At 46.2% G+C, this 60,948-nt stretch overlaps 1 protein-coding gene and 1 pseudogene across 1 annotated transcript; one reads left to right on the top strand and one right to left on the bottom strand.

Moving 5' to 3' along the window:
• Positions 1-309: 309 nt before the first annotated feature.
• ARID3B (AT-rich interaction domain 3B) lies at positions 310-48,060 on the bottom strand. The gene is made up of 9 exons (XM_040257246.1): positions 47,956-48,060; positions 44,389-45,014; positions 20,937-21,008; positions 20,642-20,714; positions 7,319-7,502; positions 5,849-6,117; positions 5,490-5,744; positions 3,940-4,038; positions 310-2,824 (listed from the first exon to the last, which is right to left on the bottom strand). The coding sequence occupies exons 2-9, from the start codon at positions 44,935-44,937 to the stop codon at positions 2,661-2,663; spliced, it is 1,665 nt and encodes a 554-aa protein (XP_040113180.1). The 5' UTR covers positions 44,938-45,014; positions 47,956-48,060; the 3' UTR covers positions 310-2,660.
• Positions 48,061-57,996: 9,936 nt separating this feature from the next.
• Positions 57,997-58,151, top strand: LOC120875447 (annotated as a pseudogene).
• The last annotated feature ends 2,797 nt before the right edge of the window (positions 58,152-60,948 follow it).

Below are 60,948 nucleotides of genomic sequence, written 5' to 3'. Positions count from 1 at the left end.
GAGCTCTGCAAGTGTGGGGACTGTACTTACTCAGCAGAAGTTGAAAGAGGGCTTGCTCATGGCCCTGTGCCTGCTGGGACCCTGATGTGATGCCAGGGGTCAGTGCGGGTGGTCACACATATCAGAGGCACCCAGCTAATACAGAAGACAGGCTGAGAGTAAGCACTTTGGGGAAACAGTGAGTGAGCAGTGAAGAGAAAGTTCAGGAAAAATCAAGGGATCAGAGGAGTAGTTTATTTAGCCCCTTTTATTCTGAAGTCCCTTGCCCTCTTCCTGTTACTGTCAAATGAAAGAGCCAAAGCACCTGTGTCCTGCTTGAGTGAAGAGGTAGAGGTTTATTGAAATATAAACATTCGAGAACATGTAGATAGAAAATAACCACAACATATACAGACACTTGCTGCAAGAGGACTTCTGAGGTATTCATCCACTGCCTAGGCTACCCATGTGCTATCACATGTTTTTCCTGGTTAAATACAAGACGGGGAAGGGGAGGGGACCGAGTGGCCCCGGTCAATGGCTGCCATGTGACCTCAGGGCTGCACCGTCCGGAGAGCTCTTCTTGGCCCAGGGCCCCATTCTGGGGGCACTGGCGGGCACGCCCACCCTCTGGCTTTCAGGTTGAGACCCTGCTATTGCCCCTCAGGGCAGCGAGGCCTTGGTGAGAGGGTGAGGCTGGGCAAGCTGCCCGGGGAAAGGGAGAGGATCCAACAACCAGGAAGACACAGCACATGGTCCCTGTGTCCTCCGGGTGGCAAGGGTCCATCCTTCGTGAGCAAAGTCCTGAGAAAGAGACACTGGCCCAATGTCTGTGATGCCTTCAAGTGGGCCCAGCGCCAGCCAACCAGGCTCCTCCCTGACACAGACACCAGATGCCCCTCTCTGCTCAGCCCTGTGCCAGCCTGGTGAGGCCAGGAGAGGGCCAGCCCCCAGTGGATGGGGCTGTGTGTGAGAGTGTGAGACGGTGCTGGGGGCTAAGGGAGGGAGGGGAGATGCAGTCGGTGATCTGCAGCTCACCAGGCTGAGGTATGTGATCTGTGCTCAAGTGTCTGATTTCCCTTTCCTTTCCTAGCCAGACTGAGCGTGGGGCATGTGTGGGCTTGGGTCCACCTCAGCCTCCCACCGCTACCGCCGGATAATGTCACAGTGGGCGGGGTTTTAGTGAACACTGCAGAGCCGTGTGTGAAAATCACCTCTTCTTTATGACACAGGAGCAGCCTGTTTCACCCCAGCGTCCAAGAGGAGAGACAGAGCTCTCTCAGCATCTCCTCACCCTCTGGGGCAGCTCGACCCCTGCAGGGTTCATGGCCTACATGGCCTGCACCTGCCCTGGGGTGGGAATGCTGAGTCAAGGGGAGATGCCCTGCCCCTAGCCCAGTGAGGGACTGCCCTGCTCTGGTGGGAAATGGGTCAAGGGCCATCCTGACAACCAGTGTGGTTTCAGGACCCAACCTGCGTGAGAGGGGTCCCTCCATTCCACCTCCTCCCGCCACTGTGATCCCTGAGTCATCTGTCCTGCCGCCTCCCCCTCCTCCTCACTGAGGGATCTTAGGGAAGGGCCAGAGGGGCTGGGGTACCAAACCATTTGCTCGGCTTTGGGGGACATCTGCTTTCATTTCTTTGGTGCTACAGTAACAACAATAAAAATTTAAAAGTAAAAAAAAACACAAAAGTCAGCAAACACATATAAAAAAGATTTCAGAGATGCAAATACTTCCTGAAGAATCCAACATCAACAATTACAAATCTGAGGTATTTCAATGGGCCTGACACTGGCAGGTTTGGGGATGTGGGGGCTGAGGTGGCCCCTCGCCGAGGAAAGGAGGGGCCTGAGGGACAAGCGGGCTGTTTCCTGGGAGAGCTGGCCAGCAGGGACCCATGGAGGGGGGCGGGGGGGGCGGGCATGAGGTCTGGGTGGGTCAGAAAAGGGCCAGTCGAGGGGGTGCCAGGGCCTGTTTAGGCCGCCCCCCGGGCTCTGCCTCTCCCTTGGCAGATCCCCAGCAGGCCCTGGGTCCTGAGGACTGCCCTTATCAGCCCTTGCTCGGAACCATTAAAAAGGGGTATGGGGCCCTGAGGACTGCTTCAAGCCATGAATTTGAGGGGCCCACACTCCAGGAGCCAAACATGGTAGGCAAGGTGGACTGGGAGGACCCCATCCCATGCTCAGCAGAGAAGGGCCACAGAGGTGTGCTCTCGGCTCCAAGCAGCCCCACATGGGAGTTAAAGATGGGGGAGCTGAGCAGGGAAGGAGACCAGCGACCCTGGAGTCACAGCAGAGGCAGGGGAAGAGAAATAAATTAAAGGGGAAAGGGTGTGGAGAGTCTCCAGCCCTGTGTCAGCTTACAGATTGTCGATACACTGTGCCCGGGATGGGAGGGGGCCTGGGAGCCCTGGGGGAAGCTGGACGCCCACAGACCCTGCCCAGTTCTCCAGAACAATCCCTGATTGGACAACGCTGCCCTGTCAGGCCCCTCCAGCCTCTCCCTGCCTCTAGAGTACAGCAGGACCTGATGGAGCCTGGGCAGACGGACATGTCCAAACTCTCAACATCTGGCCAAATGGTGTCTTGATGTGGGCTCCGTGAGATGAGGTAAATTCTGTGCATCAACTTCCGCCGCTCTCGAAGGAAGAGTGGGGAGTGCGGAGCTGGGTCCTGCCCCTCAGAGGGACCAGCTGGTGGAGGGCTCTGCACTGGGGGTGCCCCGGGATGAGGTAGGACTTGGTGAGCAGTGAGAACTGCTGCTGCTGCTCGAGCTGCTGCCGAGGCTCTGGGGGGCGGATCCTGTGATGAGGTGGACTGCAGGTTTCTGGGCAAACAGCACACCTGAGTGAGCGGGGGAGGGGAGAAGGCAGTGTGAGCAGATGGGGAGAGCAGAGATGGGTGCAGGGGTTCAGTCCCTCACCATCTCATGCTGCCTGACTCTGGGTGAGGCTCCAGGCGGGGAGGTGTGCTTGCTGCCGACACTGCCCTGCCAGCAGGTGCGTCTAAGCTGCTAAGGCGGGCAGTCAATTTGCTGAAAGGCCCCAAAGGCTCTAAGGGAAGTGTTCCCAGACCATGTTTAGGAAGATTAGAGATGAACCGTCAGAGAAAGGAGACTTGTGCTTAGGAAGACTGTAACGGCGGACACATTTAACTTACGCATGCATATGTGCTAAGTCGCTTCAGTGGTGTCCGACTCTTGGTGACCCTATGGCCTGTGTAGCCCACCAGGCTCCTCTGTCCATGGGATTCTCCAGGCAAGTTTACTGGAGCAGGTAGCCATGCCCTCCTCAGGGGGATCTTCCCAACCCAGGGATCGAACCTACGTTTCTTATGTCTCCTACATTGGCAGGTGGGTTCTTTAACACTAGTGCCACTGGGACCCCACTCCAGTACTCTTGCCTGGAAAATCCCATGGATGGAGGAGCCTGGTAGGATACAGTCCATGGGGTTGCTAAGAGTCGGACACGACTGAGCGACTTCACTTTCACTTTTCACTTTCATGCATTGGAGAAGGAGATGGCAACCCACTCCAGTATTCTTGCCTGGAGAATCCCAGGGATGGGGGAGCCTGGTGGGCTGCCGTCCATGGGGTCGCAGAGTCGGACACGACTGAAGCGACTTAGCAGCAGCAGCAGCGCCACTGGGAAGCCCCGATGTGGTTTACAACACAGTGTTAAAGGCGTGGATGGAGTTGGTTATGATTCCTTACACGCAATGACTTCCTTTTAATTAACGACCAACCATTGGTCATAAAAGGGTTAGACAAGGGGTCTCTATGACTCCGTCACAGGTGGAGTTAGCAGTCCTCAGTCCTCCTCATCCAGAACTACTTGACCTTTGGAACTTTGAGACAGCATGAAAGGAAGCCCCCCGGGAAGGTGTTCAGACAGGAGGGGGGCGAGGGGGCCTTGCAGGGAGCCGTGCCGAGTCTGGCTGCCAGCCTGCACCTCCCTTACCTGCGTAAGTGGTGCCGTCGATGTCCACAGACATGCTGATGCTCCCAATGCCGCTTGTGGTTGGGCTCAGTGCTGCTGCCGAGGCCTCTGCTCTGTCCTCTGCTGGGGACAAGGGAGACGGCAGGCCCGGTCAAGCCCTTGGGCAGCTCTGTCATCCCCTCCGAGGCTTGGCCACCCTCCCGGCCTGGCCACAGCAGGCTGAGGCCTCCCAGAGTTAGAAAGCACCCGTGTAACCTTCTCTCAGTGTCAGGTCTGGCAGGAGACCCAGGCTGGTCAGTATCCTATCGCTTGCTTTCTCCACTGACCCACTTCACTTCCCCAGCTCGCTCTGCTCTCAGAGGAGAGGGGTCACATTGGGAAGGAGGCTGACCTCGGCTCACAGCTGTGCACTGGTACGTTTAGTGTGATTCAACGAACCCTGAGCACCCATTATCCACCAGATGGGGGGCCAGGATGGGGGGAGGGGTCGGGGTCGGAGATCACTAAGACCAGCCCCATCCACTGAGAACTTGCCTGGCTCCCTCCTCCCCTTAATTAGACTGGGAGGTCCTCAAGGAAGGGGTCTGCCTATCCAGTCCCTGTCCTCCCTCTCCATCTGAGCCATCCACGATCTATGGAAGGCGGCAGGCACTGGCACACGAGGCCTCTGCCCGGCCCACCTGAGACTCTGTCCGTTGCTGATGTCAAGAGCCAAGAACTCTTCCAAATGAGCTGCTTCATCTATCAGCCTCGTGCACAGCCTGGCTTGTGCACGACCCGGGGCAGCTGGCCTGAGAGGGGAGTAGGGCAGAGCCCTGCTCTGGGCCACCATTTCCAGTTTCCTTGGGCTCTTCGCCAGGGAAAGTGGGACCGGAAGGGGCTGCCTGGGAATATGCACAGCTCCCTTCACACCTGATTTTCCCCCAACACAAGCCTGCTCATGTTTGTCCTGAGAGAGAGTCAAGAATGGCAAAGAAATGTGTGAGGGGGAAGGGGAGAGACAGGAATGAGGGGTGTGGGCCATGTGGCTGCAGGGATGAGAAGGTGGGGCATCTGAAAAATGTGGAGGGCAAGGGGCAGGTGTCAGTTATGCTGCCGAACTTGTATTTCCTCCTCCCTTCCCTCCTGAGGGCCACTGGCTGCCGGCCTGAGGCAGCTCTGGCCCCTTGCTGGGCCTCGGGAGTGGGGCGCAGTCTTTCTTCCAGGTGGCGGGGCAGTGGGGGAAAGGGCGAGCCCTTTACCTGCGACAGATCAAAAGGCAGGGGTGGACAGGGAAGACCCCACAACTGGCCCTGAAGGTCTCCGGCTCCTTCTCCTTGAACAACTGCTTTTCCTTTTTGCTACAGAACAGGGTGTGCCCGAGGAAGTGCAGGCACCCTGGAAAATGACCTCAGCCTGGTGAATTGAGGTCTCTGTGGCCACTGAACCCCCAGGTGACTCCCTGGTCTCTAGATCCTTTTGCAGATCGGGTGAGAGGGCTGGGGGCAGAACCTGGAGGGCCCCCACCCCAGTCCCCAGACGTGAACCCACCCTGAACGGAGCCGGGGCCTGGGGCACAGGCTGCTGCTCACCCCTGCCATTGATCCTGATCTTCATGGGCAGCTGCCGTGCCATGTTGAGCAAGTTGCGCTGGAAAGCCTGCTGCACCAGGCGCTGCTCCTCTTCTGACAGCCTGGACAGCTTCTTCTCCGGAGGCTCCCCTGACTCCAGCCGCTCCCGCAGCTGCTCCAGCGTGGCCGTCCGGGCACTGGCCTGCTGGCCAGCCAAAGTCACAGGCACAGCCGGGCGATTTGGCACGGGCACGGTGGCCACCGGGACTCCATCACCTGACAGAGGCACCAGAGCTGGACGCAGCCCACAACCCGCCCTCCCGCCTGCGCCCTGGACCCGGGGAGCCTGGGGCCCCCTCTCCCCCAGGGGCCCTGCAGACCTTTCCTGAGAGGAGCTGCCGGGGACACTCGAGAGCCGCTGGCAGTGGTGCCACCACCGGAGCCCAGCCCAAGGATGGGGAAGCGGATCTTGGGTGGGGAGAGGAGGGCAGGGGCCCCGGCGGCAGCAGTGGGTGAGTAGCCAAAGAGGGAGGAGCTGTAGCTGGGCCGCCGGCCCTCCCTCCTGTTGCCGTCAATGGCCGCCTGCAGCTCAGCAGGGGAGCTCAAGGCTTTCTTCTCGCACTCATAGGCGTAGAGATATTTCATATACCTGGATGGAGGGAAGGAAGGAAGGATCACCCAAAATGCAGTGCCAGGACCACCCAGTGTAAGCTGACGATCCTCTGCAAGGGGCCTCTGTGGGGCAGGATGAAGGAGCACAACCTGGAGAACCTGGTGAAAGAGGAGCCCTCGGGATAGCGGGACGCCCCAGCCCAGGCTCCCTAACTGCACCCAGGGCTAAGTGCGGCTGGAACTGGGGTCACGGCTCATCAGGGAAACAGCTAACATCGCTAATGTCCTGTGTCCGTCTGGCGCCTTTCCAGTGCCCTGGGAGAAAGGGGAAATGCCATGTTTTGCCATGTCTTTCTGGCTCCTCGATCTCCTAACCGTTCTGAGTCAGCTGTTCAGACAGGCGCAACTCTTCCTGTTGTGTGTAGGCCTAGAAATGCCGTCCCGCTTCGTGTGAGATGCGCCAAGAAAGCAGTTCTCTACCTAAGAACCTTGGGAGAAAGACGGCTCTGCTGGCTGTCGCTCTGTTCCCAACTTCTGCAGGAACCATGTCACTGGATAAGACCCTTCTACTTTTCAGCAAGCCCTTAACATGCCCACCCAAGCCACACACAGCTGATCTTTCTGTCTTCTTCACAGAGCAACATCCCGAGCTCCCAAAGAACAGATTGCCCTCTGGCCCCCCTTCTTCAATGCTCCCCCTGCTCCTGCCACCCTTATAATTAACTCAAATGGGTACAAAAACAGGTCACTAATCCCAGTGGAGGCCTGCCTGCTTTCCTCTGGGTAAGCTGAATGTCAAGTAAAAGGGCCAGGCTTAGAGTGGGGGTACTGTGTAGGAGAAGATGTCTTGGAAAGATTGTGGACTTCAGAGACAGAAGTCCAGGTATGAACCCCAGCCTGCTTACTAGCTGGTACGGCCCTGACCGAACGATCTAGGCTCTGAGGCTTAGTTCTTGTCATCTGGAAAACAGAGACAAAACCTACTTGGTGGGCTTGCCGGTGAAACGGAATGAATGAAATGAAACAACACGGAAAGGTGAAGCAACCCCACACAGGACACGCCTGAGAAAAGGCACTCTCAGGTTACTTAGGTGACCGAGGGATTCAGCTCAGAAAGCTCCTGGCTCTTTCAGGCATTCCGCCCGTCTTGCTCACCACACGGTGGAATTTCCTTCCTTCCTTGCCTCAAGGTTAATTCCCTCTTGCAAGCCTCAGCCGCCTTTCTGCGGGCCACTCACTGGGTCCTCAGGGTGAAGGCGGCGCTGGTGATGGACGTGGGCAGGTTCAACCCTTTGGTGATCTCTCTCCAGATCTTCTTGTTGATGATCTCCACCAGGCCCCCTTTCTCCGTCACCAGCTTATACAGCATGTACAGGTCCAGGATCTGCTTGGCCATGATGGGGATTCGGTTGATAGGGGTCCCTGCAATGGTGCAAGTAGAGAAACACAAGGATAGGTCATTTGCAGGCAGAGAAAGAAGACATCTGTGCATGCCCACCTTTTGCTGCGTTGGAAATATGTTCACAAATATGCTCAGAAGTGTAATTTGAGTCAAACTCCTAAAGCCTGGAAGCTATCAGACTAGCTGCCAGGTCTCCTCGGAAGAACAGAAAGACAGGTCCAACTCACAGGCTGCGTAGCCTTGGGTAAAACACATGGCCTCTCTGGGTCTGTTCCCTGCTGTAAATAAGAGAGCCAGACTACATGACTTCAAAGATTTTATTTTTTGCTAGCAATATGACTCCTAATGATTTGGAGATCAGTCCTGGGTATTCATTGGAAGGACTGATGTTGAAGCTGAAACTCCAATACTTTGGCCACCTGATGCGAAGAGCTGACTCATTTGAAAAGACCCAGATGTTGGGAAAGATTGAGGGCAAGAGGAGAAAGGGGACGACAGAGGATGAGATGGTTGGATGGCATCACCGACTCGATCGACATGGGTTTGGGTGGACTCTGGGAGTTGGTGATGGACAGGGAGGCTTGGCGTGCTGCGGTTCATGGGGTCACAAAGAGTTGGACACGACTGAGCGACTGAACTGAACTAAATGATTTGACAACTCAGTCCTCTAGAGCCTTCAGAAGTCATTCGGCTGCCTCCCCAGTGAACTAACTCTTTCCCGACCTCTGCACAGGGGAGGGCCGGTCCCAATGTCCACCTGGACAGCCCCTGGGCTTCTCTTCTGCAGCTCTCAGTGCCGTTTATAGCTGTGCTTTAATTTATTTGCATCTTGCCTTGTTTTCTCCTCAACTCTTCTCCTGCTGCAGGATAGAGAAATGGGTTTTTTCCCTCTCCTGTGTCTCCACCATGTCAAAGGAGCTGCTGGGCACACAGGTCTCCAAGGGGATGAAAAGCCACTCAACAGTTCTCTCCCCACTAATCACTCCACCCCCTCCCTGGCCTCTGAAAGAGGGAGGGTCAGAGCTGCTTCCGCCCCCTGGCCCCGAAGGGAAGTGACAGGAGTCAGGGACTTGATTAGGAAACCTGGCCTGGAGCAGGAAGGCCCACTAATGAGCACCCAGGGACGGCAGGGAGGGCGCGGCCAGGCTCCTTTCTTGGGCAGCCGGGATGCTCGTCAGGAGGCGTGATGGATGACTGTCATTTGGCAGCCCCGGGATTAATGATCTAGAGGTCAGAGGGGAGAATTCCAGCGGGAAGGGTCACCGTCCGGGGCACAGTATGAGACTTGTTGCCTTTTGATGGCAAGTCCTTTTACTGTACACCGGCTGCTCCTCCTCTGCCTTGCCCACCACCACCCCCACCAGACCCCCTCCCACCCCCACTCTGGCTTGCTGCGGTCTCACTGACTGCCTGGTGGACGTCAGGCCAGCTTGATTAGAGAAGGGCTGTTTGTTTCAGCTCCTGCTTCTTTCCCCTCAAGGAATGGCATTTTCATCTCAGTCCTCGCTCGCTGCCCTCGCTCTTTTTATAGGGTAATTCAAGCCAGAGTAGAGTGAAGGGTGCCACGATTATGAGGAAGAAGCAGTGTGAGCGCAAACACATGGCATTGCTGTGGTGGCCCCAGGCCGCTTTCCTCAGCGTAGGAGGGAGCTAGAGGTCTCGAAGACCTTTGTCCTGACAAAGGCCATGGAGTTAAATCCAAAGGATCACTGGTTAAATGCCAGAGGACTGCCGGCATGCTCCTAAGACACAACAGCGCACATGCTGGTTAACTTCTCCCTGTGCTGTTCTGTACATCAGACTTCATTCCTGTCCTAAGCACAGAGGTCTCACGCAACAAAACTGGTCCCCCAGCAGAACAGGGCTAAGGTCTCCCTTCTCTGCAGCTGGTCTGCCTGAGCCTTCATGGCCTTGCCTTGAGAGTCTGGGAGGACCACTTCCAAGGTTCCCTCCCATAGGACCCGGAAGCTCTCAATTCCAGAAGCTTCCAGAACATCTTTACATGTGACCCATTCACTTCCAGGTCTGATGTTCACACTCAGCTCCCCTTCATCCCCTAGGCGAGCTCCATTTTCCCATCCTTGCCTCTTCATTCAGCAATACCTTCGCTCTGAGAGATCCTGGGCAGGAACCTCAGAGCGAGACTGCTCCTCTTCTCTCTCCCCCACCTTCAGGTTGTCTTGGAGGCTCACCAATTCCTCCTCTGAGGCACCTTTCAAAGCTCGCTTGCTCTCTACAGCCATCACCCTGGGCTGGGCCCTCACTGGCTCCCCATTAGAGGCCCCAGCAGCCTTGAATCCACGCGCCCAACCTGCATGCTCCTGCCAGACAATCTGATGAAAACACCACTTTCACCCCATTACTCACTTCCTAGTTTAGACTCTTTGCGACCCCACTGACTGTAGCTGAACAGGCTCCTCTGTCCATGGAATTCTCCAGGCAAAAATACTACAGTGGGTTGCATTCCCTCCCCCAGGGGATCTTCCCAACCCAGGGATTGAACCCTGGTCTCCTGCATTTCAGGCAGCTTCTTTACCATCTAAGCCACCAGGGAAGCCCCCACTTAGAAGATTATGTATGATGTGTCTCAAGAACATTCCAATAACTTACTGTCACTCAATCAGCTGGGTGTTCTCACCCTCACCCCACAACCCAAATTCTTTTTCCTCTATTTTTTGGGTTTTATTCTTCCTCTTTATCAACTCTAAAATGATGTGCTCAAATCCTCCTTATATGGGCCTTCAATGTTCACTCTCTCCAGGAATAATTTTCTAACTACCTTGGTTCGAATATATTTCTTTCCTCTCCGAATATCTATTATAACCACTACAAGTTCCATAAATAATTACACATATTTCACTTATGCTTGTCTGGTATCCCAGGAGGATTGTAAGCTCCATGAAAGCAGGGACTGTTTTTTCCTTCATCATGTCTTGAATATTATAAAGTTTAATAAGCGAAACTACCATGCAGACTGAACAAACAACGTGCTTCTCAGAGTCAAAGCAACCAGCTCTGTGCTAACCCAACGGGGAATATTAAATGCATTTTCCCCCTGTCAGTGGTGTGGCCGCCTGGGTCTGTCACTAGCTGTAAGTGGCTAATGCTGACAGCCCTGAACAGAAGTCAGCCTCTCTTCTCGGATACTGGCAGGTTCATGAGTGTCACGACCTTTATTAAACAGACTAGGGAAGTGACGACTCTAGCGGTTCAGCCCTTGGCATCTGAGTCTTACAATAAGAGGACCAGCAGCACAGGAATGGTTGGAGAGCTGGGGATTTTGAGACGGTAAAGAAACCATGAAGTCATTCAGTGGGGCCACAGAGAAGGGGAAACAAGTGTTAAAGAGGGGAAGGTGGCTGGGTTTGAGATATACACAGAACAGGCATGGCTGAGTCAGTGACCACCAAGCTGGGCTTGCCCAGATGAGGGTGTGCTGTCCTTCAGAAATGTCTCCTTGGAGAGCCAGCTAACACATGGCTTTGGAACTCCACTTGCGAATAGCTTTCAGGGTTTATACTGTTTTCATTTGATTCTCTCCAAGGTGGTAGATCTTCAAATATAAGGGTGTGCTTTACTTTTAGAAACGGTCATTCAAGTAAAGAAGCCAGGAAAACAGGACGAAGTGAGCAGGCGGTTTATACTGACTTTGTGTGAAGATGAGGTGTGGCCATCAAGCATGACAGACTTCCTCGTGGGGCTCAAACTGCCTCTGAAGGCAACTCCCCAGGGAGGAATTACAGATTCCCTCAGAGCAGTCACTGGACTAAATGTCTAGGCATTTGAGATGGCTTCTTTCAAAGAGAGCAACATCACAGATGTGGAAATGTCATTAAATATTCGCCTCTTTATAGGCACACAGCAAGTGACTGCGTTAGGCTGGGAGTTGCTCAGGGGCATGGGAAACGGGCAGATACAGGACCTGAGAAGATGAGCTAGGAGCAAAGTGGCATTCTGAGTCCCCAGGGTGACCTCTCCCCTACAGCAGGGTTGCTCTGCCACCCAGCCCCACTCTGGGCACACGGGGGTCGTGATTTCTCTCAGCGGGGGCCCTACTGCCTGGTCAGGCACCCCAGCTCCAGGAATCGGCAGGTAAGAGGAACAGGCGTTTTCCTCCCATGGATGGCCCTCCACAAAACCCCTAAAAGTAGCGTCCAGAGCAGGTGGGCCCCTCAGTCCCACCAGAAACAAAGCTGACCGTACCCTGCAAGCCAACTTTAGATGACATCATGGCTTTCTCACATTAAGCAGCCAATCTGGACATAAAACCTGCCCTGGTTTTGATTCTTTCGACAACTAAGAGAGAAGCAGGGTCCTCAGGCTAGTCTGGCTCTGTGGTCTGCCCTGTGCTGAGTGGACCTAACAGCCATCGCCTGTGTCCCAAAGAAATTCAACTACGAAAAGAGGAGGGGAAGAGCTTTTAGCTGAGTTTCCCTCCCTGAACAAGGGAAAAAACCCAAAAACATCATACTGAGTGGTGGGGATGGGAGACTGACATATTCAGGCCTCAGTTTCCCTGTCTGGCTGAAGCAGGGAATCTGGACTAGATGACTTCCAGCTCTAAAGTCCTATGAGTCTAGGAATAAAAACTCGAAGTTCAAGTCCATAAGCAATGCCTCTTCCCGTAGCCTTGGGGGGAAGTGGGGTAGCTTCTGGCCCACCCTGTGGGCTGGATTACATCTTACTCTAAAGAGCCTCTTCACCTGAGACACAGCAGGCCTCAGTCCACAAGAAAAGCTAAAGCAACCTGCAGAGAGCCAGGAAGGAGGCCAGCAGCCACTGCAGAGCACTCTCCGTGGGTCACCAGCATTGGCCCTGCAGGGGGCCCAATCCCCGCCCCCGTTACGCCTCCCAGAGTGGGCAGGAGCACGTTGCGGGAAACCCTGTGGGCTGTCAGTCACTGCTATCAAAGCAGGCGCTTGGATTGAGGGTAATTAATCATGGTCCCTCTGACAGCAATCCAGGGCCTTATCTGTACCCCAAGAAATGCCGCTGGTCTCCAGTTCCCTCCTCAATAAAGGAGACTGACAGTTCCAACAAAGAGGCCCCTTATCAGATTTCAGCCAAGGAGCCTGAAGCAGCCCGAGGGAGATGCGGAAAAGGCTTTTATGAGGCTGGGACCCAGGGAAGCCGCTGGAGGCTCCGGGGGCTTTAACCCTGGGAGGTGGGCATGCCGCTGGGCGCTGGCCCTAGTGCTGCTGTCCGGAGCCCTCAGCGCAGATGGAGCCAAGCAAAGCCTGCTCCTGGTCCTCGGCCTCCTCCCTCGCACCGGGACTGGAAACGCAGCAGAGCAGGGACGAGGGCAGAGCGGGGAGATGGTCTCCTCGAGCATGGTGGGCATGTTAGGGGAGGGCCACTTCCTTCCCACCACAGAGAGTGGGCACGTTCCAGGGATGACCAGAAGCAATCGGGGGCAGGGACCCAGGACAGGAGGCACATGGCTGCCTTCCTGCCTACAGGAAGGGGTGAGAGCCCAGGACCTAGGGCGTGGCCCTGCCCAAGACCCTCGCTGCTTTTCCTGACTTTGAACAAGATCATTAATCATTTCCACAGCATGTCAAGAGGGCTGGGAGCCTAGAAGAGTTAAGTCCCCATTTAAGCGGGAACGCAGAGAGGCAGGCAAGCCTCCTGCTTACTCCTCTGCATATTAATTCCTACCCAGCTCTAGTCTTGCTCCCCAGGAACAAGTAGGGGAATGACTGGTGGTATTTTCCCTGTGACTCGCTCATGTAGAAAATATTTCCCACTGGGACACTAGGCAGCAGGGAGTGGTGGGGTGCCATGTGTGTGGAGCTGACTGGTCTGCAAGTCAGGGTGGAGCGAGGATGCACAGATATCCCGATACTGGACTGGGCCTACATGCACCCTTCAGCGCTCTACCACGAGCTCTCACCAAGGAGGCCTGACTGACACAGGACTTAGTGCCTAGAGCCTAGATGAATGTCTTAAGGATACAGCCCACCAGATCTTCTGCTGTGTACACCCCACTATCCATTGCTCACAGCAAAATACAGAACATCTCCAGCACTCCAGAAAACTCTTCCATTATCCTTCCCAATCAATACCCACTCACCACCCCACTCAGAGGTAACCATTATCCTGTATCACTATAGGTGATTTTCTTGAACTTTACACGAACCGAAGAATGCAGTATATATAGTTTTCTGTGAATGGCTTCTTGTGTTACACATTAGGCCTGTGAGAGCCATCCCAGCTGGGTACAACGGTAATCCATTCTTTGTTATTGCTGTGTGGTATTTACTGCACTAGAGGACTATGACACCGTTTAACTGTCCATTCTACTACTGATGGACGTTTCAGTTCTTTCCCGTTTTTGCCTATAATGAATGGTGTTGCTATGCATACTCTTGCATGTGTCTTTTAGTGAACCAGAGCTTTCATTTCCACTGGGGATACACCTGGAGGTTTAACTGCTGGGTAATAGGGTTGGCATTCATTTAGCGTTAGTAAACACCACTGAACAGATTTCCAGTAGTGATGCCCATTTATAGTCCCACCAGCAATGAGTGGAGTTCTGGAGGCACCACAATCTGAGAGGCTAACTTCAGACCCACTACCCTTCTTGATACTGTAGCTCAGACCAACCGCTTTAGGTGAAGTTTAATAGCACATGCAGTCTTGTACTCTGCTACGGCCGATAATAAAACTAGGGCTATGGTGGTGCTGTTTCCTCCCATAGAAACTACGCTCAGAAAAGAAAACTAAGGAGTTAGAAGGAGGTGGACTGTCGGGTCTCTGCTTCACCTGCTCCTGATCAACAGAAAGGCCTGAGCTGTCCAGGAGAAGGGTGGAGGGGTAACTGGGGAGAGGCCCAACAACTCAAGGCCATTCTCTTTGAGCAGTGCATGGCTATCTGAGCTTCCATTGCCCATCTGTGCCTCTAGCCTCTCAAGACCTAGTAGATGTTCCCACAGTGTAAGCGGGTCAAACTCTCACTTCAGACTTTCCCTACACCAATCCTTGGATGGTCTACTGAATACTGGCTCACTTTGGAACAAAGGAGGCCAAAGTATCAGTCCATGGAATTCTCCAGGTTAGTGGATAGCCTTTCCCTTCTCCAGGGGATCTTCCCAACCCAGGGATTGAACCCAGGTCTCCTGCATTGCAGGCAGATTCTTTACCAGTTGAGCCACAAGGGAAGCCCCAAAATACTGAAGTGGGTAGCCTATCCCTTCTCCAGCAGATCTTCCTGACCCAGGAATCGAACTGCAGTCTCCTGCATTGCAGGCAGATTCTTTACCAACTGAGTTATCAGGGAAGCCCTCAATCCAATTTTACCAAGTGCTAAAAGTACCAATCAATGATTTTGAAGGGGAAGAGGCTGAATTTAAAGATAATAATGAGTTATTCAAATTAATCATGCCTTTCAAAAACCAGGGATCTCTTCCTATTATCATGGATAACTGGTTAGTAATAAGGTATTTAAAAGTGGGGACATGGGGCTTCCCTGGTGGTCCAGTGGTTAAGAATCCACTTAGAACGCAGGGGACACAGGTTCAGTCCCTGGTCCAGGAAGATTCCACATGCCTTGGGGCAGCTACGCTGTGTGCCACGACTAATGCTGGTGCTCTAGAACCTGAGAGCCTCAACTACTGAAGCCTGTATGCCCTAAAGCATGTCTCCGCAACAAGAGAAGCCATCCTAATAAGCAGCCAGCGCACTGCAATTACAGAGCAGCCTCTGCTTGCCACAACTAGAGAAAGCCCACATGCAGCAATGAAGCTCTGGTAGAGCCGAAAAAAAAAAAAAAAAAAAAAAAGTGGGAGGGGAACTCTAGTACTAGAACATCAGCTACCATCTGGGGAGAGAAAAAGATCTGGCCTAAAACAAAGGATTAATCCTGAGACAAAGATTTGTATTTTGGACTTTCATTTGGGGATAAAGTTGGAAAATGAAGCCCCAGAGCCTATTTTATCTGACAAAGACAAACATATTTTAGTCTATCAGGAAGAGTGTCCATGGCACAGACCATTTAATGCAAGGTACAAAGAATATATGAGGAACTCCCTCCACCAAGAGGCAAAGCAATATATGTCACGAACATTTCCTTGCCTGAGATGGATAGATAAGCACACAACAGAAGGAAAAACACTCAAACTGCACTTTGAGGCAGACCAAGCCCCTTTCCCACAGTAAATTCTTTGTATATACTCATCAAAAACAGAGCCAACAGTCCATTTGGGAAAACCAAGGTCAGTGTGCAGCCTTGAACAGACTGGTGGGGGAGGGAGGGCAGTTCTCCGGTGCAGTCCTAACACAACTTGTCTTCCATGCGACCCAGCAGGCCCTCCGTCGGGTGTGCCAAGCTGGCACAGGGGCTGGAGAGATCCTCGCTTGCGGGCGCTTGGTTAGGGGGCCCCTGAAGCTGTTAGGGCTTTTCCCGTGCCCCCCTAATCCTGCCTTGACAGACGGCAGCCTCTGTGCCACCGTGATCCGTCACATCTGCCCTTCCCTGAGAGACAGGCTGTCTTACCCTGAGATGAACACTCTTCTTGCATGAAGACCTGTGCCCCATGTTTATCAGCTGGATGCTGTCAGACCCTCCCGGGCCCTGAGCTGTGCAGGTGGGCCACAGTCCCTGTGGGGCTTAGAAGGCTGAAGGAGAGCAGAGGCTTGTCCACTGCCCCAGTGGGAAGTGATGGAGCTGCTGGTGCTAGGGGGCAGTGCGGGTGAGACAAAGAATCCTGGCCTGGGGATGAGGAAACATGTGCTAAAGCGGCTCTGTGGCCTCAGGGGAGTCATTTAACCTGGGGGCTGGTTCTTCATGGCTACTGTGATAACCTTTGCTCTCTCTATCCCACAGAGGTGGAGCTATGGGGAACAGCAGATCAGATAATGGGTTGAAAGGGTTCTGTAAAGTACATAGGGTAACAATAATAAAATTAACAGCAAAATCATTTTCCTCCTCTTTGATGAAATCATACTTCTGCTTCACTGCCTGGGGAACAAGAGAACAAGCTCTTCTTCCTCAGTGACAAGGGAAGAATGTTCATAAGCCTTTGCTTATGAGACTTCCAAATCAACACCTGCCCCCTTTGCCCACAGAAATCACCCACAGTGAGTTAAATTAGTCAAAGAATTTTGTTTACAAATGTTTGGCTTTTTTCTTTTTTTTGGACAAAAGAAGGGGATTGTGTCTTACACACACACACACAAGAAGGGGATTGTATGTCTTACATACACACACACACACACACCCACCCACACCCCCCCCTCCACACACCCACCCACCCCCCAGCAACCCATCTTTCTACAGAAATGTCTGTGTGGGAAGCACAAGCAAAAGAAACTTGTTTAGTTCAGTCTGGCTTCACTCAGCAAAAGAAGAAACACATGATTCTGCAAGGAAGGGACTGAAGCATTTGGTTTGGCAGCGGGGTGGGGTTCCCTGGTGTAGTTTTTACACAACTATTTTGATAGAAAACTGCTCAAGGGGCTTTTCTTCTATTTTGGTTATGAAGGGTGGCTCATTGTTTGCTCACAGCTCAACAGACACAACCACGGACACATAATACAGAACAGAGAACTTGGAAGAAACTTCCAGATTGACTCTAACCGAAGCCTTCTCTTTTTAGAGATAAGGAAACTGTGGCCCCTGGAAGAGGAAGGGTTTGCTCAGGACGGATGCTGGCCCCAGCTTCACCTGCCTCAGTCCACAGGCCTCCCACAGGCTCCAGCAGCCGTTCTGAGGCAGGCAGGACAGGCGCCCGGCTGGGCACTGCCTCGGCCTCTTCTCAAGTGCCTTTTAGGGCAGGTTTCTCTGCTGGGGGTGGGGGGAGGGGTCACGAGGGTGCAGGTCACCCAGTCTGGCCTAGAAACCAAGGTGCCTCGAGCTGAAAGGCCCATCTGCTGCAGTCAATTCACCCAAACATGTCAACAAGCCGGAGAGACCCAGCACAAAGCAGCAGTTATGGCCAGGCCCCTCTCCCACTCCACAGCCGTTTCATCTCCTGCAGCTGCAGTCATTCGGGGCAACGGGCTGGGTGCCACCTCCCCCGGAGCCCGGTGCACTTCCTCTGTGGTATAGCTTCTGTGTCAAAGCTGCCCAGCCCACTCACGGCCCAGGTGGGCATCACTGGGCCTTTCAGATTCTGGCTGCTTTCTGGGGCTCCTCTGAAATCAACTGCTTATCCTTCATCTTACTGGAGGATGAGCTGCTGACCCACTGCCCAGGTCTATGAGGCTCTGCCTTGCACCCAGCCAGCTAACACGAGTGGGCTCCTGAGTGCCTCAGACTCAAATGTATGAATGACAAATAAATCACAAATGTCTAGGGGCCCTTGGTCTCATCATTCTGCAAAGAGAAAAGACAGCAAGCTTCATATGGTTAGAAGCACAAACTGCTTCCAGTCCCCTTGAACCACTCATTCTAAATTTAGGCCATCAGACATGAGTCTTCCAGGGAGATCACTGTGATTTTAAAGAGAACAACCTAACCTCCACAGTCTCCTTGCCTCAGTCTTCCCTCTTCAGCCCAACTACACACTGCTTGCCACAGCGAGCTTCCTGAAAGCACAGCTCTGGCGACATTCCCTGGGTGTTCCCTTCAATAACTCGGCTATGTCACAGACTGGGAGTGCTACCTTCTTGGCCAAACACAGCTCTTCACAATCTGATGCCACCTGATTCATCTAGGTCAGACAAGGGTTCTTCCAGCCCTGTCTGGACCACATATACACCACTGCATTTCTGCCTCTACTCTTGCCTTGCTGGAGCTACAGCAACTCTTGGGTCTCTACACTGCAGCCTTGGATGGGGACCAGCACCCATTCCGCTGGCCCTCAGCTACAGGCAGGAAGTTCCTCCCATTGCCAGACACAGGCCCTACCACCCTCAGGTATTGCTCTCTGAGTGGAGCTAGGATGATTTCCCTGAAGAGTTTCTCTGCAGAGGAAATTTTTGAACTTCAACTTCTTTCCTACCCTTCTGTGGCAGTGGTTCTAAACAGGGGGACACTTTTGTCCCTCCAAGGACATTTATAATATCTGCAGACATTTTTGGTTATCAAGACTGGGGAGGAGCCCCCCCACAAAGGACTATCCAGTCCCCAAAATCAATATGCTGAGGCTGAGAAACCTTATACTAGAGTAACTAACAAGTACCAAAACTGACTCGACTGTTTCCCTTCTATTGTTGACACCAGCAAACAGTGAAATACCGAACGTAAGTGCTGAAGAAAGAAAAAAGATTTACTCAGGGCCTGAATAACCGTACATAGGCAGGATCAAAGAGAGTCACTTCTGCTTTGGGTTCACTCTGGAATAGACTAGACGTAGTCTGGCAGCCCCAGTGCTGTGCAATAGCAGGACACTCAGCATAATATCCCTCCGTACTGCTGACCTCCAATCACAGGCAGCTAATTGGGGGTGGGGTGGGGGAGGGGAGGCTCCCCCCCACCCCAACCACCACCACCGGGGCAGCTGACTTAGGAAAACCAACAGGACTGTTCCGATAGGAAATGTGTCCTGAGCAGGGCTCCTCCCAGTCACTGCCCCCAGGTCTGGCCCTGTGCTGGCACTGGGGACACGGAGAAATGACAAAGCGGCCGCCCTCAAGGAGAGCCTCGCCTAGTGGGGACCCAGAGCAGTAAACACACAATTACGGATCTTCACTCTTGGCTAGGCTGCTATAACTTCCATTTTCCTTTAAAAATCCTTCTGGGAAGGGAGAAAAACAATAAAGCAGAATCTAAAGCAGTGGAGCCACACTGCTGATTAAAATCTATATTGCTATAGCAGCCCCTCTGAGACGAGATCAGCTCCTGCGTTTGCACCAGCTGGGCTTGTGGAGCTTGTAAATAATTAAAAGGTAATTGGAAGGGGAGACCAAAGTATTAAGTGGATTTCTCTCTCTCAGGGCAACCAGGGAGTTTCATTGCTGCCAGTCACATTATCTTTCGGGATTATATTCTTGTTTTTTACTGACACATGCAGCTCCAGATAACAGTTGGAGGAGTAAACTAATTAAAGCTGCTTAGACTGCTTTGATAGGCTTGGAGATGAGGGGAAACCCAGACTCAAAACTTTCGATTGCCTTTGCAAGCAAACCAGTGGTAATAGGCACACTACTAAGAAAGCAATGAGGCTTTGGAAGATGGGGGAGAGAAAGAGGGATGAGGTTGGTGGGGAGAGGGAGAGGGAGAGAGGGAAGAAGAGGAGTTAACTCAGGATCTTTCATTGCTGGAGGCCGTCATTACAGCCCCACCTACAATAAAGAGGAGGACTTCATTCCCAGGTCTCAATAAAGGAGCTGACACAGAAACCAAGGGCTACACAATCAGGCAGGGTCCCGGGGAACATGCGGGCAGGAGCAGCTCCCCTAAGGCTTTGTCCTGAGGATGAAGAAGATGCCGCCACCCAGGGTGCCGAGAACTATCTCCTAGAGAGGCTGGGGTTCTGACCATGCTTCCTGAGGGCTGCCAGCTGGTGAACCCATTGCTGTGACAGAATACAAAGCCAGGAAGTTGAGTCACTGTGGGCTCCAGACTGAGACATGCCATGGTCCCAAGTGGAGATGGCTGGGGGTGGGTGGGTGCAGGAGAATGAGAATGAGACAAAGACCAGAAGCAGTAAGGCGCGATGTCCATGTGCCGTACACTTAAGCTGCAGGAGCGCCCCAACCAAGCCGGTGGATGCAAAAGTCAGAGAGCCAATGGATAGGGAAAAAAGTTAGCTTTTCCTTCCTGTGGGTCATTTCAGAATCCTCCCAACACAACCTGGAGGGCCTCCGTTTTTTCATTGGCCATTCTAAGTCTGTATTAAGCCAGATGCACCAGCAGGAAGCCCCATATACGAGTTTTAAGTGATATCCAGGACTACTTACTATAAGGCTAAGAAAAAAAGAGTATTTGAATTTGAAATGACTCCAGAGACCAGTTAATCAGAACAGTGACAAGAATAAAGCAGGACCGAATTTGGATGATCATTCCATTCATTTTCTACCCAGGCCCTCTCTGCCCTCTTCAACCTGACTGTCAATTATTCAGCTAAGTACGGGACCAACTGGCAATAAATGGCTCTTGTCCTCCTGGGCTAAGATGCTGGCACTCCACAGGGAGGATGGCTAAGAGTGGCCTGTGCACAGTGGGCACTCAATAAATGCTCAGTGAACTGAAGTGATGAGTAGGGTGCACACTCACCCCTCTTCTGCATAAAGACGAAGAGGTCATCCAGGAACTCTTTCCTCTCCGGGTCACTGTCCAGTTCATACAGCTGCAATCCCGAACCCACCAGAGAAAAGGAAAAAAACAAAAACACACCACAGTGAAAATAAATTCCATCTTATGTAGGACGTCTTACAACAGCGATACACAACCATCTGAATGACTACAGATGTGACTCACAGGCCACTTCTATCCTCATTCCTTGGGGAGCAGATACAATAACCCACTGCAGAACGGCCCCTTCTGTTATCACGAAGGAAACATTACAGACCTTGGCAAAATCACGAGAGATCTCTCTTCCCCGGCCTCCATCTGCATCGTCACTCCAGGCCAAACCACCATTCTAAAGGGGAACGAAGCAAGAGGTCAGAAGGCAGTAGGCAGGGAGTGAGGGGACAAGGCAGTCTTTTAGGGCACAGAGGGGGACCCTGAGCAACTGTGCTCTCCTGGCTCACACTGTAAGACCAACCCCTTGAGTAACTGCCTCTGCCCCCCTAAAAGGGACATCTTGGTTTTGTGCTTTCAATTATGGTTCCAATACCAGAGGGAGTCAGGCAGAAGAATCGTCTTCATTTGCTGGACGGGAGTAGGTGTCACTCATACTTGAGAACCCTGGAAGAGGGGACACAAAGGTCTAGCTTTGAGAACCGGCTCACCCCTAGATGATGTTCCGGAAGCCATCGTTCTGAGGTGAACCGTTTTTCTGCAGGTTCAGTGTGGCATACGTTTGTATGTTTTATGGTGTGCCTGTAAATTACACGGTATGTTGTGAAGATACCTAGCCTGGCCTCGCGCACAACACTTCAGTGGAAGATAAAGGGTCAAAGGGAGCAAGATGAAGATCTCGAAGATCTTGTGGTCTCTCAGCCAAGCCTCACCACCAGAAGCCCTAACTCTAGTGATTAGAACTGCCTAGTGATATGAGGGCCCCCGGGGCCTGAGATTACTCCCAAGATATAGAGAGACTGTTCCATTAGGGTGAAGTTCATTTTCATTAGAGAAGTAATGAAAACCTAATGCTAATTTAATTGATTAGGTCAAACCAACACCATTCAACTGATTGGGAGGAAATGGCAAATATGGTTTTGTTTATGTTCTTGAAATCTGCTTCCTGCTTTTATTCAGTTGAGTAACTCTTCTTTCTCAAATCAGGCATCATCTTCTACCTAGAGCTTTCCCTTCACACCGGATGCACAAGTTCCCTGGAAGCACTCTCTGTTCATCTTGAGCTTAGAATATGACATATTATCTTGGAATTATTTGTCATCCCCACATACTGTAAGCTCCTTGAAAGCAAAGTGTCTTCATCTTTGTACCTGCAGCACACAACACACTGCCTGACAATTTTAAGGCTCCAGTGGATATGTGATCAACTATAATCATTGTTAAAAGGCATTAACTGATTGTTTGAACCAAGTAAGCACCTCTTCAAAAAAATATACAGACACGTATATCACACAGGAGAGTCTGAAAGGCCCTCTGCTAGTGGAGAGGAAGAAATGTCAGAGCAGAAGTCGCCTGTTCACCTCATCCCACCTGTCAGTGAAGGACCCAGGGACGGCACTGGACACACTGAGACCATCACTCTCTCTTCTCTCCCTCAGGGCCAAAAGTGCCCACATGCACAAGCACACGTGTGCCAGCCAGCTGGCTGGGGTGTATAAGTGGCTGGGGAAGGACGTCTCCGGCTGGGGAGTGGGCTGAGCTGCAGGCCCACTTTGTGAGAGCAGCAATTCACCACACACCAGGTTAAGGATAACCAAGAAGAAGTGACACCCTGTCAGTTGACATGAAACAGGCTCCATCAAATTGTTTCCCTGCTTATCTACTGAAAGACGTGTGTAAGGAAGTGCTCAGGAAATGCTATCTGGCTGTGCTCACATCATCTCCCCAGGCAGAGGCCGTAGAAACGTTCCTACAGCACCTTCAGCTCAGAGAGGCCAACAACCAAGTGGAACACTGTTTAAAAAAAAAAAAACAAAACTAAAACCCACGCTGTAATTACACTCAACAGAAACCCGGTGTCATCTGGTGGCAACTAGCACAATGAATAATCAAGATGAATTATGCCTGTCAGGTCAGCAAAACCAGACAGAGTTACGGTCTCCTTTCAAAGGCTGCAGCAGGTCGCCCTAATGCCTAGTGATTTCGTTTGAGCCAGTAATTCCTGCTGGAAAGTCAATTATCCCGGGAGCCCCTATCAGCTGAAAGACATTTAATGGGGGATCATTGCTGCTTCTGTTATGTCAGCTGTTTACCGTGGCAGCTCAATTCCCAACTCTCTAGCTAGAGATCTGAAGCTGATTCTGTTCACAGGAGGATTCTTTCTCTATCAGTCACCAAGAGAGAGGGAAAAACAGTTTCTTTTTTTGCTAATCACGGTAACCTCGAGGAGCTCTGAATGCTCACTCAGAAGCTATTTAACACTCAGCTGGGTAGGGAGGAAGGAATCCACAGCCTAGAATCTCAGACAGGGCTTTCCGCAGCAGGAAGGGAGTGCACAAACAAGCATGCCAGTGCCGGTGCCACCGGTGGAGTGACTGTGAGTGAAAATAAACACCCGAGTGCGAGGGTTCGGCTCTGGGAACAGAGGAGAAGGCCCTGAGGATGGAGTGACTGGTCTTCACCAGCTCTGCCCGAGTCACAGGACAGCCCAAGCGCTGGGACGGTCAGACTGTGGACTAGTCGTGGCCCACCGAGAACCACTCAGGTCAAAATCTGCTTTGAGCTGTGGTTTTACTCTGAAATGCACTAGGACGGTGACCAGGGAGGACAAGGAGGCTTGTCAGAACCGGGCGGAAACAGGATACTACATTCCTATGAGCAATCCCCGTTTGACCCATTCCTCAGATAGGAATGTCCATTTAGTGTTTAAAGGAAACACAGGGAAAGAGCTGCCCGGGAGTGGAGGTGTTTTCTTTTGTCCAGGCAAAACTGGACCATTATATAATTGAAAATATTCAGTTGGGGCTGATGGGGACACGTCCACTCTCTCTGCATTGCTCTGTCGTGAGACAGTTCAAGTTCCACCTTGAGTCACAGGATTTTCTGGCTGAGGTGAGGGTACTTCCTAAACCCTGCCTGCCCTTCACGGTCCGGCTGCTTCCTCTGGGAAGCCTCTGCCCACAGTGGTGTTCTCCTCTGGGCGGTGTGGCCTCGTGTTCTATTGTGCCCCTGCCTGTGCCCAGTTTGTAAGCATCCTGTCAGGGTATCCCTGGCCCCCAGCACGTGAAAAGCCCTGACTCATCTGCTGAGAGACAGGGAGGGGCTCCTCCATGGAACTTCCAACCCCACAGCTCCTGTCTTCCCCTCTCCTTTCATTAGCAGGAGTAGAGGCTTCAGAAGTTATTTTCTTGGTTCTTAACTCTGCTCAATGGCTGTAAAACACAGCTCGCTTGTGCACTTCAAGTTTATGTACAGGAGGTTTCTACCTATCAACAGGGTGTGGGTGTGGCTGCTGGGAAGTTTTCAGCTCGGAAATGACTGAATTCTTGAATGTAGAATGTGGCTGACAGCAGCTAGTGGAGGAGGAACTCAGGGAATGGTAGAAGCAAATGTGGAGAAAATACGCCCCCGAAGAGTCAGCTCAATAAAGATCGAGAGAGGCCCCCAAGTAAACCATTTCAGTTGAAGGTCGCCACATGCAGTCGAGCAGCCGGGGAAGAGGCTTTGTTCCCTGTGGGCAGCAGGCAGCCAGGGTTCAACAGCCCAGAGACGTGCGGAAGCAACAGTAGCCAGAGCTGCCGCTCGCTGCCATTTACGACCTTCTCAGCCTCCCTTACTTGAGGGCTCACTTTACCAGCTTTGATCTCACCAGGAGCTCACAGGAAACTGACAGTTTGTTCCCAAATACCCACCTAAGGCTAGCTTTCCCTACCATACCCACATTCAGCTCATTTCCCCCAGGGAGGCCACAGTGTTTTGCCTATAAATCTCTCAAAATTGGTTGTGAAAGAAAGCTGGAGAAAGAAGAAAGCAGAGCAGGAAGCTAGCGTCCGCACATCTTCTGTGTAACCAGGGCCTGACCCGGAGCTAGCTAAGCAATTTCTCCCTTAATTCCACAATGGAGAGGGTGTTATTTGGAAACGGGAAAACAATGGCTCACAGAGCAAGTTAGTCACCTTGCCCGCATTCTCAGAGCTTCTCAGTGGCAGCATCAGCATTGAAGCCCGGGTCTGCCTGTCTCTGTGGTACACCACCACACTGCCTCGTGGGTGCAAAGAACAGTCGAAAGTGTTCTGGGTGGGACCTCAGGGAGGGATGGAGGGAGGAAATGAAGAATAACGTTCTCTATACGCAGAATGCCTACAAATGCCAGGTCTTGCTTGGCCTTGGGCGGCTCTATCAATGGGAGATTCTTTTACTCCTTGATTCTTCTCATTGGTTTCATCTGGCAGGTGCAGTCAAACAGAAACCCAGCCCTCACACAGCACTTGCCCAAGGGACTTACCTGGGACCACTGAAGGTACCAGAAAAAGAACAGCTCACCTTTTACCACTACCTTCCAAACAGAACCTCCTGTCTAAGAGGAGCTGCCCACCTTCCTCGCAGGAGAGAGAAGGGGAGACTCCTTTCTTTCTGATTGCTCTGAGGGGACTGAACGGATATGGCACCTGGCACTCCCAACCTACTCATAAAAGGCCTTGGAAAAAATAACCAATCAGAGTCTAATCTAACTGCCACTCAAAATTTAAATACTGCCTCCTCAACACCTCAGCCCTGGAAGGGGAAATGTATTCATCATCCTTGAAAATCGAAAAGGCTGCCTTGTGGAAGAGGAAGAGGGCTTGTCTTTTTTTTCCCCTTTTCTCTCTAAAGCCCCAGAGGGCAGAACTAGAGTCACGAAGCAGAAGTTAACCGAGAGAAGATTTCAGGTTGATTACAAGAAAGACTTTTCCAACAGTCAGAACAGCCCAGTAATGGAGTGGGCCTTCTCAGGAGGTGGGCTACTTCCTGTCCCCGGAGGACTGTCTGTCTGGTATGTCATGGTGTGGAATCCAACGTGAGAGGGGGCCCCTAGGAGAAGCAAACAGCCTGCGACATTCACTCAGCGCTGCTTTCCTGAGCACCTGCCCCACTTAAGAGAGCTGTGCAGGCTGCTGAGGAGAATCACCACTCCCCCCAAAGTGGTTCCCACACCGGAGTTCTACCACAAAGCTGGAAAAACAGGCTGAACACACACAGCATTTAATAGACAGAGCAAGCCAAAGTACCAAAACACAAAGTGCCAGGGAGCTGGAAGAAAGGAGGTGGCTCAGAGGTGGAGATGAAGCTGGCCTGGAAGAATGGGCTGAGAGGTTTACAGTCTCAATGAGCATGGAGTGGGGGATAAATAGGCATGTTTTGGCAGAGAGGATGCAAGTCTGAATAGTTAAGGTGGAAAGAGGCTGTGAGATGCCTTGAATACCAGGAGGAAATTTAAGCTCTGAAATGTGAAGAGCGGGGAGGCTGTGGATGTTTTCTGAACAGAAAACAGATGATTAAATCAGTGTTTTAGCTGATTTTAATCACTCATTTTTGTTGGAAAATGCATGATATACAAATGTCTGGAGCCACCTCACTGGACTGGAATTATGGGAGATTTTCACTTTTTTCCAATTTTTCATTATATTCATTCACATACAAACACTGGATCACCAGAATATACGAGATACTGTGAAAGGTTCTAAGGGGAAGAGAACAAGATAGATAAGAACCTCTGACTTCTTGGATGTTAGAATCTAATGGAGAGAGATGATTTTAAAAACTGTTTATTTCCTCTAGATTAACATCTGAATCATCTGTCATGACCCAACACTTGCTTCTCCTCCCCACCCATCCCCGCAACAAAGAAAATTCAGACTGCATTAAAATTATAGAATAATGAACTGATACAATCACAATATTTAGTGTTTCAGGTAAGACAGCAATATGACTCTTCACTTTATAAAATGTGTTTTTAATGTTTCTTGGTAATGATTCACAAGGTCAGTACATTACTTTTGTAAACAGCAGTGAAGATTTGAGAAGAAAAGCCAGCACTAGGGCTGGCCACACTGAGAGTCTGGGTTGGGGGTGGGGAGAGCAGTAGAACTGGGGAGAAACGACTGTCCTAGACCAGCCAAGTCAGAGAATCAACTAGATCTGGACGGAGGGGATGAAGCAGGACAAGAAGGATGAATCTGAATCTTAACGTGAGAAAAGTCAGTTCCAATGAAAATGGAGAGACGCTGGGCAGGGGATCAAGCAAGATGCCTTGGAGCACTAATGAAAACAGTCCACTGTCTCTGGGGGTGTGTTACAGGTGACAAGAACAATCCAACAGCCCTGGAGGAAGCCAGGCTATAGCACCTGGTAGCAGCAGGAGCCAAAGGCTTATTGCCAAACTTCCAGTGAGAAGAGACATTTAACCAGCGTCTCCTGACCCAAGAAAGATACCTTGGGCTTTTTCACTGGGGATTTGGAAGAAGGAAAAAAAAAAAAGCCCAACCAGACCACGCCTCTAAGACCTTAGGAGCCAGCGCTGCATTCCTTAGAGCTGTGCCTCCCCAGAGACAGGAGCGCCTGACTTTAAAAGCAATTAAGTATCTAGGCTATTTTAGGATTACTCCTTGACCACCTGGAATATCTTATTAAAGCACAGCTCAGATGTCCAAAGCAATTTTAGTCCCCATTCCTCACTCTTCCCCAAGGCAAGAGTTAACCCTTTCCTTCAGGTTTAAAACACAGAGGCTAAGTTACTAGCTCTTCACTTGAGTTCCCCATATTCTGAAACCTCTAAGAAGCTGTCCGGTCCTTAGAACGCTATCACACACACTACAGCTTTACAGAGATTTTTGGGTGTTCTCTGAAAGCAACACAACAGTAACGTGTTTCCTTTCTGTCTACTCTATAATCTAATAGATTCTGAATCACACCCACCGTTCAGATCTGGGCAAATTCCTGGGACTTGAACCTCATAGTCAGCTCCATGGGTAGACTTCAAAGGACTGATCCCAAGCTCAAGGATATCAGCTAGTAACTTTGAAATATAAAGTGTAAGAAAAGTACTCCAGCTGAATACTGCTGTTGTTAGCACTGTTCTTTTTTTTTTAAATAAGCAACACATGAACTACCTTTTCTTTGCTCTGCCTGTGTCTGTAGGTATTACCCCTAACACTTGTGACTATCTGCTACTGGACAAGTGGATAATGCTGTAATGTTAAATGTCCAATTCCCAGATCTCAAGAAGAAAAGAAAAAACACCTCTGCTCTCCCACCAGTTTTAACTGATCCCAAGAGGTAATGAGACAGGCACAAAGGGGTAATGGGCAGGATTATAGGAGAATCCTGAAAGGAGAGGGGAGCCCCAGGAAGTAAAACAGATACTGTTAGAAGCAACACTGTTGGACTACAAAACCCTATAGATAAGATCAGGATTACTGCTCTTAGCTCAATGGCTCAGGCCTTGGAAGCACTAGAGTTATAATTATCAGATGCACACCTTCCGCTGTCAGGTAACTTTAGCAGGAACCAGAAAGTGCTTCCCCACGTTCTTACTGGCAACAAAGGTCAATTCAAACTCGGTGGCTTGGAAAAAGAGCCAAGGGACCCTTTTCTGATTAAGCAGCAGAAAGGGGGAAGGGTGGAGGAAGGGAGAGAGGGTGGCAGTCCTGCCTTTCCATCTAGGCATATAATCACACTTTCAGGCCATAATCAAGAAGACTGCCCAGAAATGGGGTGTTCCTACAAAAAGGAGGAAGAAAAACTCCAATGCTCTGTTGGGGATGAGGACACCTCTATGCTGAAGAGTGAAGTGGCCCAGACAAGGCTAAGTCTGAGCGCCCCACAGGAAATTTCCAGCTCCTTTTCTCTGCAGTATTTGAGTCGGCAGCACAGCTTATTCAACCCGTTAGCTACCAACCACCTGACCATCCATAATGGTTGCTAACATCCCTTCACACAGCAGAGCTCAGGAAGCCAGAGCAGGAGAGCCGAGTGGGAGAACACCTCCCCTGAGACCTGAAGAAGTCAAGAAACCTGCCTGAAGTCAGTGCTTCAGAAATTGCTTTCACAATTTTTTTTCCAAACTACATATTTTAAATGTATAGAAAGAAGAATAAAAAAAAAATGCTATGATGAATTACTTCATAAAGTAAAAAAAAAAACCACAAACTTTCCCTTCAAGTTTGAAGGGAAGTTTCCTCAGGCAGAATAGTTTCCTCAGGCAGAATAGTTTCCTCAGGCAGAATAGTTGCATTATGTTTACAAATCAACCTCACTGACAACCTGAGAGCTTCTCCTAGGGCTTTGCCCACCCCACTCCCACCCCCGCTCCACAGGCGGGTGGCACTGTGGTACACACACTGCCACTCCGATGCCAGCTGCCCCTGTGCTGCCTGTCACCTCTCCCAGGCTGAGTCTCTCATACGGAGATGGTAACTTATTCCTCTGAGGCGCCTGTGCCCCTGGCACAGGGCCTGGCAGACAGAAGGGGCTCAAATGAACGTCAGTACCTGAGAAAGAAGCCAAAGGAACGTCGTTCGGAGAGTCACTATGGGCCAAGTGATGAATCTGGCAGGGGGTGGACTGGGGGAATCGTGCTGAAAAGCAGGTGAACTTCCAGTTTTAAAGGACGACTCCATAAAAGGGAACTAAAAGGCAATATAAGCCATTTCTGAGAGAAAACAATTTAAAGTTCAGGACGATAACAGAAGAGACTGTAGTCCCCACCCCACCCCGAAAGAAGTTTGTTCACACATTCAATTAGAAAAGCTTTAAAAAATGATAACATTCAGTGATAAGAAGGGATTGGGGCAATGGGATCTCCTAGATTCCCATAGGAAAATATTAAAACACCAGCACCTTTCCTGAAAGTCACTTGCCTTAAAATGCCTATGTCAATAAAAACAACAGCAGCAATAACAACTAATAATAACTGCTAACCCAGGCCCTATTCCAGTATTTTATGTGCATTAAACATTTAAACCTCAGCACAATGCTCTGAGGTAGGTAGTATTACTACCCTTATTTTTCACATGAGAAAACCAAGGCACAAGGAAGACCCAAGAAAGTGACTTGAAGAAGGCTGCCAAGTGATCCAAGAGTGTGGGGTCAGAAGCTAATGTAGGCCATGTACCTGCAAGCGCCTGGAGACTGCCTTGCCTTCTCAGTCTCCTGACTGTGTAGTTCTATGAATCCACCTGAAAGCAGCAACTAGAAATACAGTACATCCTTATTTATAATAAGAAAAAAATCACAGAAGCCTAACAGTGTGACAGTAAGGGAACAGGGAACCTGCGAAAATTCTCTCCATGTGACAGAACATTGTGTAGCCATTTAACACAGCTTCTTAAAAGAGTTCAATCCCTACTTCACATCCTTCCCATTAATTCTAGATGGAGTTAAGATACACATATAAAAATACAACCATAAAATAACAACATATATATATTTTATAATCTTGGGAGATGGGAGGGCCTTTTAAAGTATAACAGAAATCATAAAGGGAAAAGTCAACTAGGTTTAGCAACATCAAAAATTTAAACTACTAGGTGAAAGAACTATAATTAAGCTGAATAGGCAACAACTGAGAAAAACACTTGAAACACAAAGACAAGGATCTATATGCAAAAGAGCTACTACAGATCAGTAAGAAAAGATAACAGAATAGAAAAAAACAAGTAAAGGCCACATAATAGAACATACCACAACTCATGGAATGCAGCAAAAGCAGTACTCGGAGAGAAGTTTATAGTTGTAACAAACGTCTACATTAAAAAGTAAGAAAGATGTCAAATAAACAACCTAACTATACTTCAAGGAGCCAGAAAAGGAAGAACAAACTAAGCCCAAAGTTAGCAGAAGGAAGGAAATAATAAAGATTAGGGCAGAAATAAACAAAACAGAGAACAGAAAAACATCAATGAAACTAACAGGTTTCTTTTTAAGATAAACAAAATTGACAAACCTTTTCAGTTAAATTAAGAAAAAAAGAGAAGACATATTCAGAAATGAAACAGCAGACATAGAGACAATGCCACAGAAATAAAAAGGATTGTAAGAGCCTGCCGTGAATGATCATATGCAAGCAAGCTGGATAATCTAGAAGAAATGGATACCTTCCCAGAAACTTACAACCTACCAAGACTGAATCATGAAGAAACAGAAAATCTGAAGAGACCTATAATTAGTAAGGAGACTGCATCGTAATCAAAAACTCACAACAAAGAAAAGCCTTGGAAGGGACAGCCTCACAAGTAAATTCTACTAAACATTTAGAGAATTAAAACATCAATCCTTCCCAAACTCTTCCCAAAAATTGAAGAGGAGGGAATACTTCTAAACTCATTTCATGAGGCCAGTACTACCCTGATACCAAAGCCAGAAAAAGCCACTACGAGAAAACTATCTGATGAATATAGATGTAAAATCCTTAATAAACTACTAGCAAACCATATTTGAGAGCACATTAAAAGGATCATACAGCATGACCAAGTAGGATTGATCCCTGGAATGCAAGGATGATTCAACATTCAAAAATCAATCAATGTGCCACACCACATTAACTGAAAAAAAGGATAAAAATCACAAGATTATCTCAAGAGATGCAGAAAAAGAAACTGACAAAATTTAACACCATTCCATGATAAAAATACTCAACAAACTAGGAAAAGAATGAATGGTTTCAACATTTTAAAGGCCATATATGAAAAGTCTCTAGCTAACATCCTACTCAATGATGAAAAACTAAAAGCTCTGATACCACTTCTATTCAACATAGTACTGGAAGCCCTAACTAGAACAATTAGGCAAGAAAAAGAAGTAAACAGGCATCCAAACTGGAAAGGAAAAAAATAACATTACCTCTGCTGGCAGATGACATGCACTTATATGAATCAATAGAAACCTTTAAAGATTCCACACATAGAACACACTCATAAACTGTTAGATCTAATAAATGAATTCTATAGGATACCCAATCAACATACAAAAATCAGTTTTGTTTCTGTAAATTAACAACAAACAACCTGAAAAAGAAATTAAGAAAAGCAATCTCATTTACTTTGCAAATGATCAAACAGAACAAAATACCTAAAATGAATCTTACTGAAGAGATTAAAGATTTGTACACTGAAAACTACAAAACATTACTGAATGAAAACAAAGGAGATACAGATAAATGGAAATACATCCTGTGTTCATGAATTGGAAGAACTTAATATTGTAGAATGTCCATGCTACCCAAAAGTGATCTACAGATTTAATGCAACCCTGACCAAAATCCCAAGGGCATATATTAACAGAAAAAGAAAAAACAATCCTAAAATTCTTTGGAACCACAAAGGACCCCAATAGCTAAAACAATCCTGAGAAAGACGAACAAAGCTGAGGCCTCAGACATCCTGATTACAGAACATATTACAAAGCTACAATAATAAAATAGTATGGTACTAGCATTAAGACAGACATACAGACCAAGAGAACAGAATATAGAGCCCAGAAATAAACCCATGCACAATGATCAACTGATTTTTGACAGGATGCCAAGAATACACAATGGAGAAAGGACAGTCCCTTCAACAAATGGTGTTGGGAAAACTGGATATCCACATTCAAGAAATGGATTCTTATTTTACACCATGCACAAAAAAATCATTTCAACCAAAATGTAAATAAGCATAAATAAAGCAAAATAAACCACTCACAGAAGGACAAATACTGTGTGATTCCATTTGTAGGAAGTATCTAAAGTAAACTCAGTGAAGAAGAAAGTAGAATGGTGGGGACTTCCTTGGTGGTCTAGCAGTTAAGACTCTGTGCTCCCAATGCAGGGAGCCCAGATTTGATTCCGGGTCAGGGAACTAGATACCACAACTAAAAGTTCACATGCCGCAACTAAAGATCCCTCAGGCCGCAACTGTGACGTGGCACAGCCAAGTAAATAAATAAATTTCTTTTTTTTTTTTTTTTTTTTAAATAAATAAATTTCAAGAAAGGAAAGGAAAAAGTAGAATGGTGGTTACCAGGGCCTGGGGCGGGGGTGGGAGGTTAAGAGATGGGAAGCTTAATGGGTATAACTTTGTCATGCAAAATAGAAAAGTTCTAAAGATCTGCTGTACAACACTGTGCTTAGAGCTAATAATAAGAACTATATACTTAAAAATGTGTTAAGAGTAAATCCTGTGTTTTCACAGTTAAAAAAAAAAAGGAAAAATGAGCAAAGGCAGGGTAAGTCACAGAACAAATACAAAAGGCAAACAGACATATGAAAAGACAGTCATATACATATACCTGCAGTTGAGCAGATTCTAACTTCTAGAATATTTAATCTAGCCTACCACAGCAATACAGACAGAAGGGCAAAGGGTCAAAGAGCATCTACAAACACAGTCTGCATTTATACTAAACACATATACTCTCACACATTCTGTGGTCACACACTAAATAGGTAAACACACGGGAACAGTCACAGAGGCTGATTCATTCCTAACTGCGGCCTCCTTTGGGATGGGAGGATCGGCTGGGAGAGAGCAAGGTAAGCAACCAGACACTACATTTTTAAAAACTATACATTTTTACTCCGCATTTTTACTGTATTTTTCTATATTGTTTCAATTTTTCATGAGCATCTATTCAACATTACTTCAATAATTCTGATGATTATAAAAACACTAATAAATAGATCTTTATAAACATGCGTGAAAAGATAGTCATAATACTGAGTAAAAAACTAAGTTGTAAAACTTCTATATCTATTAAAAACAAGTAAAGTTTATTTGTGAAGAGAAAATACTCTGAAAAGGTATAGACCAAACAATGACCTGTGGAAGGTTAGGCTGACTTTTGCTTTATGTGTTTCTGTATCTTAAAAATTGAGTCAATATAACTTGTGATATGTTTTCCAAAAATAAAACTATTTTAAAACAACACTTTAAAATAAATTTTAATTATAAGCAAACAAAATATTGAGTGAGAATAATCTGATGTAGAGCAACTCTACCTCCTTCTTGTCTCCAAAGAAAACCCCACTAGAAATGTTTGGTAAAATTTAACACTCTACACCCCTTACACATATAGCTAAGCTTGAAACCAAGAAGGAAAGCGGAGTCTACTGTGTCATAAACAAAAAGGGAGGAATCAGAGAGACTAGTGAGCAGGCGCCAAAGCTGAAGGACTCAAGGGAGAAAGCACCCAGATATAGTTCTTAAAAGCAGAGGGCTGAGGACTGGGGATTTAATCACCCCTAAGGAAGAAGAGTCCAGGCTACAGGCCCCCTGCATGCCAAAAACCAGAGCTGAGATAAATTCATAAAGCTAGAGGCCAGAAAGGACTGTATTTCCACACCATTTCCACACCATTGCCCCACCCACGTCATGAACTGGAGCCTAACAACTGCCCACCAACCTGGAGAAGCAGCAAGGAACCTTGCCATCTGCGAGGGGCCTCATGGAAAAAGAGGGTTCATAAGAAAATGGAAATTCGGGCTCTCACCAGGTACAGAGGGAGTGTAAGTCGCTCAGTCGTGTCTGACTCTTTGTGACCCCACGGACTATACAGATGTGGAGGTACAGATGTAGAATCCAAATACACACACCCCAAACCAATGGCAACCAGCTAAATTTGTAGGGCCCCAGCAGAGGAGAAAACAAAACTCCCCTTCAGAATGCTTCCATAATCCAAAACACATGGGAATCCCATGGAAACTAATCCCAACTCAAAACAGGCTTACGTTGAAAAACAAAAACAAACCACTGCAAGAGGAAATAAACCATCAGAGGGGAGAGTGACATGACTTGCACTCTGAAAATCAGAGATAATAATAATCTAAAAGCATCTTTAAAACAAGCATGCTGAAAGAATGACAGAATGCTGGTAACTGCTGAAAGCTGGGCAAAGGACACAGGTGGTTCATTACCATTTCCTTCTTTCATATATATGAAATTCTCATACTAAAAAGTTTTTAATTTAACAAGCCCATAATAAAAAGTTTTTTGAAAGTTAAAGAAGTTCAAAGAGCTAAAGGAAGAAATTGAAACCATATGGTAAGAAGAGGCAGCTTTTTTAAACCAAAAAAGAGAATAGAAATTAAAACACAATATTAAGATAACTGCTTTTTTGGTTAAGTAGTATAGACAGAGCTGAAGAGAGAATCAGACACTGGAAAACAGAATGTGAAAATATTCCAGAATGCAGGAGAAAGACATAAAGAGATTAGGTTATAAAAGAAAAGCTACTAGGAAGGCTAAAGAGAAGGTTCAAATACTTCTAATAGAATAGTGGTCAAGGAAAAATAGGAGCCAAGGTGGGAAGGAAATATCAAGTTGAAGGAGCAGATTAAGGCCCAGGTGGAGTAAATAAAAATATGTTCAAACCCAGAACACTAGTATAATACAAGGGCAAGAGCAGAGTCAGAAAAAAATTTAAAGCTAAAAAAGAGGGAAAAAAGATTCACAAAGGTGACAAACTGACAACAGACTTCTCAATAGCAAAAATAGTTATTAGGAGATAAATGGGACCATATCCTCAAAGCGTTAAGGCAAATAACGGTCACTGACTTCCCTGGTGGCTCAGACGGTAAAGCGCCTGTCTACAATGCGGGAGACCCAGGTTCGATCCCTGGGTTGGGAAGATCCCCTGGAGAAGGAAATGGCAATCCACTCCAGGACTACTGCCTGGAAAATTCCATGGACAGAGAACCCTGGTAGGCTTCAGCCCATGGGGTCGCAAAGAGTCGGACATGACTGAGCGACTTCACTTCACTTCACTTCACTTCTAGAATCTAAAGCTATGAACAATGGTACAAGAATAGAGGCAAGATAAAAAAAGATATATATCTAAAAGAAATTTTTTCAGTACCAAGACTGAGTTTACTGTATATAGTTACTAAACAAGGAAAGGACAAAAGTGAAAGTTGCTCAGTGACTCTTTGCCACCCCATGGACTACACAGCTCATGGAATTCTCCAGGACAGAATACTGGAGTGGGTAGCCTTTCCCTTCTCCAAGGCGGATTCTTCACCAGCTGAGCCATAAGGGAAGAAGACAGCCAAAGGGGAAGACTGTCATGCAAGAAGTAATGGTGAGGTTAAAAAAAAAAAAAAAAAGCATAATTTCTAAGCCAGTAAAAGAGAAAAAGGTTGATTAAAGAAAATTCAATCAATCAAATTAACAAAAGATAGAAGAGGAAAAAACAAGAAGCAAAGTAAAAGTATAGCTAAACTGGAAATTCAAAGTTAGAAGGCAGAAATCTGTAAACAGGCACCACCAGTCCTAATAACTAACTACATGGCTTCCCTGAGAGCTCAAGTGGTAAAGAATCCGCCGCAATGCAGGAGACCTGGGTTTGATCCCTGGCTTGGGAAGATCCCCCAGAGAAGGGAAAGGCTACCCACTCCAGTATTCTGGCCTGGGTGGCAAAAAGTGGGACATAAGCGACTTTCACTTTCACTAACTACATGGATTAAATTAACCTAATAAAAAAGACAGAGATTTTTAAGTTTTTTACATATGGTCTCAAGATACTAACCAAAAGAAAGCCAGTCTCACACTGGATTATTTTAATTCGCCTCTTTCTGAAAGTGATCACACAAACACAACTTAGTAAAAATAAGAAAGACATAAATAATGCAATTAAAAAGCTTGATCCAACAGACAGATATACAACCCCATGTCTATCAAATAGACAGTATACATTCTTTCCAAGCACACATGAATAATTTATAAAAACTGATCATATATAAGGTCAACACAAAGGACATCATAATGAATTCCAGAAAATTGACACTACACCAGTTCTCTAACACCAATGGTTAGAGCTTAATTATAAGTTATAAAATTATATTTTTGAAAAGATAAAGCTCACAGATTCATAAACTAAAAAATACTTTTGAAAAAACCCACAGGTTAAAGAAGCAATCACAACCAAGATTTTGTTCTAACCAATGGAAGCACATCAAAACTTGACTGCACATCAAAACTTGTGGGATATAGCAAAAGCGCAACCTTGAGAAAAATCAGCAGCTTCAAATGCATTTTTTTTAAGTAACAAGAATTTCAGAAGATTTGTTAAACACATAATGAAACAGGGTTAAAAAGCAGGACAGACACCCAGAATACAAGTAAAATTTAGGAAATCTAAATAAGATCAGTGGATCCCATCAATGTCAAGATTCAGGTTGTCATCATATATTACAGTTTTATGAAATGTTACCATTGGGAAAACTGGACAAAGTGTATAGGATCTCTGTAAATTATTTCTTAGAACTGCATGTGAATATACAAGCATCTCAATGAAAATGTCAGTTTAAAAAAATCCCCAATACTGATACTAACACATGTTGATAAAGGTGTGAAGCAACAGGAATTCTCATTCATTACTGGTAGGAACGCAAAAGGGTACAGCCACTCTTGGAAGACAGTTTGGCAGTTTCTTACAAAATTAAACACATTCTTTCAACACAATCCAACAATCGTGCTCCTTGTTGTTAATATAAATGGGTTCAAAACTTCTATCTACCAAAAACCTATACACAGATGTTTATGGTAGTTTTATTCATACATGACAAAACTTAGAAGCAACCAAGATGTCCTTCAATAGATGAATGGATCAACTGCGGCCATCCAGAAAATGGAATATTATTTGTGCTAAAAAGAAAGGAGCTATCAAGCCATGAAAAGACATGGAGGAAACTTAAATGCATACTATTAATACTAAGTGAAAGAAGTCAATCTGAAAAGGTTGGTATGAATGGGTGGCACAGAGGATTTGAGGGGCAGCAAAACTGTTCTGTATGTTGCTATAATGGTAGGTTCATGTCACATGTTTGTCAAAACCCACAGAATGTGTAACCAGAGTGAACCCTAGTGTAAAACAATGGACTCTGGGTGATAATGATGTGTCACTGTTGGTTCATCAGCTGTAACAAATGCAGCCCTCTGGTGCACGCTGGGCATGTGTGGGGGCAGGGAGTGTATGAAAAAATCACTGTACTTTCTGCTCAATTTTGCTGTGAGCTTAAAACTGCTCTAAAAAATAGTATTTTTTTTTTAAAGAAATGAAATGGTGCTACTCACATAAAAAAATAAAACAGAGCAAATTAAAAGAAAGTAGAAGAAACAAATATTTATGCAGGGGATAATAATATCTGCTATTATTCTGCTGGTGCTGGGACACAAGAGATAAGCAGAACATATCCCCATCCTCTTGGAGCTCACCACTGAGTACAGGAATCAGCTATCAAACAAATAAACCACAGAAATATAAAAGCACAATGTTCAATTACAGCCAATACAGGCAAACCTCATTTTATTGTGCTCTGCTTTACTGTGCTTTGCTGATTCTGCATTTTTTTTTTTTTAACAAATTGAAGGTCTGTGACAACCCCGCATTGAACACATCTATTGGTGCCATTTCCAACAGCCTTTGCTCACTTCATGTCTTCCGGGTCACATTTTGGTAGCTCTCAAAATATTAAAAAAATTTTCATCACTGTTATATTTGTTACAGTGATCTGTGATCTTTGATATTACTATTGCAAAAAGGTTACAGTTTGCTGAAGGCTCAGATTATGGTATTTTTTAAATTAATAAAGCATTTTAAAATTAAGGTATGTACACTGTTTTTTCTAGACATAATGCTACCACACACTTAGCAGACTACAGTAAAATGTAAACACAACTTTTACAGGCACCGGGAAACCAGGACATTCATGTGACTTTATTGCATAGTGATATTCACAACCAAATCTGCCCTATCTCCGAGGTATAACATGACCCACACTAATAGGGCCTCCGAGAAAGTGATGTTTAAGGTGAAAACAGAAGGCTGGGTAGGAGTATTTTAGGCAGAAAAACCAGCATATGCAAAGGCCAGGGTGGCTGGAGTACAGTGATAGGTCAGGATATTGGCAAAAACAAGCCTGGAGAGGCAGGCAGGATCAGATTATGCAGGTTCTGGCTTTTACAATTACAGCAACTGCCAAAAAACTTGAAGGGCATTAAAGGAGTGACATAATCTGATTTGGTTTTTAGAAGATCACTCTAGCTGCTGTGTGGAGAATTAGACTGGGGGAGGAAGACACAGAAACTTGTTGATAGCTACAGCAGTAAGTCGCTGGGATTAAGCAGGTGATGGTGGAGGAAAGAAGTGGCAGGATTCTAGATACTTAGATGAGAGAATTCACAAGACCTTGTGATGGACATCACCAGACGGAGTGACAGAGTAGGAGGTATACAAAGACAGTCAGCGCTAAGTTTCTGAATGACCAAGTGGGTAGAAATGCCCTTTACAGTAAAGCAAAATAAAGGAGGAAATAATCGTGGGGGAGTAGGTTAGAAACTAAGAGTTATATACATTAAACTTGAGGTGCCAGGAAAACATCTAATAAAACATCCACTTAACTCAGAACGGAAACATGGGCTCAAACAATATACATTGGAATCAATGGCTTGCGGGTAGTATTTAAAGTCATGAAAGTGAAAGAAATTGCCCAGGGGAAGCATATAGAGAGGAGGGTTTAAAACTAAGCCCTGAGGAACTTGGAGTTCTAGAGGTTTAGACAGAAGAGAAAGAGATCACAGAAAATAAACCAATGGATGGGGCTACAGAAAGCAAAAAAGAAAATGTTTCAAGGAGAGGAGCCCACTGAATTCTCCTGAATACTGCAGAGAAATCACAGGAGGTGAGGGCAGGCAGGACTTAGTAACATGGTGATCCCTGGGAGGCCTTACCCAGAGGAGCTTCAGGGATATATACACAAGAGACACAGTCCAGAAGGAAGTGTGTTGAGGAGTGAGTAGAAGGTGACAAACAAGGTGAGGCGTGCAAGCCATTCCTCTGGAAGCTTCGTTATGGCAAGTGGGAGGACAGTCTGGACTACACAACGCGCTGGAAGGAGATGTGCCATCAAGAGAAAGCTTGTAAAAAGTGACTTCTCTGGAATTCCCTGGCAGGCCGGTGGTCAGGATTCTGTGCTTTCGCTCCTGAGGCCTGTGTGTGATCCCTAGTTGGGGAATTAAGATTCTACAAGCCACCCCACGCAGCCAGAAGATAAGTAAACAAAAATTTAAAAAATAAACAGTGACTTCTCCTTCCCTGGTAGCAACTGAATTGGGCAGATTTACTGATAAAAGGAGACTTCAAGAGTCAGGAAAATGGGCTCACTGATGGAACAAGTCCTGAAAATTAGGAAGGGATGGGAGTAGAGAGACATGAAGGGATGAGTCATTAAGTCCCTAACCGAGTATTTATAAGAATTCAACATAAAGCTTACTTCTACCTAAAGGAGAAATATCCCTATTCTAACATGGAAAGAAGCAGCTTCAAAAATGCAATGGCTTTAGCTCACATAATCCTGAAATGCTTCAGAGAACCCCAGAATACTAGAGTTTGGTCACAGTTTTAGAGCACTAAGGTTTATGCAACATCGTACTCCTAAAGGTAGTAAAAACTGAAAAGTTACAGCTTCAAAAAGCATTTAGGCGCTAGTGACAATTCAACCTAACCTTTGCATCACGGCATACATTTTAGGAAGATTTTTCACACTCATATTCTCTTCTTCCACCTTTGTAGTATCTTTAAAATTGTTCCCTGAGGATAGCAAGAGAGGATTATCATCCTCTGGGAAAGATGGAAGCATGGGTTCAGAATGGTAAGAGAGGACATCCATCCCAAGTGCGATAGCAAGCAGTGGAGACAGGATCTAAACCCACATCTTTAGGTTCCAAAACTAATGCTGATTTAATAATCACATCTCTTAATACATAACAAGGATGCCGAGTATTTATGCCTTGACCTTTTGGGGTTCACATCTAGAAGGGAACCTAGTTCTCTCACAAGTCAACACTGACATCTCATCTTAGATACCATGAAACACTGGGCTGGAAGAATGCACTGACAGAGCATAAATCTGTAGGTCCCAATCTTTTTCCAAGTAACGGACAGTCTGTTCACCCACATGATGATGGGAGAAGACACAAACTCAACACGGATATTGAAATCAGAAGTGAAGAAAACGCCAGGTTGCCAAACACTTCAGTTACCAAGATCAAGACACAAAGGAAGCATCTAGGGCAGTGTCTGATGAAAGCAGAGCGTCTCTGTTCGCTTTCTAATTACAGTCTAGAGCAGGGTTTCTCAGCCTTGGCACTACTGACATTTGGGGCCAGGTAATTCTTTGTTGTGGGGAATGGTTCTGGGCATTGCAGGATGTGTGACAGTATCCCTGGCCGCTACACACTCTGTCCCAGCAGTACAACTCTACCTGCCCCGGTCATGACAACTAAACATATCTCCCAACATTGCCAAACATCCCCTGGGAGCAGGAGGCGATGAGGAGATAGTGTCCATTTGAGTAACACTGATCTAAATGGATTCCACCATGAATACAGAATGAATTATTTTCTAAGAGTTTCTTCAAGGAGAAAACATCAAATAATTTTGACTTTACAGGCTATGAAATGATTTCAGAAACAAAAGATAATCTGTGGAGCCCTTAAACTTTTCAAATTTTGCTTTGTAGTTGGCAGATGCCTGCTGTAGTCCCCCACAGCACCCTTAAATCTTCTAAAATACTTCTGAGTGTCCTTGTTTATTTACCAAGCTATGTTAGCTATGCTGCAGACAAAATCAACTTTACCTTGGTGTATGAATAGCTGAAACAAAACTGTTTTAAAATATCTGCAGCAGAGCTCAGATTGGGCAGTTGGGCTTTAACTGACTCAGGACAGAGTAAAATTGTTACAACCCAAGACTCAATTCCCCTTGAGGTTTCCACACTGCCTCTGCTAAACCTAGCTGGAGGGCTTTTCAAGGGAGAAGCAGAGGCCTTAGCCCCCAGAGTACGGGCCTGACCCAAGAAGCTTCTGTAAAAGTCTGTTGTGTGAGAGAACAGAATCGACACCGTCACACATTAATAAGATCTTTTTCCGCTCTCTAGAAGTTAAATGTGTAAGAAACAAGACTTGGAATAATAATACATTTTTAAAAAGCTAGTCTTAGTTTGTAATAGTTTTTACAGGTTCTCCCTAGGAATATCATCTTTTTAGTCCCCTTGCCAAAGCACAACTAAAAAGCTTTTTAAATCCCCAAGCACATTAACTACCACTTTCAGAAGCAGGATTAGACAAAGGGAGGGCATAGACCAAATCAATGTTGAAAACTTAAATTCAAAAGGAGAAAAGAACGTGCACATCTGAAGTTTAAAGTCATTCTTACCCTGTGACCCCCTAACCCAGCTCTTGATCTCCAAATTCAGGGGGAGGGTAAATTTAGGGTGAAAGATTAGGCCTCAGCTACATGGCTCAGATGGTAGAGAATCTGCCCGCAATGCGGGAGACCTGGGTTCGATCCCTGGGTTGGGAAGATCCCCTGCAGGAGGGCATGGCAACCCACTCCAGTATTCTTGCCTGGAGAATCCCCATGGACAGAGGAGCCTGGTGGGCTTACAGTCCATGGGGTCACAGAGAGTCGGACACGACTGAGCAACTAAGCACACACACACTGGCATTTAAAAACATTCTGGCAAGTGCTCTGTCAGGCAGTCTATAATTAGTGAGCATGCCTCGGAAATTTAAAATGAACTCAGAAGGTTTCAGAAGCCAACAGCCAGCCTCCTGAGCCCTGAGCCGCACAGGCCCGGGGCTGATGCTGTTGAGAGCCGGCACTGGGTGCCGGCCACGGCACACACGTGTGCACCCACATGCCACTTCTGCAGAGTTTCTTTCTTCAACGCTCTCATGGCTTGACCTCAACACCTGCTGCACTTCCTGAAGACAGACAGGCACTGGAGCTCCACTTGTTCCTCGCACGAGGCTGCACTTTCTAGGAACGACCGCACACACGCAGAGGCTGGCCAGCTGCCAAGGCAGGGGCAGCCCAGCCGCCTCGGGCCTGAACTTTCCCAGTGCTGTCAGGGCGGGCTCCCGCTAGGAGCTGACTCAGCGGCCGGCGTGGAACTCTGCCAACCACACAGCAGTTTGGGGGCTGCCGGCAAGTCACAGATGTTTTGCTAAACCAAAGCAATCAGCCGGGAGGCGGGTCTGGGCTGGCAGCCAGGCTGCTGCTGTCGGGGAAGCTAGGACTCTCTGATCCTAGTCCGAGCTCTGCCACCACCTTCCTGGTGATCAGAGGGGAAACCTCTGCGCCTCTCGGTGTCTCCCCTGCTTCCGAGCATGTCTGTGGAGCTGCAGCGGAGGATGGCACTGTGTGCATGAAAAAGCACCTGGGGCACTGCTACCACCGTGAGCTAGTTCTGTTAATCCTCACAACATCCTTGGAGGTACGCTTCGGTATTTTTATTTCACAGAGGGCTCAAAGGAATTAAGAGCCCTACTGAAAGATCACAAGGGTAACAGATGGAAGAGAGGGTATTTGAACCCACTTTGCTGGCTCTGGAATCTACTGCAAACACTGCTACTGTAAAGCTCAGATCAACTGCATAGGTAGGACTCCTGGATACAAAGATGCTGATTTTTCAGCCTACAAAGGACCTTTCTCATATGGCTTCTTGGTGCTCTATGTAAATCCATAGCTCTTCACAACTGATTTCTAAACAGCATCATTGGACCATAAGAATTATATATGCTGCGCATTTCCCTGGAGGTTCAGGGGCCAAAACTCTAAGTTCCCAACGCAGAGGGCCCAGGTTCCATCCCTCATCAGGGAATTAGATCCTGCATACGGCAACTAAGAGTTCACATGCTACAACTAAAGACCCCACATGCCTCAACTAAGAGCCGGCAAAGCCAAATAAATAAGTAAGTAAGTATTTTTCAGAGAAAAAAAAGAAGTATATGTGCTTACAGGGAGTACCCAAATATTATCAGCTTTATTATGAACTCCCTGCCTTCGCACCAAGTCACTTGGCCTGGAAGACCTGATCATCACTCCCATTCTTTGGGTGAAGAAAAGGAGCATGGCAAGTCAGAAAGACAAGAAGCAGCAGAAGGTGAAGAAAGCACAGATTCCTTAGGCTCCACCTCCTGAATTAATTCATTAGGACCCTGGAGTCTACATTTTTTAAAACTATTCTGGAGCTCTCCCTAGATGACTCTCAAGCTCTGCCTTGTGTAGGAATCACTGAAGCTTGCCTTGGCTAAAAGAGAATTGTGAGAGCCTCCCTGGTGGTCCAGTGCTTAGAGTTCAATCCCTGGTTGGGGAACTAAGATCCTGCAAGCCGAGCAGCACAGCAAAATAAAAAGAAAATTGTGAGGTCTACCCTTCCATGTTTCAGAGGAGGTTTAAGAAGGGTGAGATGAAATCATGTCTACAAGGCTCTTCGCTGGAAAATATACACAATGCAACAGCTTCCCATCAGCCACATTTAGCAGCAAAACAACAACACTGCCCTTAAAAAGCTTGATCCTGGGTTAGCCTGGGGCTAAGACACTATCTTAGGCAAGATAGTTCTCTCATACTACTACTACTAGAAAAACTGAAATTGGAGTCATACATCTCATTTTTTGATGTCTCTCATAACACTGTTGCAACTTCATTCTTCCTCAACCCTCCTCCCCAAAAAAGACTGTATTGACAATCTTTCCCATTGAACTTGGAACTATCTATTTTAGGAGTAACTTACACATTTCACTGCTCTAATCAAGAAAACAACTATGAGGGAAAAACTCAAGGTCTGTCCCTGTCTAGGCTGCTGGTCACTGAAGGAGGCTGAGAAGACACAGACTGGCACACACCCTGGCAGTCCAGTACCCCTCGCTGGCTAGCCTTTCAGGGGAACAAATAAACCCCCAAGAGGAAAGACTGACCTGCTTGAGCTGATCATCCAGGTTCCAGCCCGGCTGCCCTGCCGCGGAGACTGAAGCGGAGGTCTTCGAAGCATCTTTGGTATGGTCTTCTTTAGCTTGCTGTCCATGGGGTGTGAGCCCTGGTGCTGGGAGCAGACCAGGTAAGGGAGCTGCTCTGAGGTCTTGGCGAGCCACCTTCTGCACATGAAAATATTTTGAAGCAGCCTGGGTCTGTTTCTCAGCCACCTCTGCAACTTCATCATCCCCATCCTCACCTTCCAAACCTCCTTCCTCTTCCTCAGGCTCTGAGTTCACCTTGCTCCGTTCAAAAACTCGGGCCCCTGCAGTGGCCGGTGGAACTCTGGCTGAGGGACCCAGGGCAGGGCTGCCAGAAGGCCTCCCAGGTGTGGCAGAAAGGTGAGTCTGCTGTGTGACCAGCTTCTGGGTGTATAAGAACGGGGTTTCTCTCATCTGCTGCCCCTGCTTCTCTCTGGCATCCATCTGCAGAGGAGCCAGGTGGGGTGGCTGTGGCGGCGGCGGCTGCTTCTGCTGAGGGTGCAGTGGCTCCATCACTGCCTCGAGTTTCACCCACAAACTGGCATGGCTCCGAACCTGGGCACAGCCCGACAGGCACACGGGGTCTAAACCTTTATGTGATTAATAGAAACCACACAGGAGAAAGAAAGGGGAAAAAAAAAGATGTAAAACAGGTATAAAAAGGTTTTCTGGGCTTCCCTGGTGGCTCAGTGGTAAAGAATCTGCCGGCCAAGGCAGGAGACCTGGGTTCGATCCCTGGTCTGGGAAGATCCCACATGCCCCAGAGAAACTAAGCCTGTGCACCACAACGACTGAGCCTGTGGCTCTAGAACCCGGGAGCCACAGCTACTGAGCCCACGTGCCACAGCTGCCAAAGCTCGTGTGCCCTGGAGCCAGTGCTCTGCAACAAGAGAAGCCACCATAAAGAGAGGCCCGCACACCGCAGCTAGAGAAAGTGTAGCAACGATGACCCAGCACAGCCAAAAATAAATACATAAATAATTTAGGGGAAAAAAAGACCTTTTCTTTGCTCCAGTAAAGGTCATGAATTCTGAACATTAAACATGTGCTGGTAAAACTGAGTGGTGGGAGTTTGGGGCGGGGGTGGTAGGTGGGTAAGAAAAAGTGTGAGGAAGAGGAACAGGATTTAAGAGGAGAAATACGGGATGAATCGCAGTAGTGCTGGACAACTGGTGGGTTTAAAACAAAGTAAACCTAGATGACATGAAGTCTGCAAACATCTGTGTTCTGATCTCTCTTCCTCAACATTATCAAACACTAATCTGTTTATTACTGAAAAAGCAACTGGGTTTGCACTGTACAGAGGTTGCGAGTAGGAAAACCACAATAAAAAAGGGAAAGAAGGGCCTGCCTACAAGAAAGAGACTATTGCTTATGTTCCCAGGGCCATCAGAGAAAGATATTACCATCAAAGCAAGACAGAGTTATCAGGCAGACAAAGATTTTTCTCATAGAAAAGCAGAACCTAGCAAACTCCCCTTGGGTTTAAACTTTTAAAATTTCCCAGAATAAATGGCCAGCCTGCTTTTTGAGTGGGCTGAGCCAATGCTAACTGGACATTACAGCCTCAAAAAGAATCCAATTTCAACAACATGAGAGAATGAAACACAAAAGGAGGCAAGAGTTCTCAAATTGCAATCATCAACTCAAAAACAAACGGGGGAGGGGGGATTCCTCAGGAGATTTTTAAGCTTTAATTAATTGGAAACAGGTATCAATATGGTCTAAACAAGTCAAAGCTCCTTTTTAAAAATTTTTAATTTTTTTAAAGCTTCTTTTTTAAAAACAGTCTAGTAAATCTCTTCACATCCCCTTTCTTTCTGATTCACTTCTATGACATTCTATGACAAGTACAAAAAGGAAAGGCTTTCAGGCCAAAAGTATTCTGGGGGCAGGTTTATCAGCATTCTTACCAAATCAGTCTCCAAACACACACCCCTTTCACACCCTCTCCTCCTCTAACCAGCCCCCCTCTTCCCTTCCTCCTTTTCAGGCCCCCACCCCCAGCAAACCTCATTTGAGTTATGTTTCCTCAGCAAGTCTCCGCAACTGAATGGATTACTATGCATGGGCAAATTTTAGGTGAGCAGGACTTGCAACATGGCATGCAGTACTATCACCACATAAGAGCAAGCAGCAGCGGTGCACAGGTTGGGACTTGATACATTTGATAAATGCCCTGTTCCACTGTTTAAGGATTGGGCAGAAAGACTTAAAAAAAAAAAAAAAAAGAAAGAAACCTAAATGCCTTAGCATCTTCAAAAACTCACGGGGAAGTAATCACACCCCTAGCAAAATCAACTGCTTGGATTTATGTATTTTTTTTTAAACAGATTGAAAAGGTACAACTTTTAAAGCTAGGCAAAAAAAAATTTTTTTTAATTTTCATTTTCTGTTTAATCTTAGAAGCACTTCGTTTGTCTTTTGCATTCTGTGAAAAATTCAAATTCCAATTTGCCTCTTACTGCCTCTACTTCCTCTCTTCGCACTTTAGAAAGTGTGAGTTATGCCTGCAGCAGTACTTTCATTCTGCTATAGCCCTTTTTATAGCGTAACAAAGCATGAAAAGGTTTACACCCACGTCAAATTCAGTTGCCAAAAGTGTTCATTTAAGATAAAAACAATCTGCATCAAAGAAAAGTAAACAAAAGAATAAGGAAAAGTAAAGAATTCGGTGGTCATTTTCATTCTCCTTATAACATTATAACATCAATCGATCACAAGCGGGATAATTTTTCAAACAAGTCCTGCCAGTCATCGAACAACTGTTTCTCCTCTTGTGGCACCATCTTCTCTGTATGCTGTCCCCAGCGGGGAGGGGTGGGGGGTATCTCATAGCCTCTTTAGGAAGACTGAGATGACTCAGTTCTACAACTCGATGCGTACACCCTCCCCCAAAGAGCCCATCTTCCCCCCGACCCTAAGCAGCTAGTAGATCCAAACAACAATACCACCTGCCTACTTTTAGAAAACTTAGGTCTCAAAAATCTAAACCACTCCATCCCTTCACACGGCCCCCTCCCCCATTTCCCCTAAAGTTCCCGGACCTGCAAGACGGGCGCAACGGACTCCTTGCAGCTTTGAAGCCCGCCTTGCCCACCATTCCTTCTACCTTCGTTCAGATCCCTCTGCCAGCCCCCTTTTACCCCATACATCCATCACCCCGCCATTCTTTACATCCCCCCAACCCAACTCTATCCCTTTTACTCTACCAAGCCCCCCTCCACCCCCAAGCCAATCCGCTGGCTCTTCTTAGATCGTCCCAACGCCACCTTATCTTTGCTCTCTCCGTTTCCAGGGGCCCCTCACTCTTCCCATCCCTTTATCTCAAATCACCCTAATGGGCGAGGGCGCTTCTGGGCTCCTCCTAGCGCTCTCACTTTTCCTCCGCGGCCCCCAGTGCTCTCCGCCGGCCCGCGCCTTCACGTCTGCCGCTACACACCTGCCTTCCCTTCTGTTCCTCCGTCCCCTCCACCTGCCACAGCACCCGCTCCTGCCGAAGCTGAGAGAGACGGACCCCGCGCGGCTTACCTGTGCGGGGCGCTCCGGGTCCGCCGGCGGCGCAGGAGGCGGTCACTCAGGCCCCGGCGCGGCAGCTGCGTTTCAGAGTTCTCCGCAGCCGGGGGCCACAGCCGGGGCGGGGCCCGCACCGGAAGCGGCGCCGCGGGGCCGGGTTGCCGGCCCGGGGCGGGAAGGGGGCGGGGCCACAAGAAATAGGCGGGGTCTGATACCGGAAGTGGCCAAAAAGGGAACGAGGGGCGGGGTTTAGCGGAAGTGACTTCCACGGAAAGCTCCGCCCAACCTAGTCGTGGGCGGAAGCTACTGGGAGCTGGCAGAAGCTTCCGCCAATGGGAAAGTGCAAACACGGAGGAGTTCCGGTGAGAGTACTTCCGCGGGGAGTTGAAAAAAGCCGGTACGCTTGCTCCCTTTTCTGCGAGTATTCTAGCTGTGAGGGCGGTGTAACGTGGGCCAGCGGTAGGTAGAGAGGAAGGTAAATAAAGGACAAGAAGTGTCAGGGTTTTCTGCTGCTGCGGTCCCCTCCCCAGCCTCCTGCCTACAAACCGGTTTTCCTCTGAGATTCCCGCTTCCAGATTAGCTTTTCTGTGTCCTCTGAGGATTCAGCATCCCCTGAAACTCTCTCACGTGGGTTAGTATTCTCACTTCCCAGGTTCCAGAAGTGACGGCAATGTGCCAAATACTGTCACCTCTTGTAAAAACCCTTGCTTCTGTGACGCTTACTCGTAAGACTTTGGCACCCATTTAACCACCTCTGTGAAGATGATCTGTTAATATCTGCATCCAGCTCCTTTTCTTACTTTCTCTAACCATCTACCATCTTGATAAATTCAGAATCACTGACAATTCATTTAACTTGCAGGCTTCATCCCTTATCTCAGCCTCCCAATCCCAGTCAAAAAAACCTGGATCTTGTCACCAGAAACTCCGTCCTGTTAGGAATCAGTAATTCGAACATCCCTCTATCCAACCACAGCCTGATAATCTTGAGCTTGACTGCTCAACGTCACCATAACTGTCTTTTTCGCTTTATCAGAACCTCCAATCTGATGAAAGCTTCTACTTAATTCCCACTTTTCAGTTCCCTCCTTATCCATCTTAAATTCAATGTTACATCGTTACAGTCCCCCTCTTACTCTTAACCTGCCACAACACTCCTCTTTTCCTCAAATAAGTCCTCCACTGTTGATGGATTAACATGCTTCTGTATGCCTGTATCTTGTCACAGTAAATTGTCCTGCTGATCAGATTGGCATCCCTAAATACAATAATGTCAACCTTAAATGAGCTCTGAACAGTGTCTGGAAATTTCATCATATTTTTCTAGTTAACTTGCTCTCCACTGTCTCCAAATCTCTAATCCTATGTTTCCTGTACTGCTTCCCTGATTATCCTACTGTCTAAGTAGTAGAAAATGTAGAATGCCCTCAAATCTTGAAATCTACATGTGTTTCCATTCTGTCCTTGCCTCCTATAAGTTACTCAACCAAAAATATTCATTGAACAACTGTATGCCAGATGAGACATCATCTAAGTGCTTGTTGAGCAACGAATAAAAATTTACAAGGATGTTTCTAGTGTGAGGAGACAGAAAAACAAATATATATGTGTGTGTGTGTATATTCTAAGAAGAACAAAGCAAGGTAAGGGTTAAACAGTGGTCTCAGGTGGCTAATATTTTAGATGTTAGAGAAAGACTCATTGATAAGGGACACTTTAGCAGAAAATGGAATTGATCTGATGGGGCTGTGCCATGTGGATATCTAGGGAAAGCAAGTTCTAGACAGGAGAAGCAAATTTAAATGCTCTGAGGCAGGAGAGTGCTTGACATGCTATAGAAATAGCAAGGAGATTGCTTTAGCTGATACAGAGTCAGTGTGGGGAGAGTGGTAGGAGATGAGATCAGAGAGGTAGCCTGGGGTCCAATCATGTGGGACTTTGTAGGCCATGGTGACAACTTTGGATTGTTACCACTAAAACCACTGAAGAGTTGTTTGATCACATTTAAACCTCTTAAAGTTTCATTCTAGCTATTATGTGGAGAATAGACAATGAGGGTAGAGAAGTAAGAGTGGAAGTGCTAGTTCTGGCAGAAGATGATGGCAGCAGTGGAGGTGGTAAGAACGGGTCAAATTTCAGGTGCATTTTGAAAATAAAGCCACAGGACTTACTAATGGATTATGTATAGGTTAGGGAAGAGTAAAGGATGATGTCAAGGTTTTTGTCCCAAGTAACTGGTAGAATAGTGATATCATTACTATCCAAGAAATTTTGTCCTAAGCTGACCCCGATGGAATGCTACTCAACAATAAAAAGGAATGAATTTTTTTTAAAAAAAGGAATTAGGTATTGATATACCCAACATCTTGGTGTTACAACAACATAACAAGGCATTATGCTGAGTGAAAGAAGCTAGTCTCAGAATGAAAATCTTGAAAATATTAAAAATATAGTGACAGAGAATAAGTCAGTGGCTCCAGGATTTAGGAATGGAAGAGCGACTATAAAGGGATGGCAAAAAGAAGGATTTGGGTGTGATGGAACTCTTCTGTATTCTGATTGTGGTGGTAATTACATGAGTCTATACATGTGTTAAAATCCATAGAACTGTATAACAAAAATACAGTCAGTTTTATTGTATGATCATGTTTTATTTTTTTACTGTGCTCAGAATATGCGTGCTGTGCATGCTCAGTCATGTCCAACTCTTTGCAGCCCTGTGGCCCACCAGGCTCCTCTGTCCATGGAATTTTCCAGGCAAGAATACTGGAGTGGGTGGCCATTTCCTATGGCAGGGGATCATCCTGACCCAGGGATTGAACCTGCATCTCCTGTGTCTCCTGCATGGGCAGGCGGATTCTTTACCACTGCACCACCTGGGAAGCCCCATATTGTATAAGTTTTTAAACCAAACTTGCCTTGCGAGCTCAAGTTTCCCTTCCTAATTCTCAGGGTTCTCCCTTTAACCTTTTGCAATGTTGGGATCCTTCCATCTCCATTCAAACAAGCTCCAGTTTCAACCATCTTTTGCTTTGAAAAAACAAAAACAAAACACCCTTTCCCTTGACCCTATATTCTGTGACTAAGGCCTTATCTCAAGATTCCCCTTCCTGGCAAAGCTTCTAGAATTACTGTCCTCATTGCAGCCCAAGCGATCTTATCTCTCTCTCTTTAAAATGCTCTACGGCTTCCCATTACTCTTGGGATTGAGACCTAAATTCCTTCATGTAGCTGGCAGAACCCTAGCCTCTGCCTACCTCTTTGGTTTTAACTCTGCCTCAGGTAGAGTAGAGGACCCAAGAGGGGGCAGCCTTCCTAGATAAACTCAGTAGTAGTTGAAACAACACACACAGTCTCTGCCCCACACCCCACCCCTCACCCCCCATAATCATGTGTTTAAACTCGAGATAATCACCCATTCTGGTTACCAGAAATATCATTTAATCTCTCTACTTTGGCATCCAAGATGTGGTAGATTGAACAGAATAACCATAGGATTTTTCAGCTTCTCCTATTGAGAGGTGGAGTCTGTTTCTCCATTTTCTGAATCTCAGCTTGGTCATTTGATTTGCTTTGTTTCCATGGGCTATTAGCAACTCTGATACTAGAAGTATTAAAAAAATTTTTTTAACTTTATTTACTTTTGGTGCACTGGGTCTTTGTTGCTATGTGCAGATTTTCTCCAGTTGCAGCAAGTGGGGGCTACTCTTCATAGCGGTGCATGGGCTTCTCATTGCCGTGGCTTCCCTTGTTTTGGAGCACAGGCTCTAGAACGTGGGCTCAGTAGTTGTGGCACACAGGCTTAGTTACTCCTCGGCATATGAGATCCTTCCAGACCAGGGATCGAACCCCACCCACCCACCTATGTCTCCTCCATCGGCAGGCAGATTCTTAATCACTGGACCACCAGGGAAGTCCATAAAAGTCTTAAAAGGTGCTTACAATTATGGCTTGCTCTCTCTTGCTGCTGAGAACTCTTTCACCACCTTGTGAAAAACTCTAGCTAACCTGATAAATGATGAAAGACGTGTAGTTGTCACCCCAACTGACATCTAAGCAACTGCCAGACATGTGAGTGTGGCCCCTTAGACAAACGAGCCTGCCAACCCATCAGATGTGTGAACCAGGCCATTGCAGACCGTCTAGGCAAAACTATGCTAGCCAAGACCAGAAGTCCATCGACAAACCCATACACCAGTGAAAAATTAGGTTTATTGTTTTAAAGTTAAACCAGTAAGTTTTGGGGCAGTTTGTTTTGCAATAAAGTAATTGAAACTCAGGGCATTTCTTTGCATCTGTCCGGCTAAATTTGGTTGGTGGAATTCTTAGAGCTGAAGAAGAAAGTCTCCGTACATCATCTTCACATAGCTGGCCTATGTTAATTAAAGTTCTCCCATCATATTTTGCTTAAATACAGCCGGGATGTAATCTTACATCATGTCTCTTACTTCAGCTGTTCAATATAGGTGATATTATTTGCATGGTTTTCATTGATTTTATTATTTTTAAAAAATAAAGGTTGAATTGTATAAATATTAGGTACTATTCGTATGTATGTTTTGTTATTAATTTATTCTTAAATAGTACAGGGCGTAAAAGCTAAGAAACGAGCTGAGAAATATGGTAAATGGCCACATTATAGAAAAATAATGTTATTAGTTACAATTAATGAAGGGAAAATGCTTTTATGAGTTTATGGTAACCAATGTGCATTACTGATGTAATTTGTGTCCATCTTAAAGAGATTTGGTATTTTCACATGAATAGGTGTCAATCTGGGGACTTGGGAACATAAAAAATGTTTTCTCATTGAAATTAACTGTGATTACATTTTCCACCTGCATTGGCCCCACAAGAGGCTTTTCAGGTAAGGCAGGAGGGGACCGTCCTTTTACTATAATAGAAAATTTAAATGTGACAGATGATTAAGGCTCTTCTTGCTCTGAGATCAAGGTATAGCCTCAGGAGCCTCTATTAGCGCATGTGTATAACTGTGTGTAAAGAAGGAATGTGACAAGCCTGAAAGGAGGTGTATCCTGTTCACACATTCCTGAGGAGACCTTTCTTTTGTGGTGGTGGATGGATGTACCAGTAATGTTATCTGTATCCTGATTTGACTTCCAATGTGTTTTCCTACAAGGAAACATATGCCCATCAGGCTGACTCCTGGGTCCTTTCTTTCACAAAACTGTTTGTATTTTTGTTATTGTTCATTTTTTGTTTATTTTCTTAAAAAATTTTTTTTTAATTTATTTTTTGACCTTACAGCATGTGCAGTCTCAGTTCCCTGACCAGAGATTGAAGCCGTGCCCCCTGCAAGTGGAAGCATGGAGTCTTTAACTATTGGATTGCCAGGGAAGTCCCTGTTGTTCATCTTTCAAATCAGATAGTATTTGATGCCTGATGTCTGAGTTATGTTTTTCAGCCTTCACAAGCCAATCAACCCTGGGAAACTGCCAGCACCTAGTTATTGAGGTCCGAAATAATTAGGCCGGCCGGTGGTGAGCAGCCAGCCTTCTGGAGGAAGCCCTTTCCCTTTTAACCTGCTCTCACCACAGAGGTCCTTTCCAATCCTTTGACTGAGATTTTCCAGCATTTTGATAAACTAGACTATATTGTTCTTTCTCTGACCTGGAAGAGGTCAGACCCCTAAGGCAAGTGATTCATCTTTGCAAACATTGGTTCATTCTTTTTGACACAGAATTGAAAGCTATTTTTGCAAAGCTCCACCCAGATTTCCAGCACTCAGTAGTCCCGTAGGCTTCCAGAGCAAACGGGAATAGGAGGCAGTTCAAGCCATCTGTCCTAGATCAAGACCTCTGGTCTCAGGTCTGTGTCTCTGGTCAGGGCTCTTTGGGAGCTACCTGGCCTCCCATCCAACAGAGCTGTTGTAAACCGGATACTATCAAGTGCTGACAAGACTGATAGGAGAGGGTGCTGAAGTCAGCCTGGCAGTGAGCTTGGTTGGCTGGGAGAATAGTGGCACCAGCCAGTTCCTATAAATGTGTCCACAGACACCTACATATGGTCAGGGGCTTTAACCCATCAAAAATCTTTATTCCCAAGCACCAGCATTGAATGTTGAGTTCTTAAAAATAGTAATATACATTTTCTGTTGTCAAGATTGGGATTCCCTGATAGCTCAGTTGGTAAAGAATCTCCTGCGATGCAGAAGACCCCAATTTGATTCCTGGGTCAGGAAGACTCCCTTGTGGCTCAACTGGTAAAGAATCTGCCTGCAATGTGGGAGACCTGGCTTTGATCCCTGGGTTGGGAAGATCCCCTGGAGAAGGGAAAGGCTACCCACCCCAGTATTCTGGCCTGGAGAATTCCACAGATTGTATAGAAGAACATGGGGTTGCAAAGAGTTGGACACGACCGAGCAACTTTCACTTTCACTTTTCATTGTCAAGATTGGCCAGGACTCTTGCCCTTTCTGTGTTTAAAAAAAAAAAAATCGAGACAACTATAGAGATGTTATGGAAGAGACCAGGCAAGGATTTTAGAAACATGAGCTCAGAAGATGCAAAGTATATTGGAGAAACTTCAGTGGGGAAGAAGTTTCTCAAATATAGGGTGGGGAGCACTTGCTTTTGTAATGTTTAGGCATTGGGCTCATCATGTCTTTATTGTTCACACACAGCACAGCTATGTTCCTTCCTGTTGAGAGCTTAAGGCAGTTAATCCAGAATCTGAGCTAAAGGAAACCAAGTATAGTTTAATAGGCATTAGGAGTTCCTGATGTTTTATTAATGTGGAATATATTCAGAGCTAGAGAAGTTGAAAAGATTATCTGTTCTCCAAGCCTTCATTTGCTACTTTATGGCAAGGGCACGTGTTGAATGCTTTGATGGATTCAAGCCAATCTTAACACAGGTTCTTAACTCGGATGCAGTTTCAGAGAATGAGATAACCCCATTTGGGAATCTGTTTCAGAAACTTCATCTTGAAAAACTGAGCTTGGTTTTCAGTCTCTCCAATTAAAGTGAAAGTTTGATTTTATAATGCTTATAACTGTACTAAGATTATGTTAGAAAAGAGTGGTTGTAAAGCTAACTGATTTATTAGTAATGTTCTCCTGACCAATCCCCTTTCACGCTCCCCACCACCCTCACAAAAAAATAGGGCAAAATACTTGGCTTAACACTGGTCATCAAGCAACAAGTCATTTCCTAATATGGACAGTTGAACCCTCCAGTTTCACTTCTGGAATTCAAGTACTTGGAGAATGGCATTTACATTTGTGTACATTTTCTGCAACTCCCTCCCTCTCACTCCCCAACTCGATGAACCCTTTGTGTTGTTTGCTTTAACATTAATTTTGGCATCTACAATGACTAAATTTCTGGAACCTATAATATAGGATCAGTCTGAAAAAACAAACAAACAAACAAACAAAAAATACATAGGATCAGCCTGAACCCAATACAGTCTAACCCTAATAGTTGATAACAAAATTCAAATGAATAGTCACAAGATTTGAGGGCTCTCTCCTTAATAAAACTGAATCATTACCCCACAAAATTGTAGTCTTTAAAAAGAATGAAGTCAGTACATTTCTGCTGACATAGGAAGTCATCAGTGGTAGAATTTAGAAACTAGGAAGTCACAGAAAAATGGGTAAAATAAAAACATCTTGGAAAAGAAAGTGATTTAATCTTTTGAAAAATAATTTCCCATCTTAATAAAGATACATGTGCTAACCTTAGACTCAAGCTTAATTTTTGTTTTCTTTGGTAATTAGACAAAATTATATATTATGGAAAACTCTACACTGCTTATGGTTATCATGTGCTAAGCACTTTACTTACATTATCATTTAATCCTCACAGTAACCTTCATTTTGTGCCCAGTCGCTCAGTCTTGTCTGACTTTCTGCGACCTCATGGGCTGTAGACTGCCCAGGCTCTCTGTCCGTGGGATCTTCCAGGCAAGAGTACTGGAGTGGGTTGCCATCTCCTCCTCCAGGGGATCTTTCCCACTCAGATCCAACCCATGGTGCCTGCGCCTCCTGCGTTCGCAGCAGGTCCTTTACCTCTAAGCCACCAGGGAGGCCCCAACCTGCATTTTACTGTTTGAGAAAACTAATGCGTATAGGAGTTAAACAACTTGCCCGAGGTCAAATACATGTTACATGTAGCAAAACTGGGCTTTGAGCGCAGGGTCTCTAACTATAATTCATGCTGCCGACTTCCGTGCTGTATTCCTCCCATCAATGTAAATGTTTGAATTTGTAACCATTTGAGTTTTACAATAGTAGGCCACAGAGAATCAATATGGTCAAATATTAGCTTTGTAATTTGACTACAAGAAGCTAAGTAAAGTCCTAATTCAGAGAGTAAAGCCAGATACTGGTGGACCTGAAGCTGACCTGTGCCTTACATTTGCAGAGTACAAACCGAAAGAACTGCAACATAGGATACTAGCTAAAGGTTAGAAACAGCCTAAATGGTTCATGTGTAGGGAACTGGTTAACTAACGTGGTACTTAAGCTATCAAAAAGCAAAATGGAAAGAAGATAAAAATAAGTTTGTAATGTACTAATGTGGGTCACTTTCCAAGACATTAAATGAAAAAAGCAAGGCTCATTACAGGATGTTTGTATGTTACCATTAATAATTACGTTCAAACAGGATGTGCATATATAATCATTATGTTGAACAAGCATGACTCATGGGGTGTATATCAGTTAATGCAGGCTAAACAACTGCAACAAATAGATCCAAAACACGACTCAGCAAAGTAATTTATTTCTTGCTTACCTAATAGTTCTGGACAGATATTTAGGTCAGGGAGGAAGCTCTCCTACATTACTGTCATTCATAGGCCTTGGCTCTGTTCATCTGGTTTGCCACCACCTGGGTCAGAAAGTGGTACACACTGCTTCCACCCACACTGGAGAAAATGTTGTCATGTGGCTATACTCAAACTGAATGGGAATATGGGAAACTAGTCTAATAGTTCCAGAGATTAATAGATTTGCTAGACAGACAAGGCCTCTGTCACAGTCAACCTCTCTGGTCACCTCCTCCCCAAGGGTGAAGACAAAAGTCTCATTCAATTATTGAATTTCATATCAAAATCATGATTTCAGTCTTTTCTAATTAGCTTGGATGAATTTCCTCATGGTCTAGCAATCTATGAGCTAAAAGTCAAGTTGTTGCTATCAATACTTCATTACTACTCCACCCAGTACCCAATGATAAGACAGAAAAACAGCAATAAAAGTCCCTATTTTGAAAAAAAAAAGTCTCTATTTGGAAAAGGGAGAATGGGAAACAAAGCAGTCATGTCCAAAGCTATCACGGAATTCTGACATATACATTATGAAGATATTCTTGGGCAGAGGATCTGAATAGACATTTTTCTGAAAGAGACATATAGATGGCCAAGGGCACATGAAAAGATGCTCAACATTGCTTATCATTAGGGAAATGCAAATCAAAACCACAATGAGTTTAAAAGTTAAAAAAAAGAAACCCACAATGAGGTATCACCTCATACCTGTCAGAATAGGTATTATCAAAAAGACAACAAATAGCAAATGTTAACAAGGATGTGGAGAAAAGAGAACCCTTCTGCACTGTTGGTGAGAATGTAAATTGGTGCAACCACTACGGAAAACAGTATGGAGGATCCTCAAAAAACTAAAAAGAAACCTACCATATGATCTAGCAGTTCTACTTCTGAATATTTTTCTGAAGAAAAAAAATTAATTCAAAAAGATAAGATCTGGGGTTGCACTGCCAGAGACTCTCTTCTCTCTGCAGGGGATATCCCCAGTGACCTTCCATTCCCAGAGACTAGGCTACACTACAAGAAACTCCCAGCTCACTCCTTGAGGGATCCTGACCATCTCCAGTCCAGAGAAATGGCTCCAGAGCGGTACCTGCTACACCTTTTCACAAGTAGTACAGGGTCTATTTTTCACATCATTTGGTTGAGTTTTATCTGTTTGTAATTTACTCTTCTGTTTGAAAGCCTGAGGCAGTGGAATCAACAATAATACTTCCTACATCATTTAAGAGTAGAAATTACAGGAATTTGCTGCTTGCAATGTCTTCTCACAAGAGTTTCAGGATCAAGTGATTCCTGGCCAAGGAACAAAAGCAGCATTGTCCAATTTCCCAATGGATTCAAATGAAAACTGGCAATAAAATTGGTACAACTCCAAGAGAAGACATTGGAGAAGAATCAGACTGAGTCTGTAAAAAGCCTTGCATATGAAGTGCTACTTAACCTGCTGAAAGTCTATGTAGGATACATTTTAAATTAAAATTTTTATAAAACAGTATATACATTATGAATCCATTTTATAAGATTTTGAAAATATGTGTGTATACACAGATATGCACACACACACACACACACACACACACCCCTATATGTGTGTATGTACATTAAAGAAACCAGAGGACTGGGACTTCACTGGTGGTCCAGTGGTTAGGAATCTGCCTCCCAGCACAGGGGACATGGGTTCAATCGCTGGTCCGGGAAGATCACACGTGGTGGAGCAACAAAGTCCCTGTGCCACAACTCCTGAGCCTGCGCTCTAGAACCTGGGAGCCACAACTACTGAGCCCAGGTGCTGCAACTGCTGAAGTGTGCCCTAAAGCCTGTGCTCTGCAACGAGAAGCTGCCACCATGAGAAGCCCATGCACCACAGCCAGAGAGCAGCCCCCTCTCACTGAAAGAAGAGAAAGCCTGGGCACAGCAGTGAAGACCCAGCACAGCCAGAAATAAATAAATGAATAAATAAGTAAAGTTAAAAAAAAAAATTGGAAGACTATATACCAATGTCTTAACAATAGTTATCTCTGTATGGTCCTATTATAGGTGATCTTTATCTCCTTCTGGGTCTTTTCTACACCTTCTAATGACCTACTGTCTGAACACCTCATGAGTATTTTAAGGGAGAAATGGAATGTTTGACTCTTGGTGTTTCCTCACTAGTGGTCCATCTGGCTCAGGAATAAATAAGTGAAACGTTTTGTTGGAAAAGGTCCACTCTTTAGTGAACCAGAAGGACACATCAAACGGTAAACTGTGATTATCAGTGACTTTGTTTTCTGCTTCTTGTGTTTTTTCGTTTCCTATTATGCACATGTTAACTTTAAAAAATGTTATTTTAAGAACTTAAAAAAATATATGCATTCCTAAGTTTTTGCAACCTTATTTACAATAGTCAATTTACAAAAGCAACCTGCTGCTGCTGCTGCTGCTGCTAAGTCGCTTCAGTCGTGTCCGACTCTGTGCGACCCCATGAGGCTCCCCCGTCCCTGGGATTCTCCAGGCAAGAACACTGGAGTGGGTTGCCATTTCCTTCTCCACAAAAGCAACCTAAGTGTCCATTAATAGATGAGTGGATGAAGAAGCTCTATATAAAACATATATATAACATACATATAACACATATATATATATCCTGACATATGCAATGTAATATCAGCCTAAAAATAATGAAATCTTTCCATTTGTAATAGCATAAATGGGCTTAGAGGGTATAGTGCTAAATGAAATAAGTCAGAGAAAAATATATACGGTTATTATCTCACATGTGGAATCTAAAAAACATAACAAATGAACGAACAACAAAACAGAAACAGGCTCAGAGAGAGCAAACAGGTGGTTGTGGTGGGGGGGGAGGTGGTGAGGGAGGGTGGGTAAGTGAAATGGATGGGAAGATTAAGAGGTACGGTGGTTTTTTTTTTTTTTAAAGAGGTGCAGTCTTTCAGTTACAAAATAAATGAGCCACAGGGATAAAATGAACCACATAGGGATTATAGTCAATAATTATGTAGTATCTTTGTATGCTGACAGATGGTGACTAGACCTGTGATGATCGTTTCATAACAGAAATATCAAATCACCATCCTGTGCACCTGAAACTATTAACAGAATGTTGGTCAGTTATACATCAATTAAAACAATAAGTTAAAGGGAGTTGTAATAAGATACTCTATCCTGGCAGCGAAGGAAGTTCTCAGATTAGACCCAGTTTTGCTCTTGTCATTGTTCTCTGTAGGCCCTGCTTCTGCCCTCTGACAAGTCCTTGCTCAGCCACTTTTCTCCCTGGCTCTGTGTGAAGTGGGAGCATGCCTTCCTTGAGGACTGTACGGCTTTGACAACCTGCTTCTGGATGGTTGGAGATCCAAGCACTGTTTTATGGTTTTACTTATTTATGCAGGCCAGGCTTGTGGGGGTTTGGGGCAAAATAGTTCCCCCAGAAATTTCAGCTCTATTTGCTTCTAAGCAGCTCCTATTCCCAAAGATCTCTCAGACAGGTTTTTCAACATTAGCAAAAAAGTAAGAGAAACTTCAAAAAATTTCAAAAAGTAACAACCTGGTCAACACTCCTTGTGTTATTCCCATAATTTAGGTCAAGAAGAGGATCTTTCCTGAGGGTTTAATCTGTGACAATCTGGATCATGACTTTGGTGAACTTTCCAGTCCCTCTTTATTTTTGTTGTATGTTTCTTGATGTTGCAGTCGTATACTCTCTAGTTGGTGTTGGAATTAAACTCTACTGTGTAGTGGAGTTGCCTCATGAGATGGTGCAACAGATGAGCCTGAATCAAAAACACAAGATGACCAGCACAACCACCATTTCACCTGGCAGGGAAAACCATAACCATATCTAAGAATGAACCTAAGAATCCATCCAATCTAGATGAACTAGATCTAGAATTCTAGACCAGGGCTCAGCAAACCGTAGCCTGTGGAGCAAACATGGCCAACCATCTATTTCTTTAAATAAAGTGTTATTGAACACTTACTTGTTTATATATTCATGATGCTTCTGTACTACAATAGCAAAGCTGAGTATCTGCAACAGAGATAGTATGGGTTACAAAGCCTACAATATTTACCTTTTGGCCCTTTGCGAGAAAAAAAAAAATTACCCATTCTTTTTTTTTCTAATTTTTGATAAGATACATCCTGATATATCCGTGCATATATTTTTAACATTCTTTTTCATATCTTTTTTAAAAATTGAAGTCTAATTGA

The sequence above is a fragment of the Oryx dammah genome, unplaced genomic scaffold (assembly GCF_014754425.2).
Source record: "Oryx dammah isolate SB20612 unplaced genomic scaffold, SCBI_Odam_1.1 HiC_scaffold_16, whole genome shotgun sequence".
In the NCBI taxonomy this organism is placed as follows: Eukaryota; Metazoa; Chordata; class Mammalia; order Artiodactyla; family Bovidae; genus Oryx; species Oryx dammah.
The sequence above is the reverse complement of the archived record's forward strand: the minus strand, read 5'-3'. Positions and strand labels throughout refer to the sequence as shown.

Excerpts from the sequence above, each read along its gene's own strand:
- ARID3B (XM_040257246.1), bottom strand. The coding sequence starts at position 44,937 with ATGGAGCCACTGCACCCTCAGCAGAAGCAGCCGCCGCCGCCACAGCCA. Across the intron at positions 4,039-5,489 it reads GATCAGGATCAATGGCAGGG|AGGACAGAGCAGAGGCCTCG; the intron begins GTGAGCAGCAGC and ends TGTCCCCAGCAG. Across the intron at positions 2,825-3,939 it reads CGACGGCACCACTTACGCAG|GTGTGCTGTTTGCCCAGAAA; the intron begins GTAAGGGAGGTG and ends CCGCTCACTCAG.